This window comes from Microtus oregoni, unplaced genomic scaffold (assembly GCF_018167655.1).
Source record: "Microtus oregoni isolate MIOR12 unplaced genomic scaffold, Mior012 000007F_ref0000211, whole genome shotgun sequence".
NCBI lineage: Eukaryota > Metazoa > Chordata > Mammalia > Rodentia > Cricetidae > Microtus > Microtus oregoni.
The window spans coordinates 14,744,361-14,816,449 of NW_024543066.1; positions in this window are offsets into that span (position 1 = coordinate 14,744,361).

The following is a 72,089-nucleotide window of genomic DNA, read 5'->3' on the forward strand; positions in this document are numbered from 1 at the left end:
AGAGTGGGGTGTCTCACCTTGTGGCTGTTAACTCATCTATTAAGTCTCCTCAGTCTGTTATGTAATATTCTAATCTTTGGAGTAGATCGAATGTCATGGGTCTACCCAGGGCCAGAGGTATGTTTCCTTCTTTTGACCAGGAAGAGTTAGCTTTATCTTTTAATTGGCCTCAACGAAGTCATTATATACTCAACTTTTGTGTGGTATTTTAAATGTCAAGAAAGAGCAAGTCAGATCGGATGTTTCCCTTCTACAGTTACTAGAAAAATAGGAGGTAGGATCCAAAGCTAACACTGAGGGAGGGATCAATTCTCAGTGACCCCCTAAGGCTACAAATCCTTGCCTCTCAACATAACATTTTCAGATAAGATCTGTCAAATATATCTATCTTTAAAATATGTTTCCCATTTACAAATCAAGCACTGATCTGGGGGTGGTGGTGATTCAATTAGCAGCAATTTCTGGAGGTATTGGGTAAAATTCTCTTGAGGGATGGAAGTGGGGTCGAGAAAGAAGAAGATGTTGAATAGTTGAAAAACTTCCAAAGGACACATAACAAAGTGTTATAAAGAGTGTGATTAGAGATGATCAATTTGCAAATCTGGACTTGAACATTGGAATATCCTTCTTCTGGCTACATGGTCTTCAGTTCCTTCATCTAATACAGCATGCTTGCTTCAAAGGGAAGTTGCATGCAACAGGTGAGCTGGTACATGGAGCTTGATTAGAATGGTAACGAGGATTATTTCTTAGCTATACTCCTTTTAAAACATTTTCTAAGGTTCAGTACTGCACAAGATTTCATACATGTAATAATGCATCACAATCTCGCTCGGAGGTGGCAGTCTATCACAGTCTTCTGAGAGAATAATAGATAATCGGTACTAGATTCATATTTAACAAGGTCATCAGTCAAACACAGCATTAGTGCTTTAAACAAAGTAAGAGAGAGCACAGAGGATGAGCTAATTCTTTCCCTTGGGGTTAAATGGTACAGAAAAAGAGGGCGTGCCTGGAGAGGACATTACATATCCTTCCTGTCATGATAAATTTAACAACTTGTTGGAGATCACTAGGCAGTGAGGAAGGTAGGTTTTAAGGTACTAAATACTACTTGTGTTCTCTGAGAGCTCCGGGTTTTTTATTTAAATGTGTTTCCAATTCTGAATTTTTTGAATTATTATGCAGAATTAATCAAGAGATATTTGAATAGACTGATGAATGCTAAACAGAACACAGTGCTTTTTCCCTAGGACCCCATAGACTACCTTGATAGAGCAGTACTTGCTTCTTTTATTTTCTTCCTATTTCTTATGCACTCCAGTCCCAATGAAGCTGAGACATGGCTAATGTGCTATTGTCCTTCACTGGGATACAAAGGTCATAAGAGTTCCTTTGAACATTAACTTTCTACTTTATAGAGCTGAAAGCTTTGTGCTTGGGACTTGCTCAAGCTTGTCCTTCTAATGAAACACTTGGTCCAAACACTTTTATCATTAAAAAATGTAATAATGAATTCCTTATGAGGCCACAGGAGGAGTGCTGGAGGTTAATGCATGTCAGAGAACAGAAAACAATTCAACCACTACAGTCAATGAATATAGATTTCCTTTGTTCTCCTGGAAGTCGTCCACTAAATTTTTAACACCTCTCTCTTACTGTTCTGACAGCCTTATATAAGGCCTAAATGAAAAGAGTATAATCCGGTCCTTCAGATCATAGTCTCTCTTTCTTACAGAGTGATGCATTATCACTGAGCCTGAAGCGCTGGGATGCATCAAAGTGTAAAATCTACTCAATGGCACGCCTTTAACTGATTCTGCCTATTTGAAACCTGAAATCCCCTTATGACTGCAATTGTGATTGTTAAGACCAACTCCACCAATTACTTCCCCAAGTTTATCCCATCACGATAGCTGTATTTGCCTGTAATTACTCACCACTAATTACATTACTTGGTCTCAGTTGACTCTGTCTCCTAGACAGGCTCAATGATGACACTGAATTATATAGGAATTTCTGTGATTTAGGTTCCTTGACCCCAGCCCCTCCATTCTTTAGTGTGAGTGGAGCAATGTGGTCAGAAAACATGCCCAGGAAGAGCTGGTGGCAAGCACAAGACACATAGGAATCAGAAGGGAGGTTCTTTATAATTATTTGAAAAGAGGATTTAATATTCTCTTGGAGAATAACTAAAACAGGGCAAACAAAATTGGTGTAGGATATAAAATTGGTATAGGATGATGTACTTTCTGAGGATGGAGAATATTGTGCAGTAGCTTGTCATAGATAAGGTATCACATTTTTGTTCAGAGATGCTTGCCATAAGCAGAGCTTATGCGAGGTCATCCTGTGTCTGAGTGTCTGAGTTAGGGTTTCTGCCCTCACTGCTTTTGAGAATGAACCATTATAGAGAACTTTGAGTGAAATAAAGTCTATCATCCCCAAGTTGCTTTTGGTCATGGTGTTTCATCTCAGCAATAGCAACCATAAATAAGACACTGTGATTTGGCTCTCCAATTAGGGAAATGGTGAGAATTTTACATCAGTGTTGACCAGTTACTGGCATTAAAGACATGTTAGGAAGTGGTTGCATTAATTCCACCAAAGGAGGGTTTTTTAACCCTCCTCAGCAGCAACATTACTCAAGCTAAAGGTCTACATGTATTTATTACTTTGTTGTAATTGAATTAAAGATGTGTCCAATTTAGGCATTCCCTAATTAGTTGTAGGTGATTTCTGGTTAGATGTGGAGGTGGGAAGGAAGAAAAACTGCTCACTGAGTTCCTGCCTTGCACACTTACATGAAGGCATCATAAGTGAATAAGATCTCAAAATTTTAATTAAACAATGACAAGAAAAACATCCCTAGTCTTTCCAGTCTGGCTAAATGATATAAGTAAAAAAGTTAAATGGAAAAATTCAAAAAATAAAGAAGTCAAAATATCCTTATTGTCAGAGGATGATTCTATAGATTTTACCAGAAAGCCTGAAATATTTTCACAGAAGTATCAGGGTATAAAATTAATATAAAAATGCTACCTTTACTATATATCAACTAAAAACATGCTGAGGAAAAAATTCAGAGAATGACATTCATAATGGCCTGAAAATTTACCATGGAACAAACCTAATAATCCAAATGAAAGCCCTCTCTAGTGAAAACCTTGAGATACTGAAGAAAAACAAAACTGATGAAGGACCGGAAAGATATGGAGAACTCCATGAATTAGAATATTTGATAATGTGAAAATTGCTATGTTAGCAAAAGCAATTATAGATTTATTGTAATCTCAATCAAATCCCCAGTGCTGATCTTCACAGAATGACAATCATTAGGAAAAATTAAACACACACACACACACACACACACACACACACACACACACACACATGCTGGTGATGACATAAACAGAAAAGGGAACCTTTGGTTGTAAACTTGTCCAACTGACACTGAATTTGTATGGAATCTTCCTTTAAAAAAACTAATAAAAAGTCAGCAAGCTTAGCCACTCATGGGTACTTATCCCTAACTCAGCATATCCAGAGCTTTGCACATCAATGTTTATCGTAGGCATTCAACAGTAGAAGCGTGGATAAATAAAATAAATACATATACAATGGGACATTTTTCAGCTCTAAAGAAAAATGAAGTAACAATGTTATGGTTTTTTTTTTGCTTTTTTGAAGGAAAATAGATGCAACTGAAGGTAATCAAGTGAAATATGAGAGTATCTGAAAAACAAATACCATGTTTATTCTTACTGTGCTTCATAAGAAAGATCATAAACATTCTGTACATATATGTGATATATGTGTATGTAGTCATGAAACTTCATGTTCAGACCAAAAAAAAAAAAAAAGCTAAAACTTGGAGTACCTGGAAGGGAGGAAGAACAATTTCATGGGAGGAGATTTGTATGGATTCTTCCTGGTTCCTTTTAAAGAGAAAAGGGAATGATTTTATTTTACCACCTGGTACAGTTAAAGGACTGAGTAGGGGATGGGGTGAGAGGGTGGGAGTGGGTCATTCATTGTGTTTTTATTCTAAAATAACTTTCTTCTGTTCATGTCACATTTCTGGAGTAACACCCCTGACATGTTTCCTTGGTGTCATCTGTTCTGACACGCATAGCTTCATCTGCTTTGATTTGCAAAAATTTCAATGTTTCTGCTCAAGTCTTAGGACGTCTTAATGATTAGACACTTCATTAAAACATTCATGAAACATTTTCTACCAAACTATTAGGACATTAGACATTACACTCATAGAAGATAGCATCTTACAAAGTCTAGAATAAGCCCAAGATCGTGGAGAATACTGAACCTAATACATGCTAGACATTTTCCTATTCCTATTATGCTTTTAACTTTTGGCTGCAAAAGACAAACTTCACAGCTCTTTTCTGTTCATCTTTTTTGGCACACTGCTAGTCTTGTGCTTTGAGGATACCAGAGACTCAATAAAAGTAACTAAAATAAATATAAAATAAAATAATAAAAACACTTTACTGCTCGATAACCTGGCTCTTGCTAAGCTGCTAGTGCCAGGCAATGTATACATTTTGGACACTATAGACAAGGGGACAACATTTCCTGAAGAAATTTCATCCTGCTACTCAACTATTGGTTGCTGAGGCAGGAAGAATCAATGCTCCACAGATGAGCTTCTGGATAGGTTATCCAATTTCAAGTCGTCGTCCCTAAACACACATACTCATGAGCAACATTAAATGACCTTGACTATTGTTATATTTTTAAATTTACATGTATATGCATATACATATACATGCATATACATGTAATAATTAATAAGAGGCTATGAGTTTGAGAAAGAGAGGGAGTGGGGAAGAGGTGAAGGGAAGAGAGGGATGGGATAAATGATGTCAATGCAGTGTTCAAATATGAAATTCTTAAAGAGTAAATTAAAAATGTCACTATTACCTAAAGCTTTATTAATAGGCCTAAAACTAGAAATCACATACATACCCTCATCACTTGGCTTCACGGAATGTGGGGTTTTTGTGTGTGTGTGTGTGTGTGTGTGCATGTGTCAGGCATTGGCTCATTCTGTGCTTCCCACTAGTCTCTCAGTTTCCATCACACACGCTTACTCAGAATGAATAAACAAGATTTCCCCTACCTTGTCTCATTTTCTCACAATACCAATGAATGTGAAAAGAAAGCCAACAAGTATTTCTTTTCTCTTAGTTAATAATTTTGGAAGAGGCCCAAGCTTAATTTCAGCTGTCTAAGAAACAATTGCAATGAGTAGAATCTCAGAAAACATGGGCATCTTATTGAGATCTGAGTGAACCAGCCTTCATAATGTTCTCATACTGTGCCTGTTAAGTGTGGTACATGTGAATCCATGGGTACGGCCCATGGTTTAGGTGCTGGGGTGGCATGCAGTCAGCAGCACTCTGCACAGCAGCTTAACCCTTACATCATTAGGTGTATCCATGGTCCAAACCAGACCTAGCTCCACCAGGATCTGCATTAGACAACCATCCTGTGAAAGGCATATGGGGAGGATATCATGGTCTATGTTCCTATACATCATTTGTGAGACATCTCAAGTTCTTGGTCCAAAGATCTGTAAGTCTATAAAGCAAAAACAAGGGATTGCCCCTAACATAGTAGTAGCCTTTAGCATGAAGACACTGGCAGAAATCAGAAAAGATTCTCTGAGACTCAGGAGGCTGGAGTTCAGTTCATGACAGAGATGCAGAAGAAGCCAGGCTATGAGGTAGAAGCAAGGATCCAGGAACACCCTTGAGCAGATTCAGAACCTTGCGAACAGTCAGATGAATCACATTTACATGGCTGGGCATTTTGGGCTTTCTGACCTTCTCCAACTGCTGCTTGAACAAAAGGGTTTCAAAATAATAATAGAAATCTTTATTCACTAAAGCCTTGATGGACAAACCACCCAGATATCCTGTCTTGTTCAGAGGTAAAAGCATGAAGGGAAGGGATAAAAATTTGGCATTTGCAATTCTCACTTGGTAGGATAATCCTATTCTGGCCATCCTGTAACATACTACATAGCATGTTAATTGATTGTATTTATTCATTGAAACATTTATATTAATTACAATTACATAACTTCACTTACTTGTTCCCTGTCTTTGCTCCAACCCTTCCATGCCCCCTCACTCCCTCTCAAATTATATATATATATATATATTATAATATATATTTACATATATATACATATGTATGTATGTGTGTGTGCATGTGTATGAATCCTTCTAAGTTCATTTACTATAACTTTTGTATGAATTACAGTTTTCATTAGACCAAGAATCAAATTTCCCAGGATACCTGAGCCGTATTAAACAGTAAATGGCTCTTTTAAAATGTTACTACAATACTTGTTTCAGAAAAATAATAAGCAAAGGCAGCATTTTGATCTATTTTTTCCAGTGTTTAATAACACTAAAAAGCCTAATTAATTTGCATTTCAATGAGTTATCATAAAGAAAATAATGACCAAAGTGCTGGGTGAGTGGTTCAATAATATATTCACCTAAAATGTGTCAGGCTCTGAGTTTGATTCACTAGCAAGATAACATATGCACACAACAATAAACTGTCCTTTTGTTATATTAGTTAAAATATTATGATATAATGTGTCAGGGACCAGCCTCAACAAAAATACTACTTTCCAGGGTAGGAGCGTGGGAATTTAGAAATATTAGTAAAGAATACGAAGACACAAAAATAATAAGACAGAAAAACACAAAATAGTACAGGAAGGGAATTCCAGTGAATACTGAAATTGCCCGTGTTTAATTTCCAATTGTTTAAAATACCCCTGACCCCAAAAGGTAGGAGTAGGACAAAAAAAACTGCATTAACATTATACAAAGAAATGAACAGATCAGTTGAAGGTCACGGACTATATCCATAGTTAAACATTCTGTTGCTAGAATAAAATAAGTCAAGCTCACAGCCTAGACCAAAACATTCTGTAGGCAAACCCCTCCCTGGGTGTAATTCAATGTTATCTACTTAAGGGAACTGGAACTTTAGTTGGATTTTTAGAATTTTGTTTACTTCTAAATTCCTGAAGTACAAGGTCTGGCTATTAGCCACACCTGTTGGCAATAACTTGAGAGAGCAGAACTTTCTAATCTAAACCTAGGTTGGACCTTTGTGTGAGGTAGAAACACAATAACATTGAAGGAATAGAAGTAAGTTCCAACTTTGACATTTTGTCAAAAGGGAAATGGGCTCACATTTTTGGGCCGCCACAATAACGAACCCTTAGAAAACTAAATATTCACTGTTCTGAGCATCATTCTGCATATATCAATGAGGAACGCACCACACTGGTTCTCTTCTCAACCCACAGTAACAAGGATCCTGAACATCAGCCATAGTTTCAAGTAGGGAGGACCAGGAATGAGAAAACAAAAAAGACAGAAAGTTGGGATCAGAAGGTCTGCATGAGGTGAAAACCTGTTTACTGAGAAGCACAGCATCTTATATACTGTTTGTAGGGGCAACCGGAACAGAGTCTCTAGAAAATGATCTTAAGATGGGACAAAGCAAACAGGAAGCTAACCAAGCAGTGTTGTACCAAGGGAACACATAGTATCTCAAGTGAATTTCAGAGCAAGCACACAACATTTTAGGGCCTGATAACTAAAGGGCTTTGGCAGGGTGTGTGTGGGAGTGGCTCTCAGACTCCCAGGAACTAAAACCTTAACTCTTCTAAGGCCTTGGGAAAAGCCCAAGAGAAGAATTGCTAAATCTGCCACTGGGCAAGGACACAGAATCAGTGTTCCCATTGTACTTTCCCTTTGTCAGAGCTTCTAAGAATGCCTTGATTTAGCCTGGCTGATAAGAAGTGCCACAAACTACACTTAACCCAAGTCATCATGTAGGAACACTAAATCCACACATTAGTAACTCCACTCACCCCAAGCCTCCCTGAAAACCAAATATTTTTCATCTGCCTTCTACCCCTTCCACACCCTCTGCTTCAGGTAGAGAATAGTAGTCTCATACCAAATCAACCAACACCCCTTACCTGAAGAAAAATCCTGCATACCTTCTTCAGATTCTTGACTGGGTGAATCCAGCAACCTTATAGAAGATCTGCTCCTGGTCTTAGAAAGCTCACTTAGGGCTGGATAGCGATGGTACACTTTAATTCCAGCATTCTGGAGGCAAAGACAGGTGGATTTCTGTGAGTTTAAGACCAGCCTGGTCTACAGAGAGTTCCAGGACAGGCTCCAAAGCCACAGACAAAACTCTGTTTTGAAAAAACAAAAAGAAAAAGGAAAGAAAAGAAAGGAAAAAGAAACCTCACTTACTTCCAACTATTTCTGAAAGCCCATTCAAACATCAATACTGAGTTGCCAAAAGACAAATCCCTATGCTCTATGCATTTGGTCAGTCACAAATGGAGATAACACACAAAGAGGTTCAAACGTCCATTTATCAAAAGATAGACAAGAGTTCCATACTAAGAAACAGTACAAATTACCTAACTCCAGGTGCCTAGGTCCCATTGCAAATACATAAGCATGAAAATTCAAAGCAGTAAGTCTCCAACAAAAAATTCATTTCAGTAGTGATATTTCCAGTTAAAAGCTACTTAGATGACAATGATTTTAAAATAACAATGATTAAAAAGGATCAATGAGGATATTAATAAATACCACAATGAAGACCATGACAACACAATTCAATGTATGAAAACATAATTTAGCAAAGATATAGAATCTCCTAGAAACAACTGAAATAAAATAAAATTTAAATGACAAAAATTGAAAATTTAAATAATCAGAGGAAAGCATTATCAATGAATTGGATAAACTAGAAGAGGGAATATTAAGTCTTAAGTACAAGGTAGATGAATTGGATTACTCAAAGAAAATGTCAAAAAAATAAAGAAAACTAAAACAATCAATAATGGGACATGCAAACACTCAGGAAGTTATAAAAAGAATGAACAAATAATACATATAGAAATAAAGGAGACCCAAATGAAAGGCACAGAAAAGATTTCTATCAAAATCATAAAAGAAAAGATCCTGAATCCATGCAAAGAAATCTCTATGAAGATACAAGAGGCATACAGAATATCTAATAGACAGGACCAGAAAAGAAACTCTTCCCTATAATGTAGTAGTCATAATATTAAACACAACGAACAAAGAAAGGATAGGGTAAGATGAATTCTTATACAAAATAAGCCCACCAGAACAACAGCAGATTTTTCAAGAGAGACTATGAAGGTCAATAGGTATTGAACCAATGTTCTACAAGTTATGAAAAACCACAGATTCCAGACTTGGCTACTATGCCCAGCAAAATTAACAATCATAATGGAAGGAGAAAGGAAAAATTACACATTAGAAACACATTTAAGTAATTTGTGACAACTAAACCATCTCTATAGAAGATACTGGAAGAAAAAAAAAAGTAGGTAAAACATGCCTAAGGAGACCCCCCCCCGAAAGAACAATTACAAAATATCAGATCAAAAGTTGTGTAATAGAATATCACTGAAAGCAACAAAATGGCCAGAATTAATGCACATTATTCAATAAAACTCTTACTATTAATGGTCTTATTTCCCCACTAAGGACATACAGACTAAGAGATAGAATCTGAAAGAGGATCTATCTATTTGCTGTTTCCAAGAAATATACCTTACCATGAGTAATCAACACCACCTTAAAGCAATGGGGACTCTGCCTCTTAGTATGAACTCAGTGGACCATTAGCTATTTCCTCTGTCCCTGTCTGTCTTTTCATCTAGCAGTTGTCCATTCCTTTGTGTCACTAGCTGATCTACAGAACCACTTTCTACCAGGCATCCCCAGTGGCCACAATTTGGACAGCAGCAACGATAGAATAGAACACCCACACAACAAAAGCTCTTTCAGATATTTAGGCAAAGAAACATTTCAAACATCATAACTTTAGATGCCTAGATCACTGAGCAAAAACACAAACAGAAACAGCTAAGACAATATGCCTCCTCTAGGAGACAGCAGCCCCATTCAATAAACTTGAAAGAAAACTGAAGCACAAGATGAGGACTTCAAAATAGCAATTTTGAAGCTGTTCAAAGACTTTAATAATAAGCATGTGAATATATGCCTTAATGAAGACCATGAAAACACTAACAGTTGAGGAAATAGAGCATTTCAATATGTGAAAACAGAATTTACCAAAGAAATAAAATCACACACACACACACACACACACACACACACACACACACACAGAAATAAAACTAGAAATGAAAAACTTAGGTCAGCAAATGAAAACCCCTGAGGTAAGCCTCAACAATAGAATAAATGATAGAGAAAAGAGAATTCTGGGTTTCAAAGACAATGTTGAAGATATGGAAAATTCAGTCTAAGAAAATATTAAATCTAAGACAAATTTTAGGCATAAATAATCCAGAAAAATATGGGACAACATGATAAGACAAACTCTACAAATGGTATGTATAGAGGAAATAGAAGAGACCTAGATAAAGCACAGAAAATATTAACAAGATTAGAGAAGAAAAGCTCCCCAATGGAAAGAAAGAAATGCATATAAAGGTTAAAGAAGCATGAAGAACACCAAGTTGATAGGACAAGAAAAGAAATTACCCATGACACATAATAACCGAAACACTAAATGTACAGAACAAAAATGGATATTAAAACTTCAAGGGAAAAAAGATTACATCATATATAATTTATCATAAGGACACTGGTTATGGTAGGTTAGGGCTCCATCACTACCACCTCAATAACCTTAGTTCCCTCCCCATGGCCTCTGTTTTCTAAGCCAGCGACATTAGAGTTCATGTCTGCAGAGAAGATAAGGGACGCAGTGCAGTTTGTCATATATAGTAAGGAACCTAAAAATCAGCAGTCTTTTGATGTAAATTTCAAAGAACGCAAAGTCACCACAAATTGTAATCAAACACCTGAAGCTTTGCCACCCAAAGCTTGATTGCTCTGGCGCATTTTCTACCTTTCTGTAGCAGTCACTTCCTGTGTACTTTATATTCCCCAACATTCAATCTTCTGAGTGGTCCCTGCTGTGCCATGTTTTCCATCAAAGATGAAGGCCATTCATGGCTCAGTAGGAATGCAGAGCAAAGCAAACCTGCTCCTGAGAAGCCAGTTTGCTGCCTGTATTTGAAGCTGAGTGGAAAGGGCAAACATAGAGGGAGTGCTTGTGATATACAACTCATGTTGGCAAATCACAAGAACTCTCAAACGGGGACAGGAGTCCTATTGCTTTGTCACAAGGTGTGGATAAAGGCGAATCAGTTTCCTAATGTACTTGCATATCAGCTAAATGTTGAAAAAATGATTACAGTCATTTGTGAGAACTATGGTTGTGTTTAGTGAAAACTTAAAGCCTTAAGAACTTTTAAAAATCCACTTGTGCTATTGAAAGAATGTGGCAGCTTATAATTTCTGATGCACTCCAGAGGTAAAGCCAAAAACCTCTATCTGCCGAAGGGCTGTGAAAGTGGAGAAGCTGTGGCACACCCGACTCTGCAAAATGTGACCCTATTGGTCATGTTCATCTAGGGCTGGAGCCTGAGCAGGGATTGCCATGTTAGACATCAGGTCCTGAAATCCACCCCCAAGCTTCAAGCAAGCACTCTGCAGAGTCTCCTTCAAGTTCTCCTTTGTTACCCTCACAGTCAATGACAGCGCCAAACAGGGAGATCTTAGCATATAGCTACAAGCAGTGCACTTTGTAGGTCTTGTCTATCATTCTGTGTATGTTGTGCACAGAGTTTAACTGCAGAAAATAAGATTCACAGATAGGAATATGTCATTTTGATACAGGGATTATTTTGATCTGAAAATAAAGAGGAATCAACAGACACAAGAAATCCCTGCCTTACTTTCATCTGCTAAATGCTGGTCGTCAGTTCATCTCCGTGAAAGTGTCTCCTCTCTCAGTTCATTTTCACATCCTACAAAGAGAAGAACAGGCTTTATTACATGCATGGTATCCAGCAAGGATTTAATCAATGGGCTATGTACACAGATCTTGGTATTTTGAGACAGTTTTTTTTTTGTTTTTTTTTGTTTTTTGTTTTTTTTTGTAGCACAGTCTGGCCCAAATTTCAGTGTCTGACTCAGTTTCTGCATAGAGTGTGGGGTCACAGGTGTGCACTATCTGAGTTTAGAAAGTATTTTCTTTAAGAGTTATTTTGAAAGGTAGTATGATCCTTGATAATTTGCCTTCTTTAATTTTGGTGTGTTTTGAGATTACTTTTTGCAACTCAGGAAAGAGAATTAAACAATGATAAATAAATGTTATGGTGTGTAAAACGTTTCTAACACTTGCCTAGCAAGGCTGGTATTCATAGCTGGACTGAACAGGTGAAGGAGAGTGGGATGACAGAGGACCCACCTGTTCCAGGGGGGTAGGACTGCTACAGATAAACACCAGCTGACGTACCTTGCACTCTGGATGTCAGGCTCCATCAGGCCCCATGGTTTCCAAAATTCAGCAAGCGAATCCCTACAGATTTGTAAAGAGAGGGCTAATATATCAAAATAAATATCTACAAAGTTGGGTATGTGTAGCACCTGGCTTACAAGAGAAAGTGCCTGGTATCATGAGATCTCATTGACAAGATAAAATATGTGGTGCATGTATGCATGGTGGTGTGTATGTGGTGAACATGTGGGTGTTTCAAGGGCATGGGCATTATTTGCATGTGTGTGGTACATTATTGTGTATGGGATGAACTTACATATTCTGGTTTTCATGTGAGTGTGGATATAATGCATGTGTATATCTATAGGTGGTTTACACAGTAGAATAGTGCAGGGGACAAACATTTGGTATTCATAGGTACACATATCTGTGACTATGTATGTGGTGTGCATGTAAGGTACAGTAGAATATGCATATGCATGTGAGTGACGAAATCTTAAATAAGATAAACAATTAAACTGCTAGAAAGACAAGCAAGGGTCCAAACAATTGAACAGTTAATTCAGACGCTCAATAAACAATTAAGAAGAGATCACAGGAGAACAACCAGTGACAAGATTGGATTCTAGGCTCTGAGGAAGCCATGCAAGAGTCAATAGAATCAAAAGAGAATCTGTCAATCATGCCAGTAGGTGTCCATGTCCTACATCCTCACTTCTCCACCTCTCTGTCATCTCTGTCTGCTGGCTTGTGTCTTTCTCTTTCTCTCTTTTGTCTTTACCTCACTCTCTTTTCAGTGTGATTTTTACCCCAAAATAATCTCCTCCAATTATTTGGTTCTACAGTTCCTTCTTCTATTATGTTCCTCTTTATAGTGTTTTATCATCTCAGTAACAATAATAAGCCTTACTGTATTTCTTTTCCTGTCCATTCATACATATAATAACCAATAAATTATGTCATACAGTACTATTCATTTCTCTTACTCTATGAAATTATCAGCACATTGGGGTGACTATTAGTTGATGGATACTACATTTTTTTTTTTTGCTTTTTCGAGACAGGGTTTCTCTGTGGTTTTGGAGCCTGTCCTGGAACTAGCTCTTGTAGACCAGGCTGGTCTCGAACTCACAGAGATCCACCTGCCTCTGCCTCCCGAGTGCTGGGATTAAAGGCGTGCACATCCACTGCCCGGCTTGAATACTACATTTTTATAGTAGATATATATTCCTGTACAGTAATGGCTATTGCACACAACATTATGCTCCCAAGATACAAACTGATTCTTTGAACACAGTTTAACACAAGTAAAAAAAAATGTTAGTCATGATATAACTAAGGCTCATCCAAATATTGCAAACATTACCACTCAAAGTAAACAGGTGACAAAAATAAAAGACTCCATCCATCAATTTAACTCCTGACCTATAAATCTCAATCTAGAACCACAAATAACTTAAAAAAAAAGAAATACAAAGTTTTCTCCCAAACTATCAATTCCAGAGTAATAAGTCACAGTCAAAGTTATTTAGATAAAAGTGTGGACAAATAATTCAAAAGGATGATTTATAAAGGTGCTCAGAGAAATAAAAGAAGACATAAATAGCATAAGTAGTCTAATAAATTAATTCAAAGAGAACACAAATAGTTGAATGAGATGAGAAATAATAAAATAAAATACAAGATGAGAAAATGGTTTTCAATGAGCGCAGTATTGAAGAAAATTCAAGCTAAAATAGTGCTGACAAATGAAAATTTCATTAAAGTAAATCAAAAGCTCAGTGGAAAACCTAACCAAATGAATGAATAATTGGAAGGAATATCAAGCCTTAACAACAAGGGAGAGGAGTTGGAACATTCAGATAAGAGTAATAAGGTAAAACAACAACAATACCAAATGAACACATTAATGTGAGAACAAGAAATTTCTATGGGGTTCCACCCCAACACAAAGAATTGCAGGCAACTATTTGACTACTAGGAGAAGAGGAATTAATATCTCCCAGGGATATGTCCCCTCATTGGTTGTCCAATGAAGAGGGGTCAGCCTTAAGATATACCCACAAACAATAGAAACAGACTCATCATGATATATATATATATATATATATATATATATATATATATATGATAGATAGATAGACAGACAGACAGACAGATAGATAGATGTAGAGAGGGATAGAGAGGATAGGTAGAAATGCTATAGATATGTGTATGTAACAAATACAATCAGGAAAAATGGGCTATCAACTTGAAAGGTGGGAAAATTGGAAGGGTTTGAGGAAGGACATCTGGGATGGGTTGAAGGGCGGAAAGAAGGTAGAATGTGATAGACTCCATTGAAATATTTGGAAAATTGTAAAGAAGAAAAAACACAAAAGAAACATGGAAAAATCATTGGAACACCACAGTAACATACTTCCACACTTCCTCCTATGAGGCCATACCTACCCAACAAAACCACACCTCGCAGTAATACCATTTCCTGTGAGTTTATGGGGTCCAGTTTCATTCAAACTAGTACAACACATAATATGTTACATAAATAAACTTAAGGACAGATATCACCTGATCATTTCAATAGATGTAAGAAAGGTCTTTGACAAAATACAACATCCCTTTTGAAAAAATGAAAAAGTTCTGAACAGATTAGGCTTGGAGGAAACACATCATAACACAATAGACCCATATATGATAAACAGATAGCCAACACTATATTAAATGGGTAAAACCTCAAAGCATTTCCATTAAAGTCAAGAGAAATAAAAGGATGTCTACTCTCTCCACTCTTAGAAAAAAAGAAATAAAGAAATAAAGGAAGGAAGGAAGGAAGGAAGGAAGGAAGACTGACTTTGGAATAAAAAAAAATAACCAAGAATGGGGGGCCTGGAGACGGCTCAGTACTTATGAGCCACATCTGTTCCTGCAGAAGACCTAGGTTTGACTCTAGCAACTGCTTGGCTGCTCACATTGTCTACAACTTCAGTTTTGGGGGATCTGACACCAGGCATACAAATGGTGCATATACATACATATATATGTATATTCTGGCAACATACATACACATAGAATAAAAATGAATGAATAAATCTTAATAAAATATAACTAAGGGCATGTAAGATCTCTACAATGACAACATTTAAACACTGAAGAGAGGACATTAAAAGATGAAAAGCCCTTCCATACTCATGTATTAGAATAATGAATAATTGTGGAACAGCTTTCTTCTCAAAGGAAGTTTGCTGTGGGGCAATGGTTTTACCCTGTAAACATTTGTTTCTTGTACTTGTTTAATAAAATTCCAATTGGCCAGTAACTAGGCAGGAAGTATAGGTGGGGCAACCAGGCAGGAAGTAGAGGTGAGGCAATGAGAACAGGAGAATTCTGAAAAGAGGATTCTGCAGTCTGCAGTTGTGACCCAGGCACAGAGGAAGCAAGATGTGACTATCTCGCCGAATAAGGTACTGAGCCTCATGGCTAGCATAGACAAGAATAATTGGTTAATGTATGATGTAAGAAAGAGTTAATAAGAAGAACCTGAGATGCTAGGCCAATCAGTTTATAATTGATATAGACTGCTGTGAGATTTCTTTGGTAATGAATGACTACAGGACCAGGCAGGACAGAAACTTCAGACAACATAAATTTACCATTTAATGTAATCCCAATCAAAATATCAATAGTATACTTAACATAAATAGAAAAATAATCTCAAATTTCATATAAAATCTTTCAAACACCTTAATGTAAGAACTTATACTTTGAAACAGCCAGAAAAAAAGTAGGACATTTATTTTTAAATATAGGTATAGGTAATCACTTTCTCAATGGGATTTCATTAGCTCAGGAAATATGCTCAACAATGTACACATGGGATCTCCTGAAATCTAAAAGTTTTTGGACAAAAGCAGACAATTGAATTAAAAGGAAAACAAGGAGAATATTTTTGTTGATTGACTACTGGGTCTGAACCAATATATTAATCTGCATTTGGGGTAATGTGTGAGGATCAAGAAAGAAATAGACAGTAGACAACAGATAGAGTCAGGAGAGCATTCAGGAAATACATGTTTATTTCTCATAGCCTTTATACTCTCCAATTCAAAAGGGAGGGGAAAGGTAGAGATTTTTTTTTTTTTTTTTTTACCAAGATACAAAGAACAAATACCTTCCTAGTACCCAAAACATCAAGTAATCACACCCAAGGTCAAAACATCCTGTTATTAGCTACACCTTAGGTCAAACCTCCTGTCATTTGTGCCAGCCAAGGTGTTCATGTTGGTGTAATTCTGTAGTGTATTGGTGTAAATCTGTAGTGAGGGTAACCAACCCCTTTCTGGTTGGATTAAAGGTCAAATCTACAGAAGGGAATTCACATCTGATACTCCAAATGATCAAATTCACATCTCCCCTTGAGATGCAGGACCTTAAAAAGACTGATAATTCCTCCTCCTCCTCCTTCTCCTCATTATTATTATTATCATCATTATTATTGAAAATAGATTCTTTCCTAATACACTAAATCCCAACCACAGCTTCCCCTCCCTCCACTCCTCACATCTTCCCCTTCTCTTTCCCTCTTCCCCCATATCTACTCTCCCTCCATTTACCTTTAGAAAAGATCAGGCCTCCAAAAGACAACAACCAAACATGACAAAACAAGTTACAATGAAACAAGGCAAACGCTCTCATATCAAGGCTGGGTAAGATAACTTAATGGGAGCAAAAGAGTTGCAAAAAGTCAGGCAAAGAAGTCAGAAATATACCCACTCCCACTATATGGAGTCCCACAAAACACAAAGCTGACAGTCATAACATGTATGCAGAGGACCTGGGGCTTGTGCTTCAGTCTCTGTGAGTCTGTGTGAACACTACTTAGTTGGTCCAGGAGGACATGTTCTCCTGGTGTTCTCCATCCTCCCTGAAACCTACAGTGTTTCCTCCCTGTCTTCTGTGGGGTTCCCAGAGCTCTGAGGGGAGGGACCCTATACAGACCTCCAATTTACACTGTGCATAATGTCTCACAGTGGGTATTTGCATCAGCTCCCATCTGGTGTCATAGGAAGGTTCTCTGATGATGACTGTACAAGACTGTGAAAGAAAAGAACAATTCACTATCAAACCTAGCTAAGTCTTTGGTTTAAATAGTCTTCTCAAATGAAAGAAATTTATATAAAGGGTCTAAGTTTTTTATGAAATCAGGTCTGTGTTGTCCTTTGGTACAAAATTTATCCAACTTACTGTTTTTGACAATAATAGTGGCCAAAAAGCATCTGGGGAATTTTTTGAAATAGGTTTGGAAACTGCTCCGTGAAGTTCTCTGCAGGACTCATTGCACCTGAGGGCACGCTATGCTAAGTAATTCAGCCTTAGTCTTCCATCTCCTACAAGTTGGTCTTATCTCTGTGTAACCCCTATTAATATTTGATCCTATCTCTATATAGCACCTATTAATATCTCAAAGCGCTGTTTTATCATGGAATGTACTTTGAAGCCAGTGTTCTAGTATAATCCTCAGATTTGATATCTCGCTGCTTCCGGTGTTCTGGTTTGGGTTTTGTTTTAGCTTGCTTTAGATGAGAGCAACAAGAGATGAAAGGAAGAAATTGTGGCGGTGATTCCAAGTCCCCGTAGCTGATGTAGACTAGAGGCAGCAGCTGTGAGATCTCTGTGTGGTAGATTAGATTTAGAAAACAGCACATTAGCATATAGAGGCAGCACCTGCTTGTCACCAGACCCTAAGAGGGCAGGGGAAGCACACAGAAAGCTAGTCTGCCTGCTGGTCCACATAGCAGGGCCTTCCATCACCTCTCTATTCCTGGGAAAGTAGGAAAAAAGAAGCCCCTAACAGCTCTGCAGAATGACAACTGGAAAGTTTACCTTCAAGGGGTACTGCACAGGGACCAATGATGCCATTTCTTCCAATACATTGCTCTAGAGAGACACACATCATATTTCAAGGACAACAATAATCTCTTGTCTGATGTGAGAGATTGCATATACACAGGAAGTAGGCAGTCTTCAGAGATGATGTAGATATGTGCCCCTAAGAAGAGATGCCCATGACATCCATGCTTAGCAGAGCAGACAAAATAGCCATGTGCAAATTACTGACTCTTTATTGCTAGATTTGAAAAGTGAACCCAGTATGCTAAACACATCCAATATCCTTTGTCTAGTCAGTACCCAGAGTTACCAAAAAGTTCTCATCCCCAAATGGCCAGGTCAAACAGACAGCTCATGACCTGTGTCCCCATTTACTGCTCAATGCCCTGCCTCCATCTATTATCATATTTCCTGATTGCTGCAAGAAGAAGAGCCTACTTCTGAGCTCAAAATTTTCTGCTGCATCCAAAATATGCAATAGTTCAAATGTCAACAGCAAACTTTAAATGCAAAAATGATATTTTCAGTGACCTAAAGCAGAGTAGTGCGTGCAAACATTAAAAGCCAAAACTTTTCACAGTTCGAGAACATCCACCTGCAGGGAGAAATGTTTCGAAAGTTCAATTTCAATCACTAGTTTGTTCATTCAACGAGGCTTTATTAATACTTATTGCACACCAAACAGAGTTGTGCTTTGCAATCGCAAAAGTGTGCATCACAGCCTAGATTCCTGCCTAGATCACAGTCAGACTGGAAAAAGCATAATAAATTCATAACCTGTTAGGAAGGTAAGAAGTGATTGAGATAGTGTGTGTGCATGAGACAGGAGCTGAGACAGATAAAGTGAAAGACATCAGGCACAGAAGGGTTTCCTGCTTGCTTCCTGTTGCTGTGATAAACACCAGGACCAAAAGCAATTTGGAGGGAGGGGTATTTTGTCTTACACCTCCAGTGTATACTGAAGGAGGTCAGGGCAGGAACAAAAGGCTTGAACCTGGGGGGCAGGACCCTAAGCAAAGACTACTGCAGAATGTTGCTGACTAGCTTGCCTCATCTGGGTTGCTATGTTTCTTTTACAGCCCTGGCCCACAGTAGGCATGGCCCTCCTAAACCAATTAGCAGTTAAGGAAATATTCTTCAGAATATCAATTATCTAATCAAAAAAAAAAAACACTACCTCCCACCACCTCTCCTTTTACATGACTTCAACATAAAAAGGAATTTATTTAAATCTTCATGAACGTAGATTTCATTGTATAAATTCATACAGGTAGGAGACCCCTTCAGCTTCCACACTCCCCTTCCAATGTGGACTTCATCTCACCACACCCCTATTTGGTCCACTGCAGTCATTCAGAAGTAACCTAAGGCCCTCAGTTCCTCTTCTTCCTCAGACTTGCTTGTCCAACTTAAAGAGAGGAGAATATGGCGAATTTTCATTTGCCATTCAGAAGTAACAATTCAAACAAGAAAGTAAAACCACCAACAGCAAAGTTGAAGCTGAGATCCCTGGCGGGGTTCTGGATGCTAACCTGCTTATTCAGCTAACTTAACCAAAAGTCTGTAGACAGTATGTCAGCAATGACAGTGGCTGATTTCATCAACCTCTGCCTAGTCTTGAAGGTTGAAACCAGCTGCAAGAATGAATTTCCACCTGTAGCTGAAGTGGGAAGTATTGGAGCCTGAGATAGGGATGAGTTTCTCCGCCTGTATTCGTAGGCTGGGTCTTAGAAACTGGTGCAGTAAGAGACTAAGTCCCCTGCTGGAAGAAGAAGCCATGGACGCTGGAGCCTCCAGTGAGTCTTGAAGTCAGTCTTTCTTCTCAACAAGAATCTGGGAGATAGGTTCCTGGCCTTTCTAACAGCCGGTGAGTACCAAGTTAGAGATAGGTGGGCTTCTTTCGGTTCTTTCTCTGATGTGCCATGAATCCGAATGTCCGGAGAGCTCACCTATTCTGCAGAACCAAGTGGGTCCAGATTGGCTCAATATGCGTGTATGCAAATAAAGTACAAAACCAAGACTTCTCAGGGAGGGCCCAATGCCAGCACCATTCCGGAATTGGGCAGCTCTCTCTTTGCAGACGGCAGCCTGTTTCTGCACCCTGTTCTGCTGGAATTTCATGTCAGATTTTTTTTTCCAGGTGTAGATTCTGCTTCCTTCCTAGCTTCGGCCTAACTTACAGTTTGGGGTCTACTCTGTTGTGGCAGTGGGCTGTCATAGGAGGTTCATTTCTGACTCCTTGTGCCCTGGAGCCTTCTTAGGTTCTTCATACCAGTAATGTCTATTCCTCTGAAAGTGTGCTATAGATTCTCCTATGTCCCTTCTTACTCAGAGGCTTCTGTGTTACTAAGATGCATACCAATTAAGATTTTTTTGCAGCTAGTCTGAAAGTTTATGGGATGCATTCAATAAATAATCACGGGAAAATAATAAAAGAATTAAGCATCTACTTAGGACAAGTTACATCCACAGCTGAGGCTAGAGAAGAAAACAGGCTAGCGGACCCTCAGGAAGAGAAAAGTTGGATGGAAAAATCAAGAACAGAAGATGGAGGTTGGAAAAGGGTGTGTCTGAGCTGGTTCTGGTCATAATTGTAGGACAGGTGTGTGTTCCAGAGAGACTATATTCCACATAAAAACTCCGTGTGGACTTTGTTCCTTCCTTCCCTTACTTCACAGGGAAACAGCCCATATATATGATTCACGCTCCACTTGGCTTGAAGATCGATTTCTTCAACCCAGCTGTTATTACTGTTAAGAGCCACAGGGAGGCGCCTTGTCGAGCAGCAGAAATTTCTGAACTTCCTGGCTTCTGGGTGTTTTATTTGCTTCCTAAGCCTGGTCCACACCATTCACTTCCTGATTCTTAGACATCTTTCTCCTCTCTCCAGGAGGAAATGTTTGAAGGAGATCTAGAAAACACAACAGTGAGAGTCATTCTTGCTTGCAAAACAAAAGGGTTGGTCAATCTAGGTTCTATTATGAGCTGTTGGGAAGATAAATACACAGTAGAAGCTATCTATTTGATAGTTGTGGGCCTTCAGTCAGAGTTTCATGTAGACTGCTCCCTTGGGTGAGTAAATTTGCAAATTGCCAAACATAGGTCATTAAAATTTGTCAATTCTTGTCAACTGAGAAAAAAAAAATGTCCTGTAAGCCTGAAATTTATCACTAATTTATACATTTGGGACTGAGCAAATATATGCTTAAAGTAATTCTGTATTAAGACAACTCCAATGAGACTGTTCTAGTGGGTGCAATTCAAGGTAGCTCATTAGACTCAGAAGACTTTGTTTCCACAGAAGTAGCTTGCAGCTACAGTTAATAAGGCTCTGAGAATATTAGCACACTCAACTCTCCCTCCATGCAGATATGGCTGGCATGCCTTTTGGAAGCCTCTTATTTCATGGTTTACTGAAATGAGAGTGAGTACTTCACACAGTATTCGAATGGGACAGAATGATCAGATCTCAAGGGTGGCAGAGAATATCATCTCAAGAGAGGGAGTGGGCATCTAGCATACTAGAGCTGCCTAAGGAAGACCTGCTCCATTTTGCATCAGAAGTGCTGCAACCTGCTAGTTAGGTAATTGCAGCTACTTTCATTGACCAGCACGGGAGGAAGCTTTTGAAAGGAAGGTTGAATTAGAAAAAGAGAAAGAAATGACTTCGTAATGGATTAAATCGTAGTGTTGGGAGAAAATGCCTGCTATTTTTACTCACATTGTATTTGCGTTTCATTGCTCCATCATTGCCCAGAGTCAATATTGCATTGCAGTGTCTTAATGAGGGGTTGGTTTTTAAAGCTCAAGTGCCTTGAACGCACCATGCTTCCATTCAGCTCTGCTGGAGCCCCTGTATTGCCTCATCTCCAGGTCCCTGTTATTGTTTGGAGGAGAGAACATTAGGGCAAATTAGGGCACTTGGCTTGGTGAAGCTCAGCCCCCTAAGAAGAAAGTATTTTGTTTATGGATTGTGGCATGCTGTGTTGCTAAATTATTGTGATTGCACCTGCCCATAACCTTCTTCTTCCCCTGAGAGGAGATAGAGTGTGTACCTGTACAAAACAGCCCTAGAATTGATATGCCGATGTAAAGAGAATAGAACAAGCAGGTGAATTGCCTGAAGGCTGGGGCTCAAAAGGAATGCTCTATGAATGTGTATGTTTGTGCATCCATCTTTTGTTTGCTCGACAGCTTCTAAATGCCTGGCATTTTGACACTGAGATAATTTAATTCCTTTGTGCATCTCAGGGCTTCCTGAAAAAAAAATAACTAGAGGAGAAAAGATATAGGACATATAACAAAGGAGTGGGACCATGAAACAATCTCAGGAACTACATAACACAGAATGTTCTGAAATCAAAAGCCTCATTTATAAAGACAGGCGACATCATTTTAAGGTATCCTCAATTTTATTTCCCACTCTGCACGTTTTAAATGTGAAAGCTTGTGTGTGGAGCATGCAACTATATGCATACACACAATTTTACAAAACATGACAAATTAACCTGCTTTGATTGTAGAACCCTAGATTTGAAATAAGCGCACTTAACTAATAGAGAAATTCAGTAAGATTGATGCACAGTCAAGCTATCTTTTTGCACATGAAGCCTACGTCAGAAAATAAACGAGTCTATTTCTTAATTGGTGAATTAATTAAGTTCTATAATGTGACTTGGGGACGCAGAGCTATAGCAGCTTCTGTTGACATTAGATGTCAGGAGTGATAAGTTCTACTTCAGTTTTTGCTCCCTGAATGCAGGGCTATATATTTATTTGTCTGTGCTGCTTATTTTCAAGGTTGAGAATTAAATATTTCATATTCTCAGTTAGCACTGTGTGCATGAATTTCAGCTCCTTGCACCTCAAGTCAAAATAGTTATCTCAATAGACACTAATATATGGAGAGTTTCTCTGTCTGCTGGGTTGCTTGGTAGCACACACATGTTAGGAAAAGTGGATAGCTAAATACAGGAGCTCTAGAGATTGCATGTGATGGCCCCTCACCCTGCATCATGACCCATATAAACTTCGGAAGTCTACATACTATTGAACCCCTGTTTTTCTCCTTTGGAAAATGCTGGTGGGTTAACCTCACAAAGAACTGGAAGAGAGACCAAATTTTCCCAAATCTGCCAAGAACTCCAAGCTGTTGGTGACTTAATCTCTGATCCAACCTTCAGTTTTTTTCTTTTGCTCTTTTTGGCACCCAGCTCAAATACGCTCACGTTCTACCTGACTTCTCCTCCCACTTTTGTACTATGATCTTCAGTGAGCCGAGATCTTCGTGACTTCCATTCCATATGCTAATGATTGTGGATGGAAGTTTCTGTCCTGCCCAGTCCTGTAGCTGTTCAGTCCCAAAGAAACACAAAGAGAATTGACTAGTTCTTACAACTTAAGTTAAACCATAATTCTTATGTATGTTCAGTCCTGTGGCTTAGTACCTTTTCTCAGTGCAACATTCTCATCTTGCTTCTTCTGCATCTGGCTGGTGATTGTCTCTGCCTTTCCTCTTCCTAGAGTTTTCTTAGTCTGGTCACCATGCCTATACTTCCTGCCCGGATACTGGCCAATCAGTGTTTTGTTAAACCAACACAAGTGATAAATCTTTACAGTGTACAAGAGCATTCTCCCACACCAAATGATGTTGAAGTTTCTCTTTCTGTTCTTGTCTTTCTGCCTCCCTGTCTCCCTCTTCCTTTGATTAGAAAAACCCATCTCTTCCCTTACATAACAGTAAGTCATCTGTCTAAATTTTAAAATTGATTTTATTGAGTTATACACTTTTCCTTACTCCCCTCCCTTCCTCTCTCCTCCCCTTCAACCCTCTCCCCATGCTCCCAATTTACTTAAGAGATTTTGTATTTTACTACTTCCCATGTAGATTATATCCATGTATGTATCTCTTAGGGTCCTCATTGTTGTCTAGGTTCTCTGGGACTGTGATTTGTAGGCTGGTTTTCTTTGCTTTATGTTTAAAAATCAAAGTACATTTAGGCTTAAGAACATTAGAATTGTTATTTTTTTCTAACATTTTCAAAGTTGATTCATATAATGTCATTTTAATTGTCCAGGGCTCAGTTATTTCCCACCCAAATTATTTTAGTACATTTTGTTTTCAACTCGATGCTACGAGATTTCCAATTGATGTGTCCTTCTTCTATTCTTCCTTCCTTCCTTTGTTTCTTTCTTTCCTTAAACTAACGTATATGGGTGTTTTGACTGCATATCTATGCACCACGTGCATGTGCAGTACTTGTGGAGGCCAGAAGAGGGTGGCAGATCCCCTGACACAGGAGTTACAGACTGTTGTGAGCTGCTATGTGGCTTCTGGGAATTGAACTGAGATTTTCTGCAGGAACTCAGTGCTCCTACCTGATGAGCTATCTCTCCAGCCGTTGATGTGTCTTTTGCAGTCTTTGATTTGTGTCTAAAGTTTCATCACTTCTAGCTCTGAATACTTTTGTTTCTCTCTCTCTCTCTCTCTCTCTCTCTCTCTCTCTCTCTCTCTGTGTGTGTGTGAAAATGTGAGTGTGTTTATAATCTTCTTTGGTGGTATTTATCCTCCCACTATCGTTTCTTACTTAAAATCCCCTCTCCTCACTGCCCTGCTACTCCCTTCCCATTCCTTTATTCCCCCTTTTCAGATCTTTATCTAGCTTCCATCTATTAGAGAAAACATGTAATACTTGTCTTTCTGTGTTTGCCTTGTTTTGCTTAACATGATGACCTTTAGCAGTGTACACTTTTTTATACATTTTATAGTTTTTCCCTCATTATGGCAGAGTATCACTCCATTTGTAGATCTACCATTCTTTCGTCATCCATCTGTTGGGGGTAGGCATCTAGCCTGATTCCATCATCTGCTTATTGTCAATTGCGCTGTAGTATAAAGCAGGCATGTCTTCCAGCTTGTTTCTTTTAAACATACTACACTCAGGAGTGGGATTATGCTATATTTTTAATTGATGGTTATAGAGTTTCTTCCAATAGCTGACTTACTCACACTGCTGGCTTATCTAGGTTTCTAGTACCAGGCATGTTTTCCTTTTTGCTCAGGAGGGCAATTTATTATTTTTGATAGTAATTGTGTAAGTTACTTTTCTTATAACTGTGATGAAATGTCTTAGTGAGGTGGGGCTACTGAGATTGCTCAGCAGGTAAAGAGATGGCTGCGCTTTCCTGAAGACCTCAGTTTGAAAACTGCAGCGACATGCTGGCTGCCAGACTAGCCTAAAAATGCAGGCTCTATGCTCATTCATTGAAAAATTCTGCCTCAGGAACAAGGTGAATAGTCACAGTAGATGACACACAGTAGATGCCTTATTCTGGCTTCTGCAGGAAAACATTGGTATATACACGTGTGTGTAAATGACACTCACACATGCTGCTGCCGCCACCACCACCAGTACCACCACCACTTCCACCACACTAAGTGGGTACCTACCAGCAGAAGAATGAAATTAAATCCACATAATTCAACTCTGCACACACAAACACACACACACACACACACACACATAACTCAAAAACTTTCATTTAAAAACTAAAATTGCTAGAGGAAAACACATGAAATACAGTTCAGTTTATAGGCATGGTTAAGAAATTTTCCAACAGTTCCCCACTAGCACAGAAAATAGCCCTGAGAATCAATAAATAGTGTCGCATAAAAATTTTAAGTTAGTGAATAGCAAGTGAAACTATCTGCAGAGTGAAAAACCTATGCCCAGGGAGAGAAATTTTTCCAGCTATATTTAAAGTGAGTGCTTGTTTATATAGAGTATTTGAAAAAAATCTGCAAAACACAAACACACCCCTTCCCCGCAGAAAGAAAATTGTCAGTCTAAATAGATGAGCTAATGAACATATTTTAAAAGAAGTAACATAAATAGGCAATAAATATTTTCTCTAAATGTTTAACATCCTTAGACATCTGGAAAATGTAAACTCACTTTGAGACTCCATCTCTTTGAAGTCAGAATGGCTAAGATCAAGAAAACAAATTACAAACACTGACAAAAATGTGTGGAAAGAGGAACATATCCCCTGTTGGTAGGAGCAGAAAGTTGTACAGTCAGTCTGAAAACGTGTTTCTTTCAGAAAAATTAAATATAGAACTATTATATGACATAGCTACATCACTCTTGGGATGTACCCAAAGGAGTCCTTCTTTATCTTATAGCAGAGACACGTGAGCATCCATGTCGTTGGGTGCTCAGACATGGAAACTGGCATCTATCACCTGATGAATGGATAATGAAAATAGGCCAGATGTATACAGTGGAATTATAGAAAACAGTGGATTGGGAAAGTATTTTTTTCATCGAGGTGACCAAGACTCAGACAAAAATCACATTTCTCCTTTTTATAAGGTTTCTAACTTTTAATATTTACATGCATACAGATAAGGAAGTATCAGTGTGGGCATGAACTATGAAACTTAGTAGGAGACCTTGAGAAGAGAACTAGGAGAGTTCAGGAAGTTAGGGAATGGGGGACACAGGTGAAAGGAGGGAGGGAAAGAGGTCACTGAGAAGGAGATTAGTGTTCTTTCTGTCCTCGGGGAAACCTTACACAAAAGGGAGGTCACAGGTATTACTCAGCATCTTGGTGTTGCTGGGGATTGCAGCAGAGTGAAGAAGCAAAAACATTCAGCTAGGTAGAGTGTGAGTTTAGGATAGATTTTACATGGAGAAAATGTCTAAGATCTTGGTATTATAAGCATACTGGGGATGTATAAATATGAAGCCCAAATACACATAATACACACACATATATATAAGTGTATACACACACACGCATATATATATACACACACACATACATATATATAGCCTGGAGCCGAAGACCTGAAGGGAATCCTTGATACTGCAAGGCAGTAGTTGATGGTGGAAGCCTAGAATACTGGTTCTATTATCATAAAAGGAATCAGCAGCAGCATGAGTAAATTCACCTGGCAACAAGAGGGAGGTCATGTTGACAGAGGTTTCTGTCAAGTTTCTGCCAAGTTGGTCACATACTCACAGAGATTGTCCTGTCTCTGCCTCCAAAGTGCTCTAATTAGCACATGTGCCAGGCGACCTGCTTTCCATTTCTCGTTAACTTGGGCTGTTACCAAAAGTTGTTACCCACCTGTGGCATGGCCCATCTCATACCAGTTAAGGCAATCAAGACAATTTTTTTCAATTCCAAGTTGTGGCAAATTGACATTTAAAACCACCATAGGAAGTTTGTTTGTTGTTTTTATAAAATGTAGGGGTTGATGTTTGTGGAAGGCAGACTGTAAAACCAAGGAGTACTGGAGAATCAGAAATTTAAAGTTGAGGCACAGAGCATAAGGGCTTGAATAAGCCAGGAAATCACAGTAGTGTCTTGTGGCTTAGCAATAATGTCCCAAAGGTTTCTCTGCTACTTTGAATGACTTTGCTTCCTTTTTAAATTAAAACTCATGACATTATATCAAATTTTCTTTAATGCTAAATTATTATCTCCTTAGTAACTTGAGGGGACTCCGTTGGGAAATTACTTTAAGTTTCACTAGCACCTTTTGAAAATGCTCCATCTTCAGATTCTTGAATTTCTATAATCTCATCTCTGACTTTATCTTTTATCTGCATCCTCATTAAATCTGCATCTTAATCGCCTTCCCGTAGTTCTATCCTGGAGCACAAGTCCATTAACCCCTGTCTGAATGCTTTTGCCTCTCTGAAACATGGCTAATTATCTTACCACCTCTCTACATTTTCAAGCTATTTTTTTCCTTACCAACCATCAGCCCTGGCTAATATACAGTGTCTTCTTTTTTTGATGTTGAAATTAAAGGCACTGATGATCAAAGGCACTAAACTAGTCATTGTGTTTTTGCCATGTGCATTGTATAAGTCATTATTTTACAGATACTTAATGTTGTGCATGTTAAAATGTTACATTTCTGTTAGTCTTATTTAATGGGAAATTTTTTTTTCATACAACTTACAGATCTAAAAACTGTATCTTACAGGGTACTGACAAGATTGTCCCAAATTTTCTTAGTGCCCATGTTGAAGGTGCCTGACTTTACCCATTGGATTCTCTGTGATAACACTTGTCTCTGGCTGCCATGGTAACAACAGAGATGATGCCAAAGATGATAAGCATGCTGAAGTAAATGAAAAACCTTTCTTTCTTTCTAATTGATAAAGTTTGTAATAAATGCAAACACACATTATGAATTTGTGAGTGGTACACTGAACACTTTCCCCTAGCTGTGCCCTCTAGTCACATCAAACTCTGCATACAAAGCCTTAATAGTTAACTTATGGATAAAACGAAGCTAAAAGGTATCCAGTTTTCTATTCTAGACCTCAGCAACAAGACAGGGTTTTGCAGGGTATCATATGTATCTAAGAAAATAAAATTATGTCTAACATGGGAAAATGAGTCCTAGACTAAAAGAAAAAACTAAAGACATCATAATATTCAGAATCAGTTAAAGTGCTTAAAACTAGAAAACTGATTCTCAATAATACACTGGAAAGTAAACTTATGGGAAACAACAATACAGTATGGGCTTTGTATTCATACATCAAGTCTCTATTTTGTGGATTGGGGAGGTAATTTGTACCTTATCTAAAGCAGTGGGAGTTAATAACGAACATTTTCACATCAATGAAATTAAAGCATCTATGTGAATAGAATTGTACTTGACCATGTAGCCCAAGTACGTTGCTTTTCTTTGCAGTATTTAAAGCCAGAGAAATAGTAAAAAAGATCAATAAATAATTTTAGCCATGAAGACTTAATGATACATTTATCTGCTTGATGTAAGTCTCGTAGACTTTCTCAGTAGTCAGAAACTAGTAACCCGAGTGAGCAATGACCTTCAATAACACCCTTCTCTAACACTTTTTCACTTGGTATGACATGAATAATGTGCAAGTTAAAAGAAAGTGAGAAATAAATAATTCATTTTGGTCTGACATATAAGAAGCTTGGAAGTCATTACCAATGTCCTCACAACAGAAAGAGCTGAGCAAATTAAGAGCCAGCAGCTCTTCTTAGATCTATCATAGAATTGCGGCTGGCAAGTGATTACATAAAGTCAGAGCTCCATTCAGTAAGAAGGCAAGAACACTTCAAACATAATTATTGAACAGCTAGAATCTCACAGTACTCAAACTTGAAAATTCAAAACTGAGCACACAAGTACGAAGATGACCCAGGGCCCTGTTCAAGTGCTTGCTGTGTGTGCAAGCTTAAAAACTCTCAATTTATACCTGGAACCTAAGGAAATGCTAGGTAAGAATAACATGGTTACTCAGTGTGATTGAGCTCTTGGTTTGTTTGAAAGATTGTACCTCATAATTTAAAAAAGAAATTAATTAATTGAATTAAATTAAACCCAGAAGATGAAAGAATAGTCAAAGAAGATTCCAGAGACCAGCCTTCCAGACTCCACATGCACTCCCAAATATGTACTCACATAGAAACACACATGCCATTATATAGCAAGTTCCTCTGAGATTAAAAGCTTCCATCTTGAAAGGAAGTTCATCAAAATACAGGATATTAGAAAAAGAGGTGTGATTTCTTAAATAAGAATGGTTCCCAAAAGCTCATATGCTTGAATGCTTATTCTCCATTAGTAGAACTCTTTGGGAAGGAGTAGGAGGTGTGGCCTTGTTAGAGGAAGTTTATCACTGGGACCTCAGTCTCTCTTTTCCTCTCCCTTGCTTGTGGATCAGACATAAGCTCTAAGCTACTGCTCCAGCACCTTGCCTGCCTGCTTGCACCATGATGGCTATGGACTAGCCCTCTGACACTCTAAGAAAGCCTGCAATTAAAGGCTTTCTTTTGCAAATTGCCTTGATCTTGGTGTTTAATCACAGCTTCAGAACAGCATCTAAGACAGGAAGTGCAACAAAAGGATGTTCTAAGGGGAGGTTGGAACATTCCATTCTGCAGGGAAACTCCTTACATTCTGCAGGGAACCTCCTTAAGTTTAGGAAGTAAACAATTCAAAAGCTCACTAGGCCCCTAAAAGCAGCTGCTTGAAAGACTGCTGAGGGATGAAACCCAGCTGAGCAGCCTGGAAGCAACAGAGACCAGCCAAGTCATCTAAAAGAAGCAGAAATCAGCCAATCTGTAGAAAGAGGCTCAGACCAACTGAACTACTTGAGAAAGGTATTCTTCTACCTATTGAGCTGCCTTGCTTGTGCTGTGCATTCTAGATATTTAGCTTACATAAGTTGTCATCTATGCTGGGGAAGGCTTTGGTGGCACAGCTGTCTTTGAGTCATTTCTGTACTTGTAAGTAACCCTTTGCCCATATTCCTATAATAACTTTAGTGAAGCTCATCTCTTAAAATATGTTGGACTTGAGTCTGCCATCGGTTCCCTGTTTGGCGAGTGTAGACATTTGTTCACACCTCCCTAGGATTGTCTTAGATATACACATATATACTTGAAAAGAAAGAAAATAATAGGAAAAGCTCCAGTGAGACCTATCTTACTCATCTTTTAGGGAATGCGCACATTTACTTCTGTGAATTTTAACCTTAAGATGTGTACCAGCTCCTCATGATGTATATATAGTAAAGAAAAGCTTCATTAAGCCAGGTGGTGGTGGCACAGGCCTTTAATCCGAGCACTCAGGTTAAATCCCAGCACTCAGGAGGCAGAGGTAGGTGGATCTCTGTGAGTTCAAAGCCAACCTGGTCTACAGAGCTAGTGCAGGGCCCCAAAGCTACACAGAGAAACCATGTCTTGTAAAACAAAATCAAAAACAAAAAAGAGGAGAGGGAGAGAGAGAGAAAGAGAGAGAGAGAGAGAGAGAGAGAGAGAGAGAGAGAGAGAGAGAGCTTTGTTTTTCCAGAGAGGAATTGAAATTGAGATAGGGGTCATTTGAAATATGACAATATTCTATTCACAATATGGCCTGATCTAAAAAGTAAGTGTAGCCAACCCTCCATAGTTCTGTGCCTGTGTTCAGCCAACCATGAACTGAAACTATGTGAAAGATGCATCTATATTAGACATGCATGGTGCATGGTTCCCTCCATTATTGCCTAAACTTTAAAGTATAACAGCTATGTATTAACCATATTTGATACTTGATTATATATAATGAAGTGCTGAGAACTAACTTGCACTATATAAGAAGAGGTGCACAGCTTCCATGTGCACACTCTACCATTTCATATAAACGTTGTAAATATCCAAAAGTGGACATAAACATGAGGGCTGGAACCCTCCAGTCTCTCTCCCCCGCCCTCACAGAAATTGAGCAATTAAGACTTACCACAGCTGAGCTAGCCTGAAGAGGAAGAAATACCCCAACTCACCTCACTCTGGACTTTGACATAGAGAAGTGAAATCCTCTCCAGCCCCTACCAAGGAAGATAGAGAAAAATGCTCTCCTGTTTTGGGTAAATGGACAGGAAAAGCAGCTATTTGAAAACATATCCTAATGACTAAGCTCAAAACTCTACAGCAAAGCAGTACTTGTCTAACATATAGATGGCCCTGGGTTCAACACCTAGCACAACAACAACAACAACAAGACAGTAAAAAAAAAAAAGCCCAAGTTTTAAAGATTCTTTTTCTTCAGAGTATAGCTTCTGTCATTGTTTTTTTTTTCAGTTCTTAACCAAGATAAGAGATGGGAATCACTGTCCTCAGTCTCTTTCCAGACTCTATTTCATGATAGCTGTAGAGACATGAAGTACCTTTGAAGGCCACAACCCAAGGGCAAAGGTCTACTAAGAAGAGAATGATTCCATATTCTCAGGTTTCTTTCATCAGTGGGGGCAGTGTAGAGGCACCACTCCTCATTTGTTATGGTTTCAGAGAACTCACCTGGGCAAAAACATATTCGTGACTTCATAGTTGAAAATAATTACATGATGATTCAGAGAAAAACAGGATTGGAGTCTATTAAAAGACATTTTAACATAGATTTAAACACAAGTGTTAATAGGAAAAGAAGTGGTCAGAAGAAGTGTAGGCATGGGCTTTTCAAGGAAGAGTTGTGCTTATTCACTTTTCATGGCGACATCTGTGAGTCCGCTGGCTTCCTGAGTTATATTATCTAAAGAGTTATTTTCAGTAGAGTCTAAAACTAGAGAATTTTTTTAAAAACAAAACCATAATGTGGATTTGTGAGATTTACTGTTCAGATTTACAAATAACTGTCATTGATTATAAACTCTACAGATCATAGGCCATTGGACCCCAAGTAAACAAAATTTATTGTCACTGATATCTCTGTTTGAGGTGTCGTCTAAAAAAACATAGGTTTTCCCTGGGCACCTTTGGTTTTATCTCTGGTATGTGAGGTTCCTTGTTTCAATCATTTGGTAGGAAACCAACCAGATCCCTGGATGGTAGGGCCTCTTTTCCTTCCCATGTTTACCTCACAAGATCTACTCAACTTTATGCCTTTGTACTTAACATTCACATCCTGGTACATTAAAGAAATAGAAATCATATGGACTATACTCGCAAATCCAACTAGAAATAAATAACAGAAGGGAAGTTAGGGAGCTCCCAAATACTTACAGAGCAAACAATATTCTCTGAAGAAGAACATCTGCAAAAGAAGAATTTTCAAGAAAAAAATTTAATGCATTTGGAACTAAAGAAAAGTGAAAATACAGCTTGTAAACTTGTAGGATGCAATAAAACAGTGCTTTGAGGAAAATTAATAAATGGATATATTTGGAAAGAAGAAAATCCCAAAGCAAGGAAAAGCATGTTAAGTATAAAGTACAGAGAAGCAAAGAACCTGTAAACACTTAGGCAGAAATGTCTGAAAATGAGAAAAGGGTTCAGTAGAGAAAAATAGTAAGTTGAAGTAGCACTGGCAATTGAACCCAGGGCTCTGCATAGGCTAGGCAAGCACTCTCCTCCTGAACTACATCCTCTGTTCTCCCTTTACTTCTTATTTGGGGACAGGGTTTTATTGGCCATAGATTCATTATGAAGCCTAGTCAGGCCTTGGAATTATGATAAAGCTTCTAGAATAGCTAGGAATAAAGGCCCATGCCACAAAGTTCCCTGCCAAAGCTAGTTCTTTCAAATATTGGTAATTCATTTTGATTCATCAGATAACATAATCAAACGGGTACTTTCACGATCATTGCATGCCATTGGTATGGATGACCTGCTTTCTCCCAGAGAACAGGTTTTTTTTTTTTTTGAGAACTACTTGGTCATACAACATTTGCTCTTTTAGCAAAAGACAGGAAGGATCTTTCTTTTTTTTTTATTGCGAAAAGAAGAAAAAAAACATAAACAAAAAACAAGTTTCCACCTCCTCCCAGCCTCCCATTTCCCTTTCCCTCCTCCCACCCTTCTCCCCCTCCTCCCACCCTTCTCCTCCTCCTCCCACTCCTCTCCCCCTCCCTCTCCAGTCCACAGAGCAGTCCGGGTTCCCTGCCCTGTGTTAAGTCCTAGGTCCTCCCCCCTCCGTCCATATCTAGGAAGGTGAACATCCAAACTGGCTAGGCTCCCACAAAGCCAGCACATTAAGTAGGATCAAAACCCCCTGCCATTGTCCTTGGTGTCTCATCAGCCCTCATTGTTCGCCATGTTCAGAGAGTCCGGTTTTATCCCATGCTTTTTCAGTCACAGTCCGGCTGGCCTTGGTGAGCTCCCCGTAGATCAGCTCCACTGTCTCAGTGGGTGGATGCACGCCTCGTGGTCCTGAATTCTTTGCTCATGTTCTCCCTCCTTCTGCTCCTCCTTGGGACCTTGGGAGCTCAGTCCAGTGCTCCTGTGTGGGTCTCTGTCTCTATCTCTATCCATCACCAGATGCAGATTCTATGATGATATGCAAGATATTCATCAGTATTGCTCTAGGATAGGGTCATTTCAGGTTCCCAATCCTCAGCTGCCCAAGGAACTAACTGGGAACCTCATCTTGGGCACCTGGGAGCCACTCTAGGGTCAAGTCTCTTGCCCACCCTAAAGTGGCTCCCTTAACTAAGAATTGTGGTTCCGTGCTCCCCTATCCACCTTTCCTTTATCCCAATTCTAGGAAGGATCTTTCTTAATTCTTCCCTATTAAAAATGCTTGGACTTGATTGAAAAATTCATAAAAGTTGATGGACCATGCTAGTCACACTCAGCCTCCTGTAGTTTCATAAAGACACTATTTTAATTGTTCCAAAAGACTATAGCATCTCTCATATGTGTGTTCACTCAAATAAGTTGAGATTTTTTTTCTCATTAAAAGCAATATATGTGTTTATAATATCTTTGCCATTAATTGTCAATGGCTAGAACTAGCAAAATGTATCTGTGTAGGTAAATGAATAAACATGTTGTTACCTCCATACCATGAAATATATACGATACATCAGAGAAAGATGAGTTGCTGAGCTATGGAAAAGCATTAAGGAATCGAAAATACATTTATCTTTGAGAAAGAAGCCTGTCTGAAAGTGCTATAAACTATGTGATCCCAAGTACAGGAAAGGGGAAAAAAAACCCACAGAGACAGTGAAGAGGTCAGTATGAGCCAAGTTTTACAGTCTTTAGGGGTTGAAGAATTGGAACGCACAAAAAGCTATAGAAAAGATAAGCTATTTTGTGCAATACCACAGTGGTAAATCCATAGCATTTTACATTTACTGAAACCCATAAAAGAACTCTTAAGTAAACTCCATGCTCTAGTTAGTAAAGTCCCTACCTTAGCTCCTTTTTTATTGCTATAACAAAATACCATGGCCAAGGCCACTTATAAAGGAAAGCTTTTAGTAAAAAAAAAAAACATTTAATAAGATTTTCAAGGGTTTAGAGTCCATGATGGCAGAACTAAGAGCTCACATCTTGATCTGAAAGTAGGAGGCTGAGAGAGACACTGGAAATGGCACAAGTTTTGAAACCTCAAAGTCACTGCAGTGGCGCACCTCCCACAGCAAGACCATACCTCTAAGCCTTCCAAACAGTTTCACCAACTGGGGACCAAGTATTGAGTCTATGGGGGCCATTCTTATTGAAAGCACCACAGTATCCATATTGATTCATCAATCCAACAAAAGTCCCATAATGATTAATAGCAGGAAATTCATGTCAAGAAAAGAATGGATATGAATATAAAATACATTTGGATTCCATGTCAATCATACATAAACACAGTATTTTTGATGTGGGATGTCCTTCTGTATATGTGCTGCTTTTATTGGTTGATGAGTAAAGTTGTTTTGGCCAATGGCTTAACAGATTAAAGTCAACTGGGAAATCTAAACAAAGATATATATGAGAGGCAGAGTCAAGGAGATGCCATGTAGCCACTGGAGGAGAAAAATACCAGAACACTACCAGTGAACTACAGCCTTGTGGTTATACATAAATTAATAAAAATGTGTTAATTTAAGATGTAAAAGCTAGTTAAAAATACACTTAGGTCATTGGTCAAACAATGGTCTAATTAATATAGTTTTGTGTGATTATCCAAGTCTGGGTGGCTGGGAAATGAAAGCACCATCTCTGCTTATATATTTTCATATACAAGACCTGGCTTAAATGATTGGAAAAGCCTCACATGACCCAGTGGACCAGGAACCTACTGAATAAGAACATATAAAGAACATACATAAATTATTATTTTTGACTTTAGCTTTTTAAAGATGTTGAGGAGCCATCGAACTTTATAATAGAAATGGGTGTGTATTATTCCCAAAGAAATAAACATGGTTAATTGATTCTGAATAGGGTGTTAGAGAATGCTCACTCTAGGCTGTAGTTGGAAGAGACTGGGGAGCTAGAGATGTTACTAATAGAGCATACACTGTGCGTACACAAGACCGGAATTTGATCTTGAACATAGTAAAAGATTGGGACAGTTCTCAGTCTCTTGGCTTTGCATTGAAAGGTACCAAAATCTAATAGAAGAGCCTTAGTGTGGTGTTTACCTAGCTACCTACGAGAACTATGAAGGTATGAAAGTTTTCTAGATTGAGAAGGAAATTGCTACTGTATTCAAGCCATTTGTGCTCTGATTCAGTTAGAAAATGTCACCTACAGTAACTAAAGTGACCTGCTTGCCCACTCTGATCCTCGGGAGGGGCAACACTGGTGAAAAAAATGGAATTTTTTAAGTTGACAAATGACATTTAGATGTTTACAACTGCAGACACAAGTTAAAGATTGGAAATTTCTTGGACTGTGACCCTGTCACATTTGAAAAAGTTTATGTCCAGCTAGTATTTGTGTCCAGACTTTACCATAGTTGCTAACTCATTCATTGCTCTGGGATCTGGTCTGGAAAGTAATTGTTCCAGAACACTAGCTTGGTTTCCTTCAATCATCTCCTCCATAAGAAAGTTACCTTTTCTCCCTCTGCTGGAACTTTTCATCAAAGTGTATGAGCCTTGCCTCAATACTTCCAATTATTGTCTTCTCAGCGTTTCCCTGGGTGGCCTACTCCATCGTGCAAATATCTTTTCTACTGAAATACAGTTAACCTTAGCAGATTGAAGGTCAGTGCAGGTGCTCACAGTCATGGGACTGAGCCATGTTGCCTGGTCTGAGAAATGAATGCAATACTGAAGCTTACTGGAAGACTGCCTGCCTATGTGATTTCTGAAAATACTGCTTTCATAGGTACACTGTGAGAGATTGCTTTTTCATGGCACTGGGAGAATATAATGCCTGTTCAGATAGATATCTTTTTTGCCATTAAGGTATTTTAGATACATAATGATAGATACATAATCATACATCAAGTCATTTAGATAAGTATAAATGTATTATTATATTTATTCTGTTCAAATTCTAATTATCTGAAGAACAATATCTGAATTTCCAAAGTGCACAAATGTAGATGAAACAGAAAATGTGAAGCTTGAATATTCTATAGCCATGAGTTCTTACAGAACTACTGGGATGCATTCCTTACATCACCAAGGTGGGGTTGCAAACTCAGTTATATAGTTTTTAATGAATGCATGTAAGGTAACTTCTTTCCTTCCCAAGTATCCTAGTCAGGCAGTGAGAGTAGGTGCCCTGTGATCACTAGATATGACGGTTACATGTATTTTATTGTTTTTATTTGTTGTAAAAGTACTGAAACATTAAAGCAATCATTCAGAGAAAAGTGACAATTTCTTCAGTGCACATACACCTTTCAGTTGCCAATTGCATTGTGGTGGGGAGGGGGAGGTTTATGATTTAAGCCCTGCTGATAACATGAGATTAAACTAGAGAGGGATTTTATAAAATGTCTTAATAAATAGTATTCACTATTTAGGTATTCAGGCAGAAAGAGGGCCATTATATGAATTATAACCGTGTGAAAGAACTAAATCTTGAAAATCAGCCTGAATGGATGCTGGAATAATCCAGAGTCAATCATATGCCTCTATCAGTTTCCCCTTACCGACATCATATCCTGTGCTGTCACATCTAAACACAAAAACCTATAATATACATCACATCTAGCTACCAGGGAGTTTGAGAAATGTGGAGCTGGGTTGCAACTGGCAGGAATGAAAACAAATGGTGAAAAAGGCAAATCACATGCTTGATATTATACAGGAATACAGGTAAATTAACTTCTATTAAAATGCATTAAGAAATATATGCTCTGTAAATAAAGTAGGGCAACATTTTGTGTGGACTTTCTTTATTTTCTTTTATTTTTTATGTGTGTGGTATGTGTAATTTTTTTTTGAGAGAAAGAGAAAATAGAGTTGGTTGGACAGGAGATGAGGAACTAGAATTTCAGGGAGCATGATCAGAATAAATCAGATGTGAATGATGATTAGTAAAGATTTATTAGCTATGACCTGAGCAAATACCCATGTTTGATGGAGGAACAGATCTTCACCATGTCTCATGTGCCTGCCAGCACAGAGCCTTGGAGAAGAGTTAGGAGAGGCTGTCTCTGTCATCCAATTAAGCATTTGTTCTTTTCATTAAGAGAATTAAATGCTAATGGACTTTAAAGAATAACATACTGTTGTCTGAACTTTCTAAGGTTTACACTGAAGGGAAAGTGTGCTGAAAGATTATAGGGGCAGCATGAGAGATAGTAGTTCAATGAGGCTAAATGGGCTTACAATGTGTCCACAAAAGTGAAAGTGGAGATAGAGGACAAACCTAGGGCATTGTGGTGTGCATAGCTGACAGTTCCTAGGGCTTGGTGATGTGTGATTCTTCTATGTATGCTATGAATATATTTTATTGTCATTGGTTAATAAAGAAGTTGCTTTTGGCCAATGGCTTAGAAGAATAGAGCAAGGTGGGAATTCCAAGCAGATAGAGGAGGAAAGAAGGCAGAGTCAGGAAGATATCATGTAGCCATGAAGGAGAAAGATGCCATGGGTCAAATGCATTCACATAAAACCCCAGACAGCTTGAAAATAGAAATTCTAGACAGAAAAGAACAGAGTTTAGTGTAGCTTCTTGGAAGCTGCATATTTTTTTTTTTTTGGTGGGGGGATAAGCTCTGTTTTCTGACAGTGAGCAGGGGCACCTCAGCTCCCTTAAGAAAAGACTTACTGATGCAACATAAGAAAAGGTGGCTTCCTGGTTCAGGCAGCACAAACTCTGGCTTTCAGGAGGCTGAGCACTTGAATGGGGTTTGTTGGCAGCATGCTGCAAGTTACTTGGTGGCAGCATGGGCCAACTGGTTACCAGAGTTGAGGTCGTGAGGACAGCCCCCACCCGGTACTCTCAGAGACAGTGAACAGACCTCCACCATGTTGGACTTGGCAGAGTCACAAGGCAAAGCAGCCTTTGTTCTAGCCATTCTGCTTAACATTTTAAGAAGCAGTCCTAGTCAGAAAAGGATTACAGAGAAGCAATAAAGACAGATTCCAATGAAATTTTCTTCCTGTTACCCTGTAACAAATACTGAAGCTTGAAAGAGGGTGCTTCCAGAACTGCATTACTCCAGAAAGAAGGACATTCTCTATTTTTTGCCTTCTAATCTAACAAAAGGGAAGTACTTTAAAACAAACCCGTGAAGGTTATAGTGTGGTATTTAATCATCCTGCTGCAGAAATCTCACCTCTACCTATTCATCATCATCAAACCAGTAGGTCTCTGGGACAGCAGTGGATTGCAGTCAAGGAATTGCAAGGGGAGAAATCCAAATCAGAAGGAGCTTTTAGAGGTTTTTCCAACTTGGGAATTAACGAGGCTAACAAGCCAACACAAATCCTTTGCAGCTGTAGGAAATGTTAAACATAGCCTTACTCCTAGCTGAATTGAAACCAAACTTCACAATAAAGTCCTGTTGGCCTCCTTCCCCATTTAAACTTGTAACAAGAGATTTAGAAAACATGGTAAGTTAAAAGGTAAGATAAGAAATAAGCATATCTGAGGGAAGAGCAAGACTCAGACATGAAGAAAATTGTGATATTATCAACCAGGGGATATAGGTGGTTAACCCATTAAAGGCATCAGTATCTGAGAAGAGAAAAGCAGTGAGAGCAAAGGCCTAGAAATCTCTGGAGTGACCTAACTGGGTCACTGTGGAGGGCAGAACTGTGTGTTAGAGATTTCCAACCCACTGGCAGGGTAGAAATATAATACCCTGTGACCCATTATTGACAAAGCAGCATCACAAACCTTAAAGCTTTATGTGTCTCTTAGCTGGAAAGGGGATTACAATTGAATCTCAGTATGGATCCCGAAAAGGAGAGAGCCAGGGCCTTAAACCAGGAGGTAAGATGTATCAATAAGATGTGGCATAAATTTGCTTTCATGACGACAGAAGGAAAACCCATAGTAAGTTGGAGTATGAGCCAGTTAATCCAAGTGAGGATGGAGAGAGTGGCAGCCTGCTATGTACATAGAAGAAGCAGGCCACAGACTGTGTTCAGGGCTCAAGCTGAAAGACTGTTTCAGCCTGGAGTCTGCCATAAATTCATTACAGAATCTTCATAGCACACAGGCTATATCAACCCCTAAAGGTTCAAGAAGGCTCAAGAGATAGGCTGGGACAATCTCCCTCTGCGTCTTCCTCCTTCCCACCCTCCTTTCCCCTTTCCTTTCTTAATTCCCTCTATGACTCTTTTCTTCCCTTTCTCGCTTTCTCATATCTAGCCTTCCTCCGGTTTGTCTTAGTCAAATTTTAAGTTGTAGTTTTGAGTTACATGAGAATAGCTGTCTGTGTATGTTTGAACAAAGCGGCAAAATTTAAATGAAGCTAAGAAGATAAAGCTCCGGTTTTGCAAGGCTACATTTAGGGACTTGCTAGTACTTGACTCTTCTAACCCATACAATGGGTTTCCTCATCAGTACCATGTAGAAATTTATTTCTTCCTAAAGTTGTATTACATAAAATTCAGGTATTCACAAAAGAACTAGGGAAAGTCCAAGGTGCAGATGGTTGTGCAAACACCCTGACTCGACTAGAACTGTGTGAGTGCAGGGCTCTGATGGAATGTCTCTGCATTCATTCCCTCTACTCTCGGTCCATAAGCATCTCTGGCTTTTGGTGCACACTGGAGCAAATCGTAGATATCAATATAATTTCTCCTAAATAATTATTTTAGCAAACATGGAATTTTATATTTGTTTGATATAAAGTAAACATGAAATGGAACACCAAGCTATTAGCTGTAGAGACCCTGAATTTTAGAAATGTCTAAACTGAGTAACCGAGGCCCACACTGGGCTATATGTTCAGCAAATTTTCGTGTTAACTTCCCTAAATTTTGTGTATTTGTCCTGTGGGTTATAAAAAACCCAGAGTTAGAGTAATCATTCAGTTGTTTTTAGGCATTAAAAATATGAAAGCCATTCATAGTTTGTAGGCCACAAAAAGGCAATTCTTAGGTGTTGTTTCTCATCTGGGCCTCCATTTAGCACTATTTCCATTCCCAACTACCCATAATCCTATTATTTTTATTCTTTATATTTTATATGTGCAACATAATTATTCTTCAATAAGTCTGCTGAATTTGGTTGCTATTCAAAAGGGAAACATCCTTTATATCCTTCCATTTATTCTTTCTGCACTGTTCCACAGTGGTCAATTATAGTTTGAAAATTAAACAAGCCATTTGAGGTCCCAGAAGAGAAACAGCTACAGTGAAAAGAAGAGGTCTCATTCATGAGTAATACTGGCGTATTTACCAGGAGCGATAATGCTGCTGCTGCTTCTTCTGGATTAGCATACTGATTTCCCTAATAAGAATGAGAGTTGGAACAAATAGAAGTAATTTGGCCTTTTTTCTTTTAATTTTGTTGTTTTCATTACTACTTTTACTAGTCGGCTATTACTGACAATCCTCAGGTTACTGGCTTGCACAAAACATCCCAATAGCCCACTGCTTCTGTGGGGCTAGGACTCAGGTTAAGGATGGCTTCCTGCTCCAGAGCTTCTTACCTAATTGCAAGCCCTCAACCAAGATGATTGACAGCCTGGGGGAATTCATTAAAGGTTCAAAAATGTAACTTGTAAGCTCACTTTTTTAGTTGGAGCAGCATTGTATTCTTTTTGGTCAAGAGGACAGTCATTGGCACTATCTTTCTTAGAATCTGTGGTCAACAGCATTTTATTCTTAACTGCAACTGAATAAAAACACCTTAGAAGCCAGGTATGATTATCCCTGTTTGTAATTGCAGTAGTCAGGAAAAAGAAATAGGATTCCTGCTTAGTTTCTGTTTTGTTTCTTGTTTGACTCTTTTGTTGTTATTTTTGTTTTTGATGTTGTTTTTGATAAAATATTCTGGGGCAAAAAGCAATTTAAAGAAGGCCTATTCAGTTTGTAATTTCAGGTTATAGTCCATCGTTGTGTGGAACTATAGAGAGAAACTTAGAACAACTAAGCACATCCACAATCAAGAGCTGAGAGAAATGTAAATGCATACATTCCTAATTATTCTTCTAGCTGTTTTCACTCTTATAATTCAGAGCCTAGCCCTCAAAATGGTGCCATTGGCATTCAGGGTGGGTATTCCCACCTTAACCCAATTAAGAATGTGTTCCCTCACATGCATACTCAAAGAGAAACACAATCTAGACAATCAATTATTGGGACTATCTTTTCTCAGGTAATTCTAAATCATTGTAAGTTGACAATTAAAACTAATTATCATGATTCCATCCTTTGTCATCCTGACAATACAAACACATTGATTTTGAATCATAGCATTCAATTTTGTCCCCAAAGTCTCATAATTGTTTGTTCATATTGTAAAATATGATCCACTTACAAGGTCTTTGACATCTTTTTCTCTAGTTTTTTCTTTTATTGACAGCAGAGTTATTTTTTATATAATGTACTCTGATTGTGGTTTTTACTCCACCAATTCTACCTCCCATCCAAATCCACACCATTTCTGTCTCTATTTAGAAAAGAAACATGGATCTAACGCATAATAATAACATAAAACAAAACAAACAAAAAATTTAAACAAAACAGAATAGGACAAAACAAACAAAAAGAAGATGAGCCAAAGAAAAAACACACACACAAAAAAAACACATATAGATGCAGAGACATACTCTTTGTACAAACAAGAATCCCGTAAAAACACAAAACCAAAAGTATAAACATAGTAAATATGCAAAGTACCTATAAGATAAAAAACAAATAAACAAAACCAGACAAAACATCATGAGACAAAGACTAAAGATGTCACGGAATTTATATTGTGTTGGCCATCTACTCCTGGGCATGAGCCCTAACCTTGAGGTGATTTCTATCCCCAGTGAGACTGTTGGAGCGAACTGATTTTTCATTCTCTGGTGGTTATCAAGTATACACAGCTTCAAGTTTTAGCTATAGGCTATGGTATTCACTTCTCTCAGTGCTAGGACCCCATCTGGTGTGGAGCCTGTGCATGCTGCCATGGTTTCTGTGAGTTTATATGTGTTGGCTCTGCTGTGTTTACTAGTTCTTGTTTCCTCTGTGTCCTTCAAACCTTCAGGCTCCTAATGTATTTCAATTTTCCCTTCTGCAGAGTTCCCTGAACCCTGAGTAAAGGAATTTGATGGTAACCTCCCCTTTAGGACTGAATATTCCAAGGTCTCTCACTGTGCGCTTTGTCTGCCTGTGGGTCTTTGCATTTGTGTTCATATGCCGCATGAGGAGGCTTCTCTGATGATGACTGAGAAAAACTGTATGTGTGACTATAGTCTAGTGTTGTTATGAGTAATTTTCTGATTACATTCTTTTAAAAGAACAGTAGTATTTAGAGATTGAGGACTGGCACATCCCTGTATCTCAGCTGCCAACTTCTGAAGGCATCCCCTGTGATGTCTGCCAGAGAATCAGCCTTGCTACACAACCCCAACACTTTATCTCATCCTAATTCCATTAGGAACTCTGTGAGAACAGTAAACCCTAAGAAGTACAATATAGCTGAAACACAACACAAGTCATCAAAATTGACATAAGAATATGCTTAAGAACTTCAAAGAAGATGGATAAATCCATTAATGAAATATATGAAAACATGAAGAAACAGTGGAACAAATGAAGAAAAAAATGTTCAAGACATGAAAGTAGGAATAGAATCAATAAAGAAAACCCAAACCGAGGGACAGGTGGAAATGAAAAATTTAAATGTTGAACATGAATGTTGGAGGCCAACCTCACTGACTCAGAAGAGTCTCAGGCACTGAAGACAAGATGGAAGAAATAGATACCTTCACAAAGCAAGGTTACATCTAAAAACACCCTAGTACAATACATCCAAGAAATCTGGGTCATTATGAAGACACCAAATATATGAATAATAGGAATAGAGAAGGAAAAGAAACCCAGGTCAAAGGCACAGAAAATATTTTCAACAAAATATTGGAAGAACATTTCCCTAACCTAAAGAAGGAGATATATAGCAAGGTATAAGAAGTATATAGAACACCAAATGGATTGGACCAGAAAAAATTTCTTTTTCCAGCCAATCTACAGTGATTGTCAGGCACTGGCAGTGAGGAGTGGCTTTGAGGTTCATTTCCCTGTAGTAAATACATTGGTCATCTTTTTATATAGTTGTTGGCACCTGATGTAAGATCGGTATTATTTTAATGTTTGATAGAATTATCATCTTTTTATTTATGTTATCTGGTGTCAGTTCCTTCCAGCCTGAAAAATCTTCCCATATTGCTCTGTATAATGTAGATATGTTGCCTACATGTATTCATAGTTTTGGTGACAATAAAGTATTTATTTCAGTTCCTTATTTATGGTCAATTTCTGAATACAGACATGTAACTATTATAAACTTAACAATTTCATTTTCATCTATCACTGCAGATTTGTCACTTTCATGATTCCTGGTTTCTGCTTGTTTGTTTGTTTGTTTCCTTTTTATATTGTGGTGCTGGGACTTGAACTTGGAGCCTTGTGCTTTGCCACTGAGTTATGTCTCAGCCAAACTTCTTTTCTTGTTGTTTGTTTGTTTGTTTATTCTTCTTTTCTTGTTTTGCGACAGTTTATCTACGTATATCCCAGGTCAACCTTGGAGGTGCTATGTATACCAATTTGGTCTTGAAATCACTGTAGCCCTTGGTGATCTTTAACTCACAATCCTTGCTTCTGTTTCCTGCATGGAGATATATAAAGATGTGTTGACATGATTCTCTCAGGGCTGGGGAATTGAACTCAAGGCCCCATGTATGTCAGACAAGTGCTCAGACACTGAGTGCTTTCTCTAGCTCTTCATTTTGTTTTCTAGTGAAAGCATCCTCTAATTATAAAGTTTTGTTGTGGTACAATTGGTTGTTTTAAATCATTGATTTTGATGTAGTTTATTTATTGATTTGGGGCTTTTAACTGTGATTGCCCACCAGCAGGCTTCTTTTTGTGTCTTTTACTTAATGTATGTCAAGGCTTTAATTACAAAGACATTGTTAAATTAATGAGTACTTTCTGTTCATTGCTTCAAAATCTTTTTCTTGACTTTCATCTGTCCCTCCACTTGCTTGCCCAACCCCACTCTCTTTTTGCTCTGGATTCCCAATTTCATTGGAGCACTTGATACTATCTGATAGATCTAGTCTGCCTCCCCACCTGCCCCGCCAGTTCTTTTTTCATTTCTTTTGTTTCTATTAATTTATCTTCACATTTCCTTGTTTTTCTTCAATCTTAATCAGCTTGATCTCAAAAATTTTCTTAAAATTTATCCAGTTAGTACTTTTGCATTTGGAGTTTTCATTTCCTTTATTTCCATATTTTTGTTGTTGCTCTTCCAGCTGCTGAGATCCCCATGAATCCTCACTAAAATTACTTTTAGAACCTTTTGAGTCCTTTTAAATATTTATAGTTATTGGTTTAAAATATGTTTAGAGTTGTATTTATTTTTATTTTACACGTTCAAGTGCTTTTGCCTGCACATTGTATGTGCAATATTGTGTGCCTGGTAACCATGGAGACTAGAACAAGATGCTGGAACCTTTGGAATTGCAGTTATAGATGATTTGAGTTTACATGTGTGTGCTGAGAATGGAATTAGGGTCCTTTGTAAAAGCAGCAATTGCTCTTAACTGTTCACTCTTTCCTTGGGATCCTTGTTACTGGTTTAAAATTTTTGACTGATAATTCTCATTAAATCTATTCCACTTTTTACTCAGCAAAAAATGATGCTTATTTGTATGAGTCACATTTCTCTGTTTTTATGATGTTGAGCCTATGAGTTGGTTGGAAAACAGAGGACACAGATCTGTGGCTTGTGGTTTGTTGTTGTTGCTTTTGTTTTTGTGCTAAGGTCAGTATTTTGTTGCTTTGGCACCAAGTGACCTGGATGAATTCACAATTCATTATGTTTTCCTTTCAGCACTTAGTAATTAGTATCAGTACTATGTTCTTATAGCTCTTACTTGCTCTCACATCATTATGATCTCCTAAATATCTTTTCAATAGTTAATTCTATTGTTTAGAAGTGATGTGTTCCCCATCAATGATTAGTTGGGAGCAAAGTCCTTAGGGTAATGGTGTCACATGTACTTAGGGTAAGATTACTGTGGCATGTGACAAGAGGTAGGGTTTAATGCAAGGTCATAAGTTCAGCTCTGCACATGGCTTCAGAGGGATAAAGATATTCTTGTAGGTCCCTGTTCAGATCTTAGAAAAGAACTATTACAAAAGATGAACCTGGGTCTACCCAGTATCTCTAGCTTTCTGCTTTAAGGTGTGATCAGTCCTATATGATCCCTCTCTGAAATGATCCATTAGTGTGCCCTTGAATTTTCATTCTGAAATATTCATGAGCTCTACACTGTTTTCCTTGGGAATATATCAATATTTAAACATTTTCTGTGCAGCCTCAGATGGTCTCAATCATACAGCAATAGCTGGGCAGGTCCAGGTTCTCAGTTACCCCACTCTTTGGTATCAGTTCCCCTGCAGTCACAGCATGTGGTAACTGGTAGGCCATCTCTTTTCATTCTCTTTCAGCCACAATTATACAGGAGCTTCTTGATGTTAATCACATCTCAGATCACCTTCCTCCCATTCTACAGTCCGACAACTTTCCTGTATCAGTTCCCCAGCTTCCTATTCAGGATAGATTTAAAGTTCATGATGTCTTGTGACTGACACAGAAAGGCATATCTGAAATTGCTCTGTTAAAACAGAAGGACAGAATTGCAATTATATTAAATCAAAACACTACTATGGAAACTCTTCAGTATAGAACCGATTCTAGTAGAGCTGGCTTACTTTTCAAATGGATCAGAGAAGAAGTAGCACGGAAGAAGACAGGGCTTTCTCTTGCTTTGACTTATTCATAATTTATAGACCTGATTTACAATCTTATCAATAGCTATGATAAAATGATGTTATTTGCTGATTGAAAAGAGACTGGATTAAAATGTTTCTGCAAAATTTATGTTATGCTAACTTAGAGCTGTTGACACTTGCTAGTGTTTCTGTATACTACAAGCATGGGACTATATAGACAGAATTATGTCTTGTAATAATCCAGCAATACTAGGTTAAAGAAAAATTTCCCTAGGCCAATTAATTCTGTAGCTTTACTTGAGCAAAACAAAATAAAGTGATCACCAAACCAGGAAACTCTGAGAAGTGGGGCAGATTCTGAGAACTCCAGCCACCTCCATAATCAGAATCTGTAAGGAAGGAAATGACAGCCAGGCATAGAAAACAACTCGACTGGATAACACTCAGCTCAGTTGACTGGCTGCAGGATGTGTTGTACCCATCAGTCACTGTGATGCAGTCCATTGTGCCCGAGGTAGTGTCTGCTCCAAAGCAATGGTCCGTTTTAATTTTGTTTGGTGCCTGTCTGATCAGCTGACACTTTCCACCTTTGAACAGGACTTCCCTAGCATTCTGAAGCCTGCTGGTAGCTTGTTGTTATATTAAAAGTAGGCATTCTTTTTATTTACATTTTGATAATTTTAGATGTTAGTAGTATATTTACATCATTTACCATTTTTCCTCCATGAAACTCCACTGCCCTCTGCTCCTCAAATTCATGACCTCCTTCTCTTTAGTTGTTGAGACACATGTGCACACACGCATAAACAAAACATGAATATAAAACCAACTTAGCAAATCAAAGAAGATAATAAGTATTAGAGCAGAAATAAAGTAAATGTCAGGAAAATGGTCCTAAAAAGACTTGGGAAACATTTAATAAAATTGACCAACTTTAATTAGTGTAAGACTAAAGAGAAGCCTTGAAACATTACCAAAAGACATTCCAACTAGTGACAAAGAAATTATAAAATAATAAGAGGAAATATTAAGAACAATTATATGCCAACAAGTCAGACAACAAAAAAGGGGATGGGAAATGCCTAGAAATCGACCAATACTGAATCACATAGAAATAGACACTCCAGTAAACAAATAAGGACCAAGGAGGGAGAAGGAGCAATCAAAACACTCTCAATATATAAAATCCCAAAGGCAGTTTATTTTAACACTGAATTATAACAAATATTCAACAAAATTAATATTAACCCTTTCTAAATATCTCCAAAAAACCTAAGAAGAGACACTTATAAACTCATTTTATGTGGTTATCAGTACCTTAATATTGGGAGAGGCAAAAAAATTTTTTGAGAAGAGAGAACAATAACTCAACACCCATATACACATAGCTACAAAATTTTCCATTAAGACGCTGAATATGACAGCATATCATTCCTATGCATTACTAACAAGTAGAATAAAGAATGGTTTAACCTCCTCAGATCAACTGATTACCTCCATAATCAATTGACTTTGGGAGGTTAAACCATTCTTGCAGAATCAATTTATTAAGGTTGTATATTACCATGTTAAAATATACAATTATATTATAATATTATAATAATCTCAAAATCTTAATGAAACTGGAAAAGTAATTTGTTCTAACTCAATCCCCTTTTGTGATAATGAAAAATATCAACAGAAAAAGTATTTTTAAAAAATTGATTTCAATATAATTAGTCAAATACAGGAAGTCCACAGCTTACATTATATTCAATAAGAAAGCTATAAGCATTTTGTCCAAGACCTTTGCAAGCTAAGTGTTCCCATTCTTGTCACTTTTCCGAATATGGAACAAGAAAGTCTAGTCAGAATAGTTAGGCAACAAAAAAATAAATAAAAGATTTCTAAATCAGAATGGAGGAACCAAATCATCTCTGTTTATATATAACATGATCATCACAGAGAAAAATTCTGAAGACTCCACAAAATTATAGCTAGCAAATGGGTACAATAAAATTACATGACAGAAATCACTGTAGAAATTTATTTCATTGTTATACTCTTACAACAGTCTATCTGGAAAGGAATTTTAAATACAATTTAATCTCCAATGGTACTAAAGAGATTAAAATAAAATAATGACATTCAACAGATGTACAGGCAAAATAAAAATCTAAGAAACAAACTGTAATGCATGTGGCTACCTGACTCTTGATAAGAATTTAAGAATATACAAAGATTTTATGTACTTTTTTATTTTATTTTTAAAGAAAGAGATGGAAAAAACTAGGGATTTCTAAGCAGAATGAAATTGCATATTAACCTTACATCTCATACACACATAAAAGCTGACTCAAAGAGCTAGGTGGTGGTGGTGAGTTCATTCCTTTAATCCCAGCACTGGGGAGGCAGAGGCAGGTGGATCTCTGAGTTCAAAATCAGCCTGGTCTACAGAGCAAGTCCCAGGATAGCCAGGGATACACAGAAAAACCCAGTCTTAGGAGAAAAACAAAACAAAACAACAAACAAACAAACAAAAAAAACTTACTTAAAAAGATGGGAAGTTGTGATGGCTTACTTTTGTGATCTTCCAGTTGGCTCTGGGCTCAACTAAGAGACAAACCTCTAAACAAGTCTGGGAGAGCTGCTCTGGGTAGGATTAACAGAATGAGGAAGTCTTTCCACCTTCCAATGTAATGGGCTGCCCATCCCAGCAGCAGCCCTGTACAAAATAGTCCAGAGGAGGGGGGGGGCACTGCTGGTTGCTTTTTGTCTGCTGGATTTTGCTCTCTGCTGGCAATGGAGGACATGTCCTCCATGGTTTTTGCCCTTCTGTCATCTGCCACTGACATCAGAATCCAGGTTCTCAGGCCTTCCAATGTGGACTGAAAATTCGCAGCTCTTCAGGAACCTCCATCCCTCCATTTTTAGTTTGTTGACTCCCAAGGCACCATAGACTTATAGAATAAGAGGCTAGTAGTTTCTGGCCTTAACAGATTACCGAGTCCCTACCACATAAAACAGTCTGATGAATATCTATTCTAGTATGTTCTTTCTGTAGGTTCTGTTCCTCGAGAAGATATTAATAGAGATTCAAAAGTGAGTTTTGGAGTTGTAGATCTCCTAGGAGACACAAGGAGGTTTACATAGCAATGGGCTTGAGAATATTTCCTTGGGTGTGAATCCAAAAGTACAGGAACAAAAGAAAAAAACACAAATGGGCCTGCAAGGAAGGTGATAATCAGAAGTCTTAATATTGGTTGAGTTGTAGCCAGGCGGTGGTACCACACGCCTTTAATCCCAGCACTCGGGAGGCAGATGCAGGAGGATCTCTGTGAGTTTGAGGTCAGCTTAGTCTACAAGAGCTAGTTCCAGGACAGCTACAGAGAAACCCTGTCTTGTAAAACCAACACACACACACACACACACACACACACACACACACACACACGTTGAGGGCTGGGTTTTTCTTGTTTGTAGACTTGCTGTCTACACATGCATATAGAGTAAGTCTGGGAAACTGAGACAATTAATGAATCAGTTAATCAAGTCCTATAGAAATCCCATTATGAAATTCTACACAGGCTTCAGACAAAGCATATGACATAACTTCACTCAAATACAGTAAAATTGTTCTAATAAGCAATAGCTTGTCTATCATTAAATTTGAAGCTTAATCTATAGATAAACTTAGTTGATAGAGATTATCTTCCCCAACAAAGGCATTGCTGAAACTACAGCAGCTTAGAATGCTGTGTGGAGTTTGCTTCTTGATTAAGACAGTGAGCTCCAGGTTCCGGGTTCATTTCAGAGGCTCTGTCTCAGGGATGAAAACAAAACAAAACAAAACAAAACTCAAGGAAGCCTTAGGCCTACACACCACATGTTCACACATACACACCCATCACTACATATATATACACACACATAACTTCGCACATACATGAAAACCGGCACACACTTACAGACACTACACATATATATATGCGCCCTGCAAAAATAAAAAAATAAAAAAAACTTTAAGTGTGATGATTAAGATAAATTTATAACAAAAAAACTGGAGAGTTTTATACCACATTAAAGAAAGCTGAATTAGCTGTATCACTTTCATAGAAAACAGAAATTAGAAAGAATAACCCCAATTAAAGGATCAGTTATTGATAATAGAAGGGTAAATTTCCAAAGTGGTCATCATAGTTCCACACCCCACAACTATCATCAAAATGTGAGAAACAAAATGCCAGCAAGGGGACAGGCAGGCAAAGTCACCATTAGAGACTCCATATATGGGGTCTGATAGAACATGTGGGCAGAAAACCAGTCAGAACATCACTGCCTGCCCACCTCTGTCCCGCTGAGGTTCCTAGAATAGCTCATTCAGCAGCCAGATAAGGCACAGTCTTTGGAAGCTCCTGTGTGCTCTTGCTATGACACACCAAACTGTGGGCCACCAACCAGCTGCCAGTAAAAAAGAAAATAGAACTCTTAAGCAGCATGCTACAATGGAAGCAGACAGCTAGACATCGGAACGGAAAGAAGACAGAAAATCAGCCCACTTCTGACAGCACACGGGGCAAAAAACAAAATCTCTAGAGAAAACTTGTAAATGCTTTTGAATGAAAGGAAAGTGAAAATGCAACTTCTAAAAGTCTGCGTAGAGAGAGACTTATAACCCTAAACTTAAAAAAAAAGAATCTGCTATGCATTTGTGTGTGTGTGTGTGTGTGTGTGTGTGTGTGTGCGCGTGCACGCGCGCGCACACGCACATCGGGGATATTTGTAATGTCTATGAACTGCATGTTGTAAAACATACAAAGTAGGAACATCTAAAGTCAATAATGCATCTTAGAAGTCAGAGGTAACTGAGCAATGTATGCCTAAGGCATACAGATGAAAGAATGTGGCCCAAACAAACAAGAACTGAGATCAGCGAGTCACAAGCTAGCCCCCTGCAGGTTCAGAACAGAAAAAATAATACTCCAACCAGGATGAGTAGGAGAAGAGGTTAGCCAAATGTTGGCAATGCAAAAATTCCCCAGAGTCATAAAACGTACACTTAAGAAACAGATCACCTACCACAGGGCAGGGTACCCTGCCTTCTCTTAAGAAGAGAGGGGTAGAAAGGAGGATAAGTGGGGGAGCAGGAGGGGTGTGGGAGGAGGGGAGGAAGTGTAAATTTTTGAATGGAAAAAGAAAAGAAAAATAAAAAAAAAAAACAGATCACCTGGACAGTCTTCATTACAGGTTGAACCGTGACCCCGCCCATAGGTCTCAAGTGCTGGTACCTTTGAACATGACCTGATTTGGAAATTAGGTTTTCGTTAATGTAAGCAAGAAGTCATGGGGATTTGCCTTAATGTAGCTTTGCTAGTCCTTATGAGGGAAACTGACCACACGGGGAGGAGAAAAGTATGTGCGTGAGCAGGATAACCACACGAAACTAAAGGTAGATATCGGAGGAACTCTCCCACAAACCCAGCAGAATCTGGGTAGATTAATTTATAGGCTGCAAAATGGCCAGCAAGGGAAGACCATTGTCATGCCAGCACATAGGGTTAAGAACTGTAGTCTCCAGACCTGTGAGAAAGTCAACTGCTAGTGCCTGAAGACCTTAACTTGTGGTGCTCTGTTAAGACCTTCCTAGGAATCTGCTGTTGTTGTCTCTATAGGCTGAGGTTTGCAGAGCCCTGGTTCTGGTTCTACTTCTCTAATACTAATTTCCTCCTGTCCTCTTCCTTCTTTTATTTTTCACTATAAGTTCATCCCTCCAGCCTTGTACTCAAAATTGCCTCAATTTAACCCAAGTTCACCATTCACTAATTTTACCCTCCAGAGTCCTGGAAGATACTCAGTTCCAGGTGTCAGTCAATAGCAAGGCTCCTCCTTCTTCCTGCTTCTAATTACAAACTTTCCTTTCTACTTTCAATTACAGCAGTGTACCTGTCTACAATCCTACACTAGTTTATTCAGAAACATGCAGGTTCATTCCCCTCTAATGTGCCTCACCACTCTTTCCCATTTCTTAAATCAAAGTCATTTCTATGTATAGGGTTATTTATTCCAGCAGGCTCAATTCTTGAGCCAAATTGCGTGAGTTTCCTATTACCGAAATTGTGAATGTACTACTTAGCTGACAGTACCTAATGAAATTACCAGGCGTGAAAATGGACCACAAGCTACATAAGGGAAACCAGTTTAAGAGTTTATTAAGAGAAAGGAATGAGAGGGGAGTGCTCGGGCCTGTCTGAAGGGCGGTAGGGGAAGAGAGCACCGAGCAGGCCATCTAGGGCATGTATACAGAGGCATGTGTACACACCATGCATAGATAACATGACCACAGTGCATGGGATGGCTCAGCATTTTGCCAGCAGTTCCTGGAATCGTTGTCTGAATAGCCTAGGGACAGGACTTTAGTGTGTCACCCTCCTTTAGAGCTAGAGTTGAGAATATATATTCCGAATAATAGAGAATATAAGTGAGACTGATCTACTTTCTCCTTTTTCCCTCTTATCTTATTTGCTGAAGTTTTTAGTAAAACCCAGGTGATTCTTTGCCAGGCTAACTCCAGTCATACAATTCAAGCCTATAATTGGCTACTAGCCCCCAGTAATTGAACAGCTCACTGGTATTTCATCTGGAATTCCCCAGCCCCACCCATGGCAGTCTGTTTCAGAATTTCATAGTTTTGTATAAAGAGTTTCAGTGATTTTTTTTATCAATTGACTTTGAAATTTGATAATTTCTCAAGTTATCTGACTCTTTTCTAGTATCTGCTGAGTGTGTGTCCACTGTAGTGCATCAAGGTCACAAGGGAGGTGGATTTGCCTCCTTCATTAGGGTAGCTAGGGAAAACCTTTGAATGCTGATTAGCAGAGTATGAGGGTCGCTATTAACCTACTTCTGGACTATAAATGTAACTTCCTTATAACTACTCAGAGTAGCTATTAATTATTCTCTTTATTGCTAAGATTACTAATTATTTTAGACTTTGAGAGCTCCTTCTCACTCTCTCTGCTGCTCACCACTGCTTCTCTTCCCTTTCTGGCTTTTATCATGGAAATCGTGTATGAAATAATTTCCCAACAATTCCCTCTAGCAGTTATCTTTGAGAGTCTTTATCCTCACAAGTTTTCAAATATAACTTTAATTTTTTCCCTCAAATACAGCAAAAAGGGTTATAGAGTCCGACACCCCATGGAGTTGGTTGCCCACCGAGGACGTTGTTATGAAGTTCAACTTCATTTCCCAATGTCTGACTTCCTGGCCAACCATCTGTGCTCTCCTGTTATAACACATGGCATCCTACGATGATGCTTCAGGACATGAGTTCCTGGGCAGAAGCAGGTGGGATGGGGACCTCTCATCTTAGAATTTTAGACTCCAGAATTATGAATGAAACCTTACTTCTTTATCTACCAACCAGATCTGTGCCCTCATTCTAGCAACAGAAAATGAAGAAACTTGGTATTTAACCAAAAGTCTTTGGCTCTTCAAAGGCTTTTTAAGCAGATGACTTTTCCTATATTTCTGTGAGACTACATTCTCACCAATGAATAGAGTAGTTTCCTAAGGATGATTCTTCTGGATGATATGGAGCTTTGGAGGTTGAGTCATTAAAACTTTTAATACTATTTCTCCTGCTATCAGCATTCCTTAGTTGCTTGCAGTTTTTTTGTGTAGGGTTGAGGTCCCATGGGCTTTCCCTTGTCCACATTAGCAAAGTGTGTGTGTGTGTGTGTGTGTGTGTTTTTTCATTATGGGCTGACAATGCTCTCCATGAACCAAAGAACACTAAACAAAACTTCCAACATCAAGTATGAGAAGTCCTTTTTAGAAATGTTGATCAAGGTTGTCCCAGAGGCTCTGAATCATTAGAAGTCACTGCTACTGCTCTTGCCTCCCCCACACTCTCTGTCCAGAGGTGGAAGATAAGTTCCTCTTGCTGAAGACACTGTGCACTTCCCACATAAGTTCCAGGAGACCTTGATCTGGAACCAATCTGAAAACCTCTTCCCTGAGGATTAGTTTTTATGGTACCAGGTGATGCTATGCAAGCTTGAAAAGCATGGAAGTAGCCAACAGTCGTATGTAGTTACAAAACCTACTGAGCATCACAATGACTAATATGGCACAAAACCCCCAAGGATGTAGTATGTATATGTTGGAGGTAACCAACACCTCTCTAATTGAACTTAAAACCTGCTCAACAAGAGTAAATAGTTCTTGCTACTGACCACATAGCCAACTATTCCAGGGCTAGTGAAGTCATGGATCCTAGAAGAGAACCTGTGACTACCATGTACCAAACCAGTATGATCCCCAGCTACATTCTAAATATTTGTCCTAATACTCACAGATAAGAATAGTCCCCATTCCTCATTAAGGAAACTTCTTTTTGCAACAGATGGGGGACCATTACAGAAAACTGCAAATAGTCAAAATGCAGAGTTAAGGAACCAAGTCCCAAAACACATTATCAATAGTATAACTCCCCACCAGAGGCTCAGGGATCATTGCAGAAGATGAACGTGGAAAGATGGTAAAAGCCAAAGGGTTGGGGGAGTTTGTTATGAGATTGTGTCTTCTTGCAAATGTCAGAAGATTGGGGAGTTTGTTAGGAGACTGTGTCTTCTCAGTGTCAGAAGCTATACCCACAAGGTCTCACTAATATGACCGCCTCAGCATGAACTGAACAAAAACAACAATAGACACATTCCTATGAGTTACTTCTTGATGTGACACAGAGAAGAGGGAATGCGTAAAAAGTCTGATTTGAATAAGCATCTGATAAGATGCCGTTGTTAGCAGCCCCAACAGGTGAAATAGATCAACATAGAGGCTATATTATAAAAATGGGGCTCAGGGTAACTGGTGTGGGGACCAGTGTACCTCAGCCTTTCCCATCTATTCCACCCCACTTGCATACACCAATTAGTAGAGAAGATACTTTGAATGTCTGTCTTTTTCTCTGGCCAATTCTTGAAATTGGTTCTTTAAAAGGTTACAAATATTTCTCTCTTCTGAGTTTTCTCAGCTGTAAAAAAGAATTAGCTTAGATCTTCTTTAGCCCTCTTGTCTTTACCTTGTCACTATCCAAGCATAAAAATTACACCAGCTCAAAAACACTCATGTGGAGGAAAGTGTTTCAATGTGGCAAGGGCTCCGCATAAAGAGCCCAGAAGCTCTGAAGCGAGGAGAAATGACGAGAGGTGCTTTCATGGCAGGTTAGCTTCTTTCTTTTTCTTTTTCAGTTAGTCACACCATTCCTACTGCTGCAAAAGCTGAGAGCACAAAATATTCTTCTCGTCGTTAAAAAAAAGTCATTTCTTTTCAAATTCCATAAATCATACAAATTTGCTATATTCTGGATAATCTGAAATCTCTGTTAATAGCAGGCAATGCTCTGAAGACTAGTTCTGTTCCTCGCTCTTTACGTATTGAGTGTCAACCTAATTCTTTTAATCTCTGGATTTTTTAAAACAATTATAAAGTTGGTGTTTAAAAATATGAACCAGATATTGGTGAATGACTTCTCCTACAAGGTGAGAAATGGCTCACTAATCTCTAAGGGAAGTGAGAAGATCACAATGGAGAGGTGACCTGAGGGAACTGACTGGACCAGGGAGGCTGAAGAAGAAGGGATTTCTGAGGATAAAGTGAGAGGATTTGCTGTGACACATTGCCTGTGTGTTTCCAATTTAAACAAATTCATGGAAACATTGCTTTCTCTAAAAATGTTCTAGAAGGCAACTTAAAAAAAAAACTTTCTATGTCATGAAAAGCATCAAAATTTCTTTTTTCCCCAATGGAAATCTAATGTAAGATATTTAAATCTGATGGATATCTTTCCTGAATGTGGATTAATGTTTCCTGGTTTGAAAAGAATCTAATATATATCAATCACGTTTTGGAAAAGTTCAATAGAAAATCACCTCCATATTGTGAATGATCTGTTTAACAGAACAGGTCCCCTGTTTTTGTCACAGTGTTGCTGTATTTTGTACCTGAAATGCTCCCCAAAGGCCTGTGTGTTGCAGGCATTATTGTCCCCAGATTGTGGTGGCGCTTGGATGTAGTCTCAAGGTTACTGGGACAATGTTCCTGAAGGAGTTACTGAGACCACAACCCTTGGTTTCTTACTCCTCATCTTTTCCTCTGTAGTTTCTTGGCAGGCAGAGCATCAGAGCAAGTGACCCATGGACTAGAAACTCTAGCTCTGTGAGTCAAAATAAACCTATTGTCTTAATAAGGTGATGATTTTAGACAATTATTACAGGAATGGAAGGCTATCACAATTATAGACCAACATTTCCTTGAGGGAAAATAGATTACAGCAATATGAAGAAGTTCCCCCATTAGAATAATCATATATCAAATAAATGTAAGAGCAAACTCTTTAAACAAAAAGAGATGATAAAGTAGAAGATGAGTTTTATAAGACCCTGAAGTAAATGTTAAAATTGTCCCCTTATTTGGTATCCATCTTGGATTGTTGCCCTTGAATTTTAATTGAGGTTTTTGTTTATTTGTTTGTTTTTGTGCATCTAACTCAGAGATGTTCCTGGTGTTAACCACACTTTCAACTTTGGGTTAAGAAAACTCAAAGGCTTTACATGGTTTAATTAGGTGTCTGTGTTCAGCTGGGGCCTTAGTATCTGCTCTCCCTACAGGAAGAGACAAACTTTTCTTCTTCGTCTCTGGTAACCATAAGGTAGCTTTGTCTTCTGCTTTAGAGAGAAAGAAACAAGAAAATATCATGAATGTAAAATTTTCTTCTTATTCAGTCACAGAGCATCATAATCAAGTCATAATCAAGTTCCTACTTGTGGGTTTCTGGAGCTGGCTCCAGAGACAATTGGTTTCTCAAACTTCTTCCCAGGTTTCTGGTGATATCAAGTTAGTCACTTGCACTTGGTGGTAGTGGGAGTATTTACACTGCAGAAGTTCACAAAAGGTCCAAGTGGCTCCTCCCCTCTGCACTGTTGGTGTCAGCTCCCAGCTGCCTCTGCCCATAGGAACCATCCCCTGTGAGATGGAAAGCCTATTTATTACACGGTAGATTTGTATAAACTACCAATGCTCCTTTGTAATGTCTCCTACTTCTCTAGTGGAAGCACCACTTAGTCGTCCCTTCCTGGCTCCTCTCAGTTTTAGACACTTGGCTGTCTTGGCTCCTGATTTCCTTCAGTCTCAATAATTTTCCATTTTGGACTTAAACTGTTCATTTCTGTCTAAATGGAATCTAAAAATAAGATCTTACACAGACGATAAAATAAGACATTCTTCTCATAAAAAGAAGCGGCAACATCTTTGAGAGTTGTAAATCCTCATCATTCTGAGTGACTTCTAATCTAGCTTGGGCAGGGCATCTGTTCAGCTCTGCTACTATACTAAGCATCTGGAGTGTTCTTGGTGGCCTGTGTGGTGGTTTGGTTCCCAGCTGGTTGTTACTGAGAATTGATGGGGCCATAAGAGGGCTGACATTGGAAGCATCCTGCGAGTAGATTGTTGAGCCCTGTCTCTTCCTTTCTTTCTTGGTAATAAGCACTAGGAGATCTGGTGTTCTTTGCTGGGACGTGCTGTGACAAAGGAGCTCAACCCCTTAACACCATGAAAAGAGACAGAGAAATGGGGAGGGGGGTTCACAACTATGAAAAGGGAAGGATCCTGTTCGCTGTTGAGATGAGGTGCTTTGGAATCCTGAGAGCAAAGCCAGAAATCATCACTTCTGACTTGCTGTCGAGTCTCCATAGAGAATTTCCTCTCCTCTGAGTTCACTGCTCTTCAAAATGTGCCTCACTATCTGTGGTCTGGGTGAACAGCTGCACTGGTTACAGAACTCAGTCTTATTGGAGGAAATGGGCTATGAGAATATAGGTATGTGATTATTATCAGAAATTTAACAATTCCATTACATTAGAAACAGATTCCTAAATGCCTTCTCTCAACACTCAAATAAGAATTTCAGAACTACTTAAGGAGATGTATTAGGAGTAATCACAAAAGTTTCTCTTCAGCCATCCGCTTAGACACATTCATAATTACAGCTATGATCCCGGAGAATAGCCACATTGGAAATTCTAAAGCCATATGAAATATATCCTTTGTCTAAGGAGTTAGTACAATAATCACTTGAACTAAGTGCCTCTTTTTGTTTCTATCTCAAAACTTAAAAGTCAAATATGAACTTTTCTCAGGTTTAGGCATGCATTAGAGAGGAAAAATGGGGGGAGGGGTGAGATTAAACTTTCCCTCTGGAGGTTGAGAAAGGTGGATTGTGAGTTTGAAGCTAACCTGGGGTAAATAGCAAGATCCCTTTTCAAAACTAAACCAATAATAAAAAATTGAATAGAACAAAACAAAAGAATAAAAAAGCAATACAGATACAGATACAAGTTTTTCCCTGTCTCGAAAAACCAAAAAACCAAGAATAAAAAAGCTGAGCAGCAACAGATTAGACATTTTTATGATAATAACTGTAGTGTGTGTGTGTGTGTGTGTGTGTGTGTACGCACACGTGTATCTGTGTGTGGGTGTATGAAATGAATTAATGAAATTTATATGCTGGAAATGCTGAAGAATGCATGGGCAGCTAATATATGGCTGTTCTAAGTTGATAAGGACAACTGACCAGGTCTCTTCCTCATATGTATATATGCATGTATATAATTTATAATATTTAAAGCTCATTTTAACAATTAGTCTATCCAATGACATATTCATTTTTATATACAAAATTCTATATTTACACATAGGGAAAATAACCAAAATAATTTTCTGTATAAGTTTATTGCTAGAGATGCCAAAAGGAACTTTTGTTTTCAGATTTTCCTTATTACCCAAGAATGAGGAAAAGGGTGAAAATAAACACATATTTACATTGCAATTACTCAATTTTTTGTGTTGCCCCAAAACAGTTTCTTTTAGTGGACATCACACATAGATCTAAGTTCTTATTCTCCTGTTGTGAGAGATTTTAAAATTCAGTGTTAAGCAAGCATTCACGAGGAGATTGTAATTTTGTGACATACAATTATTTGGTTCCATAGACAAGATGGTAAAAATGAATTAGTCGCGGACATTAAATATCAGCATTAATTTGTCCATAATTATGCTTAATTTTGTAGGGAGCTTAAGAGATTTGATTATCAGTTTTGAAAATGAGCTTTCTCACATCCAATGTGCTCATGAGATTTAGGAAAAGAAATATGTAAAATCTCACTACTAATGAAATGGCACCTATCTTTGTTGATTCCCATCCTTTGCTCCAGGCTCAAATAGTTGAGGAGAAATGGTTGCTTTTAGTCTCGGAAAACTGATTTTTCAGTACAGATCATGAAATGCGCGCTAGACTCCAAGATCAGTACATTGTGCTCCCTGGGCTACCTTGAAACTTAGCCTCTTGTACAGCTTTTATTATTTTCTGTTGTCTCAAGATAATGTTCTATATAATCTCAATGAAAGGGCTTCTCCATAGCCCCTCAATATTTGCTTAGAGATTTAGAAAGGATTTGATTGAAAATGGCAATTACCAACACATTGCCTTAGAATCCGTAAGCTAAAGGGAAAGAAATGATAAAAAGTTTTCTCCCTCTGCTATTTCCAGGAAACTAATGCTAAGAATATGCTTATATTCCTCCAAGCACAGTTTCGTTAGTTAATGTCTCAGTTCTGCAAATTGATGGCTTATTCTTTGTATGTTTTCACTAATAAATAAGTAGGTAGCTATGATAGCTCATACAATATAGTCTAAAAAATCTGTTCAGGTTTCTGTTCTGGGTCACATTAAAGAGGGATCACTTGAAGGAATTAGTGGGAATGAGACAGTAAGTGAATTTGCATCCTGTGACTGATCACATAGCATGACAATGGGTTCTCCACCAACCCAGGCAGCAGTGAATCTGATAAAACTATTAGAAAAGTTGCCATTTGCTTAATACCTTTGCTAAAAATTTTAAATGGAAAAATAACATAAAGAGACACTTCTAAAGGAAAAGATCTATGATAACTTACTAAGAACTTCCAAACCTACAGTGTCAGGGGTCAGATTGATCATTTCCTTTGCCTTTCTACTCTATTTAAGCAGAGCTTCTGATGCAGACTTTTATAGCTCTCTCCTTCCTGATCCCAATCAGGGGATGTATCAGTTGCTTTTCTGTTGCTTTAGTAAAACACCACAACCAAGGCAATTTATTTGGACTTCTGGTTCCCTAGAGATAAGAGTTCATCATGGCATGGAAGGATGGTATCAAGTGGTAGGCATGGTGGCTGGAGGAAGAAGCTGAGAGCTCACTTATTAAACCACAAACATGACTGAATCCTCTAGCAAGGCCTAACTTCCTAAACCTCCCCAAACAACACTACTAACTGGTGATAATGTGTTCAAATACAGAAGCCTGTGGTAGGCATTTCTCTTTCAAGTCATCATAGGGGCCTCCTTCTCAGAAGTTGTCTTCTATATTTTTCCAGTATTATGGGGCTGTGAGTAAGACCAGTGAAGATATTGAAATAGGAAGGAAGGCTTAATAAGAACTAGAAAATGGAGTAAGATCCATTAGGGAATATTCACTGCTTAGTTTACTAAGGAAGGTAGATGAAGTCAGGTTAAGAAATGAAGGGCACATAAAAAGGTATTCCCAGTCTTTGAGGAAGAATTGACTTCATATGCAACAGACTACAGAGCACTTCAACTCAAAGGACATTCTTGGGAAGAAGGCAGTCTGTGGGGAAAGGCACTTAGGAAGGCATTTGTGGGTTTAGGGAAAATGAAGACTAGACTGGGTACGAGTTCGTCTGGTGGAAACTAGGAGTGAACACATGCCTAGGTATTGGCTGCTGAGATTAGGACTAATGACAGCCATGAATATTATAAATTCTTATTATAATCCATACCTTGACTGGCATAATTCTGGAATATTTTGAAACCATCAGGCATACCTGCAGGTTTTTGGTACCCAAAAGCTGCCCCAGCCAGTCCAGCCTCTCAAAGGCTATTGGTTGACAGAGGTTCCCCATCAGCTGTGTGTAGTTAGGAGAAAGACAGTGACTCCTACTGATATTATAGTCATCACAGGTGGATTTTGGACAGGCTGAGAAATACAAATCTATGAGGCTTAAGGCTACAAGAGTGGGAAACTTAGACTCATTAAATAGCGAACCTAGTCACTAAAGGAAAAAAACCAACAAGATACTGAGAGCAATTCCTAGAGAAGTATGCAGCATTCAGCGTTGCTAAACTACCTGTGTCATGCCTATTGAAAAGGTAACTATAGTATCAATGGAAAAAATACTATGCAATCGAATAAACAAAGAAAAGCAGCTTTTGACAATGAACAAGACTCAGGAGAATGTTGGAGGTTATTGTTGTAGCAGTCTGTCCATGTCAGAGGCAGTCATGTGTATCTCCATGTATGTAATAGGAATTGTAGACGCGAGAAAACAATGGAGCATGCACAGTATGTGAATAAGCAGTGAGAGAAAACTTCCTAAATCTCTCATATCTCTCTTTTCCCTCTTTCTCTCTCTCTTTTCTCTCTCTCTCACACACATATACATGCACAAACACACACACTCTCACACACACATGCACACGTGCGCACACTCACACACACGCACAAACATGCTCACACTCACTCACTCACTCACACACGCGCGCATACACACACACACACACACACACACACACACACACATGCATACACACAGACTAGCTTGGTCCCCTATTCCCTGGAAGTTTAGTGAGTTTTTTTTTTGTGTAGGATCAGCATCAAGATTCACCATTGGTCAAATATTAATAAAATGACGAAAGTAAAAGACAGGCTTTAAAAATAAGACACGAGCAACCACTCACCTGAGCATAAAGCTTTGTAAGAAAATCATTGGTCTCAGCAAGATGGTGAAAAACTTTGACTGGAAACTCTTTATCTGGCAAAATATCTTTCAAAATGCAGGTGAAATAGCAGGTTTCCAAAAGAAACCTGAGAATTTTTATCTGTCCACCAGTGAAGATAATTATACAATTACCTCAAAATATTTATTTTTCTGTTTCCTCTTACAAAGAGTAATGACATAACACTATATATTTATTATGTATATTTACATACATAGAAATTAATATATAGATCCAAAACTGGAGGTGGAAAGCCTGTATTGGACAAAGCAACTGGCTATAGATATAAAAGTAAAGGCTAAAATAATATTTTGTGGACTGGAAATATGACTCTGTGGTTAAGAAGATTTTTAACTGTTCTTTCAGGGACCTGGGTTCAATTTCCAACCCCTACATTTGGCTCCCAACTGTCTGTAATTTAGTACCTGGAAATATGATGACTTTTCCAGCATCCGAGGATACTGCATGCAAATGATACTCGGAAGAACATGGAGCCAAAACATCCATACACATAAAATAACAGACTTCCAGGACATGGGACTTGAGAGAGGTGGTACTATTTGGTAGTTCAGAAAAGAGTGCTGGAGATACAACCATGTGCAGCTTATGGTTTTTCCCAGTCAAGGGCCTTAGTGAGGTTTTGACAGAAAATGGGTTCTGTTTATAGCTATCTTTGCCTTAGGGGCAGATATTACAAAAATAAATCCGTTTTTCACTTCATGTATCCACATAGTTAAAGGAAAACAAAGGTCTTGAAGAGGTTCATTGCTGTGGTTTTATCTCTGCCTGAGAATATCAGCTCTTGACATTCCTTATGCTTCTGCAGAGGTGCTTACATCCAGGAGGGCTCCATCAGGGAAAGAAATATGGCCAGTATTCTGTTCATATTTTCCATTTGAACTACTTTTAAGCATACCTTACAAAGAAGGAAATATACCAATATGAAAGGATTAGTAATGACTCAGCATGCCTCACTTTAAAAATACCTAGCATACAAATTGCTTAATTTTCTAATAAAGCACTCCTGTTTATCTCAGATATAGAGTAATCTATTGTCCTATGCTGTTTTTTAAAAATCATTTAAAAACTAAATGGCTTCGTGCTGTCTAAAACTGATGTATGCACTAAGTTTTTAGGACCGTCTGTGAAGCAATAAGTGAGATTTAGCTGCAATTTGCCTTAGGAGTATATCTTTGAAGACTTAATGTCATCCATTTGTAACTAACTCCTCCTAGATTTTAAAGACCAATCAATCTCAGTAGTGTGAGGAAATGGCTGTCAGCAGATAGATAAACACATTCTGGTGATACAAACCACTCAGTTTCTCCTTGAGTGTAGAAATAAAACACTGTCCCAGAATCGGTGTCCGGCAGCTCAGAACATGGAGAAAGGTGCCACGTCCAGTTGTCCAGTCTGCCACCTATCCTTGTCCGTGGCACGTTTATGTTTTTATCTTGCTTTTATGACTCTCCAAGATAAACTCAAGGACTCTAATGCAGTGGATCTCAAGCTACGGGTTGTGACCCTTTTGGGGGGGGGGTTCATAGATCGTATATCCTTCATATCAGACACTTTAATAATCGCACATTATTTCCTCCCAGTGCACTCAGGGAGAGGCCTGTTGTATATGAAATACTCTGATTCAACCAACTATCATCTTCTAGACTACACCTGTGCTTAACTGCAAGCCATAACCCCAGCTGCTATTGTTGACACAGACACTTCCTAGTGATAGGGCATGAGAGTAAGAATTAGATATAATTTATTGCAATTGGAGGAAAATAATCAAAAATATTATGACTTTTAACACTGACAAGGTTACAATTTTATGTTTAGGGGATCAACATGAAGAACAGCATTAGGAAGGTTGAGAAGCACTGCTCTAATGGGAATAATGCCACAGATTTTGTTCTTGAGTGACGAAAAGGGAGCCTTTTCAAGACTGGGACATTAACTAAGAAACTGATGACCTCATGGATAATTTTCATATTCCTGATTTCAAAACTAGGATCACTGCTTTTGTCAGCAGTGAACCAATGGCGATTTGCCACTAGACATCCTTTGCTAACCGAGGCTTCACACATGGCACAGAATTACTCTTTTCAAGTCAGTCTTCAGGGAATATTTTCAGTGGTTGTTCATGCTGACCAAAGTATCAAATACTTCAGAACTATTGATCAAGTGAACAAATAGAATAACCACCAATAACAAGTCTTCAGAAACACTGCAGATATACTTCACTGTAACAAAAACCTTTCAAACCTCCATTCCATTTAAAATTCAAGGAGGTCTACGTTAGTAGAATTGTGCCGGAGTCCTTTCCTGCTCCCTTCCTTGCCTCTCTCCCACCCCCACTCCCAGTATGTTTAGTGACCACCCTTATTTTTTATTGAAATCTTTCCTTTTTTAATAAATCTTATTTTACAAATAAAATGACTCTGAGAAAGCATCTTATACCAGTCAGATTGGACCACCCTTGTTTTCATTGGAGTGTAGTGATTTGGGTGTGTTTTCCTTCACTCCAGCAGTACCTTCTCCAGTCTATTCTTCCTTACACCAATTGATTCCCATGGGTGAATTGCCCACAATAATTAGGAGGAAGCAGGATATACCCATGGGAGACACATTATGAATACGACAAAACAATCCCACATTATTTCCTCCCAGTGCACTCAGGGAGAGGCCTGTTGTATATGAAATACTCTGATTCAACCAACTATCATCTTCTAGACTACACCTGTGCTTAACTGCAAGCCATAACCCCAGCTGGTATTGTTGACACAGACACTTCCTAGTGATAGGGCATGAGAGTAAGAATTAGATATAATTTATTGCAATTGGAGGAAAATAATCAAATATCTATGTCACCCCCTCCAAGGCTCAGTGGCCTTTGCAGGAGAAGGGGCTGAGAGGATACAGTAGCTGGAGAAAGGGGTGCAAAGTGTTCAACATGACTATCCTCCAAGCCAAACAATCACCAGGATAAGGAATTCAGTGGTGCCTACTTGCAGATCATTTACTTGTACAAGTCTTCTATAGCTGCAATGATCTCTGGGAAAGCCCAGTGTATAAAGGCTGGTAAATACTACAGGGTTGTCCATCTATATGACTATGTGTAAGCCATCATCACTACAGGGTAAAGACTTGCTAGGGCAACATTTTATTTTATAGTTTAAAGATTTTTTTTTTGAAGGACTTAGGGTGTGGCAGTCATCAATACAGATGACTAGGGTCATGGAGCCTAGTGCTTGATACTATGAATGGACCAACTGAAGCTTTTCAGTAAGGACCAATACACCAAATTCACTGTAGGTAAGAATCTCCCCATTATGCTGATTCCACTTATCTTGGGGCTTTTCTTTCTGTGAAGACCATGACCATGGTACTCTTATAAAGGAAGACATTTATATGTGGTGACAGTTCAGAAGTTTAGTCCATAAAAATCTTAACTAACATCCAAGCAGACATGGTACTAAAGAAGTAGATTGTGAAGTTTTATATCTGGATTGATGTGCAGTGGGAAGAGAGAGACATTGGACATGGCTTGAGTTTTTGAAACCCTCAAAGCCCACCCCTAGTGACACACTTCCTCCAATAAGGTCACATACTCTAAACCTGCTCAAATAGCACCATTACCTAACGACCAAGATTTAAATATAGAAGTCTGTGGGGACCATAGCTATTCAAACTACCACAGCTTGGTTCCACATTGGTCTTGAGAGTATCTCTGAATATGGGTCAGAAAAGCCCACTGGTGAAAAAAAAAATGGTTTAGTTGCAATGAGTAGCCTAGAATATTGGATTGTTGGATGTCTGTTAAACACAATAGCAGGAGCGGAGTAGAACTAGCCCAGGCTCTGAGACAATGTGTGCTGTAGAGGGAAGAGCTAAAGAAACGGAGCTTCTCAGAAGCTTTGAAGCCAAGGTTATGTATAGTGATATTTTGTTTATGTTTTAACAAATAAAGTTTGCCTGAAGATCAGAGTGCAGAAATAAGCCACTAGAGGCCAGGGAGTGGTGGCACTGACTTTAATTCTGTGACTTCAGAGACAGAGGCCAAGGGATCTCTGTTAGTTCAAGGTTATCCTGGGCTACACAAGATTGAATCTGTCTAAAAGAGAAACAGCTCACACAAAGGTGATTCCAACACTTGGGATTCTACGCATTTAATCCCAACACAAGAGAGCTGGAGACAAGAGGGATATGGCTGGGTGGAGAGGGGAATATAAGGCAGGAGGAGACAAGAGCACAGTGAAGTCTCAGGTTTGTTGGAGAAAGTTGCAGTCTGAGGTTTGGTGGAGACAGATGCAGACTGAGGATGAAGTTTGAGGGCAGGATTGTTTCTTTGGTCTGAGCATTGGTAGAGGTAAAATGTCTCTCTAGTGGCTAGCCACTCTGCTTTTCTGATATTCAGTATTAATCCCTATATCTGACTCTGGGTTTTTTTAATTAAGACCAATTAGAATTCATGATACAGTTATGATTCCCAGATATTGGACACTGAGCTACTTACATTGTTGAATTTTTGGTTTTGCTTAGCTTTTATGACTGTGTCCTGGGGATAAATCATAAAGACAAAGTTATTAGTTTAAAAGTGATGTTTATGTGTCACATTGACAAGGATCAATTGTGTTGATTAGATTTTTGGTCAACTTGACACTGGCTAGGTTCATTTGGCAAGATGTTTCTATCACATTAGCCTATAAGAAATCTGTAGAGGCAGTTTTTTGAATAATAACCAACGTGGGAGGGCCCAGCCATCTGTGGGCAGGGCCATACCTGGGCAGGTGGACATTGATTATATAAGAAAGCAACTTGAGGGAAACAAGGAGAGCAAGTCAGTAAGCAGCGTTCTCCCATGAGTTCTGCCTCAGTTCCTGCCTTCAGGATCATCCCTTGAGTTCCTGCCTTGATTTTCCTCAATGGTGGATTGTAATAGGGAAGCATAAGCCATATAAACCACTTCCTCCTCAAGAGACTTTTGTGTGTTGTTTTAACATCAATAAAAAGGTAAATTAAGACTACATGGCTCACTTGTGTCCCTGGTTTCATGGCAATTGCTAGACTATAGATGACAACAGCACATCCCTTCAAAATCAGGCTTTGACATGAAAACCCTTATTCACCAGGTGTGCTTTACCAGCAAGGTCTACAAATGTATTTCCAAATACCAGTCAATTTTTTTACCGAGCTTTCATTTTATTTGCTTATTTATTTGTTTGTTTATTTATTTATTTAGCTTAGCTTAAGAAAATTTCTTTTTCACCTTCAGAGTATTTATGACAATTGCAGATGTGCCTTCCTGGCTGTTTTTACTGGTGCTCATCATCACCTGTGAAAACCAGCTGAAAATACCTAACACTGAAATAGAGCAAGTTGATTGACAGTCGCTGAGCAGTTTTTGTACATCACGGGGATACTTTTTACTGCTGAGCTTAAAAACAGTGTTTTATTAGAGGTAAAATGAAGGGCATGTTCCCAAGGTGCTGTAACTACTCTGGAAAAGAGAAGGAGGGAAGGAAGGCGATACGATTGCTTTTCTCTCAACTTGGTGGCCTGAGAGGAACGTCTCAGCATGAGGTCACTACAGCAGGTGTATTTTCAGATCTGGAAAGAGATTAAAATTTGCATCGAAATGTTGCTCCCACATGCAAAATGGAGATCACTATTTGAGGAGCTCCACCTTCAGTAGGCATTCGTGCCCTGCAAAGTGCCGAAGGCCTTCATTTCCATAGGCACACTCCAGTTTTGTAATGATCCTAGAGGAAATGAAGAACACTTAGAGAGGTTTCCTACCATTTTCAAGGGCATTCAGCTAGGAAATGTGTTCTACTAATTCTTTGTTTCTAAATCTAGTAAAAGGCTTTGGGCACTTCTGTTTGCTCGTCTGTTGTGATATTTCACATCAAGACGCAACCACACACTGTATAGCCCTGCCATGCTATTGGAGGTAGTACTGTCCTACTGCTTTATCATGGGATGCATTTGAATCCTGCTAGAAAAACAGTCTGAGTTCCAACACAGAACCAGGGTGTGCTGTTTGGACAGCTCTTGGCTATACAGTAGTTCTTGTGGTCCATGCGCCTTTGCCCTGAGAGAGCATTCATGACCGTATCCCTAACAGAAAGATAGCCTAGAGATGTGTTGAATGGTTCAATATTTCTGAAGACGATGAGTGTTTCCAGTAGGAGCCTTGGAAACTTTTCAGAAGCCACCTGGGATGGATAGGTACCTTGTCCTGACTTCCCACCCCAGCTACTTTGACCTTAACCACACACAGCAAGATTTCTTTTTAAGTTAACTTCATCATGAGCAAGAGTACCTACCTTTAAAGTGCTTGCTGACACCATTTTGGAGGACCGAATTTTCACTCTTCCCTTCTCAGAGAGTGTACCTCAAAGCTTTTAGGTTAGGTCCTAGGAGGTACCCCCAGATACGGAGAATCAAGCCTGCTTTTCACATCTTCCTTTGTTCTTCCCATATAGGGTTTGGTTGACTGTTTATTGGAAGGTTTCCTTATTTCAGTCTCATTAGCGCAGTGTATGCTGGCTGTTAGGATAGGATGTGCTTGCTTCTGTATCCATTCTCTTTTCTGTCATTTTCTGGGATGACTGTAATGCGGTTTGGGAATAGAATGAGCTGGTCCCTTGGCATACAAGTAAAACTAACGGAAAGAAAGATAGTCCTTGAGGAACTTTGAGAGGGAATTTACAAGAAGCCAGTGGGTTGAAGATATAGATAAACTTGGGCCCTCTTCAGATGCTGATCAGATTGTAATAGCTCAAGGCTTAGAAGATTAAAAAATATATCTATTTTTAAAATATTATTTTATTATTTGAGAGCTTCATACATGAACATAAGGATCATACCTATTCCTCACACCCCTTCCTATTTCTCTGTGACACCCCACATTCCCATTTTAACTTCATACTTTTTTCTTCATAACCCATAGAGTCCATGTCTGTCCCGCATATATACATGGGTATGGTGCCATCCAGAAAAACATGAGCAACCTTCATGGGCCACACCCTTGAATAAAACTGACTCTTCTTCCCATCAACTGTCAACCACTCTCAGGTAGGATTTTGACTCATGGACAAAATACACATCACTGCTGGAAGATTGATTATCTTGATCTTATGTAGAGCTTATTATGTAGGTAACTACAACCTCTGTGAGTTCATGTGTTCAATAACTTTGTTTTGTCTAGAAGCTCATGTTTTGTTCCAGTCCTCTTTGACCTTTGGTTCTTGCAATCTTTCAGCCATCTCTTCTATGATACAACCTAAGCCTTTAAGGAATAAGATGTACAGGTGTCCCACTTAGGGCTAAATATTCCACAGTTATTTATTATCTGCATTTTAGCCCATAGTGAGTCTGTATTAACCTCTACCCACTACAATAAGAAGCTGCACAAATTTATTGGTTGTAGAGTGGGAATTTATAAAATGGTTTCATGCTATCACTCTTCACAAGATATGTACTCCTGTAAAACATATCACCTCCCCAGCCAGAGATTCTTGTTCAAATTTACAGTACCACATGAGTACCTTCCTGGGGAGCAGGGCTGAAATTTAAACTCAAATCTGTTTAAATCTGTTGTTTACCCCTACAACACTCATACCACTGTTGCATTGTTGTAGTTCACAAAGTCCACAGCTAAGTGAGACTCTTGATGACTCTTAGCAAATTCCGGAACTATGGAGATTAGCCAGCATGGAGTAAGCCTCCAAGTTAGTACCAGACTTATTTCCCATGTATTGTGACCAAAGACCAAAGTGGATGATATCTTTAACAAAAGGGTCTTGCCATCAAGTTCTGGTGAAGAGAATCAAGAGAAATGATGATATATTATTTTGAGGTTCTCTGGGACTCCCGTGACCAACAACTTAAAGGGAGGTATCCCACATCTTGCACTGAGGTTCTTTTTTTTCTGTTCTACAGATTCTTAGAGGAGGGTTAAATACAAACACACACACACCCACACACACACACACACACACCATGTAGGGTTATTCCAATTAAACTTTTTTTCCATGTATATCTTTAGGAAGTTTATAGATGGCTCTTAAAAACATCCTTAATATTAGTAATCTCTTTATTATACTCCTTTGTCCTCCATCCTCCTCCTCCCAACTTGAACCACCCTTTCTATCCCATTTTCTCCTTGGAGTCTGTGTTTTAGGAACATGAGTGGTTACCACAGAACAACTACGACAATGCCTGATATGAAGCAAAAATCAATGCATGTAACGTTAATATAATAGTAATTGTCTGAAAAAGAAGTTTGTCAAAAATATACCCTTGAAAAGACTGGATACTGAAGAAGTAAAGCTTTCAATAATGTTAGAAAATTACCCACATGGAATCAACAATCTCTATAAAAAACTAGAAAACAACATATTGAGTCTTTTATAATTACTTTAAATTTTCAAACTTGCTTGTGACCACAGGATAGAATTAAGCATACTGAAGAAACACACAATATATGCCAACATGGATTTCTTGAGCAGCATGTTTTAATGATACTGGGTTATCCTGCCTCCTGGTCTAATTTTAAATTACCCATATAGACAACTAGGTACACATTGCCAGTTACTCTTTACTACAATTGCACAAATTCTAACGGAATTTTCTTTGAACATTTATTATTTTCTTTTGCAGTAGGATATGGATATAATAATAAATGTGGCTTTCTTCTTGTTTCATTTATCTTTAACTTTTTCTTTCCTCTTAACTAGTGAAATCAGAAATCAGGAATGTTTTTTTCCCTAATGTTTAGCTATTCTTCCATCATAAAATTCCTCTCATACTGCAGGTCATTTAAGAAAACAGCAGGCAGGGCTTTAAAATCAGCTCATAATTGCCTTCAGCGTAACTTAGTGGCTTACCTCCCAGGAAGTGCCCTTTGTGGTTTAGGTTTTAATTTTTTATTTCTCTAGCTGACCTAAGTGCTCAGAGGTGAGCATAAGCAATCTGGCTGTCTGTAGTGTATGCTGTTTGAAGCCATCTGTTTGCAGGGGATAAAAGATAGCTCTTCAGGTATCACTTTCATCGCTGTTGAAAGGCAGAGCACTGTTATTCATCCCTAGTCATCTCTTCTCATTGCTTTATCTATCAGTTCCCAGATTCAGTGTATGATCCAATTATTGTCAGGAACAAAATTTGACAACTTGCCAACACAGGTGTGCAGTGGGAACCCCACTCCTGTTTTGAATTTTTGCTTCTATCTGAAGAAAGAAGAGGGAATCTTTAAGCACAGAGGA